The sequence below is a fragment of the Pholcus phalangioides genome, unplaced genomic scaffold (genome assembly GCF_987345545.1).
Source record: "Pholcus phalangioides strain wild (caught in Gottingen) unplaced genomic scaffold, Ppha-v1.0 ptg000016l_1, whole genome shotgun sequence".
In the NCBI taxonomy this organism is placed as follows: domain Eukaryota; kingdom Metazoa; phylum Arthropoda; class Arachnida; order Araneae; family Pholcidae; genus Pholcus; species Pholcus phalangioides.
Genome location: NW_028301609.1, coordinates 1,039,369 through 1,108,606, shown reverse-complemented (window position 1 = coordinate 1,108,606; position 69,238 = coordinate 1,039,369). Strand labels below are relative to the sequence as shown.

The 69,238-nt window shown below is 37.9% G+C and overlaps 1 protein-coding gene and 1 non-coding gene across 4 annotated transcripts; both read left to right on the top strand.

The window, feature by feature from the left end:
* Positions 1-34,477: 34,477 nt before the first annotated feature.
* Positions 34,478-58,448, top strand: LOC149074852 (fasciculation and elongation protein zeta-2-like). Of its 3 annotated transcripts, none has more exons than XR_016194304.1 (9): positions 34,478-34,975; positions 36,719-36,821; positions 37,164-37,292; positions 39,640-39,742; positions 39,917-40,155; positions 45,298-45,373; positions 49,074-49,139; positions 51,118-52,649; positions 52,704-58,448. XR_016194304.1 is itself a non-coding variant. In XM_089245789.1 (8 exons), exons 1-8 carry the CDS (start codon positions 34,620-34,622, stop codon positions 51,132-51,134), a joined length of 1,089 nt encoding a protein of 362 aa, XP_089101915.1. In that variant the 5' UTR covers positions 34,478-34,619; the 3' UTR covers positions 51,135-58,448. The 3 variants fall into 3 exon arrangements, 1 of the variants encoding a protein (XP_089101915.1); XR_016194305.1 differs by having other exon boundaries at positions 51,118-57,107; positions 57,179-58,448; XM_089245789.1 differs by having other exon boundaries at positions 51,118-58,448.
* TRNAT-GGU (transfer RNA threonine (anticodon GGU)) lies at positions 41,671-41,744 on the top strand. Its single transcript has one exon. It is a non-coding gene; the product is annotated as a tRNA-Thr (tRNA).
* Positions 58,449-69,238: the final 10,790 nt, after the last annotated feature.

Sequence of the window (69,238 nt, the reverse complement as noted above, 5' to 3'; positions counted from 1 at the left end):
CCCCACCCCCAGACGAAAAAAAATTATTTAGTTTTTTAATTCAAAAAATATTTTTAAAAAAAATTTTCGAAAGAAAATACTTTTAAATGTTATTTTATAATCGATTTCTGTTAATTTGAATGCTATTTTAAGGGTAAGAACTCAAAAAATTTCTCTTTAAAACATTCATTACGATCCACCCTCTAAGTCATATATGGTAAACCCTTGACCCGCAGACCAAATGTGGCTCTGAAGGTTATCTGATGTGGCTTGCGCCCTCTGAAAACTAGTTTTGTAAAAATGAACTAAGCGGTACATTTACAAATCGCTTAAATGACCCGTGGCACAATTCCAGAGCATTTAAGTGACCCGTGGCACATTTTCAGATCACTGAAGTAGGCCTCAACGACCACTTTCACATTCAAAGATCACCTAAGTAACCCGCGACACAGTTCCAGAGCACTTGAAGGATCCGTGAAACATTTGGAGATCATTAAAGTGGCTCTGTAGGGGACTTATCAAAAGTTAGAATGTCAGTTCAGGTGCCCAATAACTATCGAAAGGTTTTTTCCGTTTTTGGCGCACCGAATAAGATGCCATTAAGAATATTTCATATCTTCATAAAGGGTGGTTGATGACGTAAGCATCCATCCAAACTCCCCCCCCCCCTCCCAGGGCCACAACTAGATGCTTGGTCAGCCGGAGCAAGCACGCTTTTTGGCGTCCCTCGTAATGTTGAAGAAGAGGTTAATGAGTGAAATTTACGCCCCCTCTAGTCCAGCGCCCGGGGCACCAGACCCGCCTGCACCCCCCCCCCCTAGTTGCGGCCCTGTCCCCTCCCCCCTTGTCATCAAAAGTCAGCGAATCGGAAACTCCCCTCCGCCCCCATCGATGCTGACGTAATACTTAAACGGCCCCTAAGCATTCAAGTAATTTTAGTGTCACCGTCCCCTTTACTTCTAACCATAATGCATAGCCCGAAGCCTCGTGACAATTAGATGTGTTGACAATTTTCAAGAGTAAGTAAGCAAACCGGTAAGCAGGTATTTTAGGTCAGAGGAGGAGGGGGTTCGGGGGGAGGGGAGTCAGTATGAGGCCTTACCTGGTGAATTCCCGAAAAATTCAACTACTTCTCATTTTTCTGAGACCCCTTTTCTCTTGAGACCCCAGGGGCGTGCCCGGATGGTCTTCTGTGTTAAGACGGCACTGTTAAGAGAGGTATTGAAACCCTAAGACCGTTAGGGCGTATTACTTTACCATCGACGTAATACATTCTCGCGTAGACAGATACATGTATAGCCTATCAAATTCGCATTAATTCACTATTTTACATTGACCTGCACGGAGGAAAATCAAACTATCGTTGCGAATCAAACGAACTGTTGAGCGTGAAACTATGGGAACCCCCCCTCATGAATCAAAAATAATGAAAAATATGAAATGTTGTTGAGAGTATTTTTCCACCAGAGGTTCTTTCCAATAAAAGAATAGAATGAAACCGTTTTTTCCCCCCACGTTAACGCATATCCTGGATTTTTATGGCGTCAATTATTGTCTCATATACCACGCGTCTGTCTCATGGAAAAGCCCCTTTCGTAAACATAGGAGTATAGATCCATATTACCCATGAGAGTCACGAATAAAAGGCGACACAGTCTACGCCGTGCGGCACCATTTTGTCTGGTAAGATTTGAGCGATTGTTCGTAGCGGTGGGCAATGATATTCATTTCACACACAGAGGGCAAAAACCTTTTTTCATCCAGAAAGACATCAACCCCCCCCCCCCTGAATTATTGAGCGTTCGCCAAATTACTTTCTGCTGCCACGTGCGAATGCAAAAATGTATAATGATGCAGAGAACGTCAGTTTGGCGCGCGAAATGGCTTCGGATGTTTGTACTGTATTAGGAATCAGAGGAATATGCAGGAAACTAGGCTTAAGAGGATCATTCAAATATTAAGGCAGCAACGATGGGGGGGGGGGGAGGTTCGGGTTTGCAAACTTTTGATAACAATGAGGGGGAGGCGGGGGTTTGAATGGTGTTTATGTCATCACCAACCACTCTTTATAAAAATACGAAATATTGTTAATGGCAAACTAGAAAAACCTTTGACTAGTTTGTGGGCACCTGAACTAATATTCTCTATGTAATAAACCTGTGCCACGTCTCACTCAAGGGATCCCTAAATGTGCCACAGACTGCTTAAGTGTTCTGGAACTGTGTCGCGGGTCGCTCAGGTGCTCTGTGAATGTGCCACGAGCCTACCTGAGTGATCTGAAAATGTGTCAAGGCCGCTTAAATGCCCTGTAATTGTGCCACGAGTCACTTAAACGGTGTGTAAATGTGTCGCTTAGTTCATTTTTTCAAAATTAAATTTGAGGTGGCTGGCCACATCAGATAACCCAGAGGGCCACATTTGTTCCGCGGACCATGGGTTTAGCATATACGGCTTAGAGGGTAAGTCGCAATCAATTTTCTGAAGAAAAATTTTGAGCCTTCAAAATATCATTGAAATTAACAGAAATTGATTATTACTATTGATTACTAAACAGAAAAGTCACTATTTTTTATGAAATTTCAAGTTTAAAAACTATTTGTTTTTTGCATTAAAAAAATCAATTTTCGATCGTTGGGGGGGGGGGGGCACGTGCTCCCCTATGCCCCCGAGTACTTCTCTGATCCCAATATGCGTTAAGAAGGCAGAAGGGCAGACCTGGCGAAAGTTCGCTGACGGTGGGGTCAGAGTTTCGCTGACTGTTGCCGACAAAGGGGGGGGGGGTAAAAAATTACTAAAAATATGCTGACGTAATACTTCAATGGCCCCTTCGGGAAGTCCGTGTCACCCCCCCCCCAAGGGGTTCGAAAATTTAAAATATTTATAAAATTACAAAATAAAACGCTATATGATACTTCTCTTCATTATGACAGACTTATTTCTGTCAATTTAAAATTTAATCTACGCCCAGGAACAACGAATATAACTCAATATATGTATATATGCATACAGGGTGGGCAAAAAGTCCGTTGAAACTTCAAAAATTCATAAAAACCCGAAAAATAACCGAAATAGAAAAAGGTTTGCAGGGTTAGCATCGCTAGATCACGGGAGTGATCTAGCGATGCTAACCCTGCAAACCTCACGCTAGATCACGGGAGTGATCTAGCGTGATCAAAAGTTTTTACGGACTTTTTGCCACCCTGTATATATATACACACCATTTCTAGTGAATTTTCTAAAGCCGCCCCCCCCCCACCCCACAAATGACGGGCGTGATGAAGGGGCTCTAGATTTGGCAGGATTCAAAAGTGACGTCATCAATTTTTAATGCATTATGACTCCATAATTATTGGTCAAAGATCAAATCAAGAAAACTGAAAATACTTTTCCATATTAGTTTTTCACAATGAATCACGTGTGTAATCATTGGGCGGTCGATAGTATCCACCTTGTATAGACCGTGCAACGCACACTTCACCGCATGGGCTTAAACCCATAAAGGGGTATTCATTCGTTGTTGAAAGCAAGTCATCGCGCTGAATGTTTTTCTGGGCCAGATTTATGTACTTTCAATGGAATTTCTAGGAGCTCTAGGCCAGAAATCACAGCGAATGGACCATTGGCGGTTAGAAGCAAATAGCATGGAGAATGACTCTTCCCATATTTCCAACCGTACCAGGCTGATGGGCGGCTGAAAATATGGTTAAGCTCGTATGAAACTATGATGCGCGGCATACCAGATTGAAATCGTACACGTTCACCATCATTCAGTGCAGTGCCGTCCGTCTTAACGCATGGATGCGACGCTGGAAGAAATACTCCCGGAAATTTTTCACCGCTGTTGGTTAGATAAATGCAGTTTAGCGCAAAAACGAAACCTACGATATATTTGGACAAACATTTTATCATAATAACAATAACATTTGTTTTCATTGGTGCACTCACAAAAGGAAGATATCTCCCAGCTTTAATCTTAAATAAATGTAAATTTGTGAAATACTCTAGGAAAAAAAATTATTATTATTTTCCGATCGCTTCGAGAGCCACCGGAGCATAGCTTGAGAACAATGACTCTAGACCAGTGGTTCTCAACCTTTTTTAGCTTATGGCCCCCTTTGAACCACATTTTCTTCTCGTGGCCCCCTCGTCTTACCTGGGGCCCCCCTTACCCTCATGACGGAGCGATACATTTTCCACCTACTGAATTCAATCAAAGTGGGGGGGGGGGACGAGGAGGAAACTGCCACCTTTCTTAAGGGACAAATTATATGGAAATATAGGTATGTGTGAAATGCTCGACCATCGAACGAACCTACAGAATAAGTCGCCCCTACCGACACATCATAATGGGTCTGCACCTTACCGTGGGATGGTGCTCAGTGAACTTTTTTGGGGGTTCTATGCATGGCCGTCTCACTATCATGGTTCCCCGGGCAAAATTCTGGGGTGCCCCTTTACGTAATGGAAACAGCTTATACATATTTACTCTTAAAAATTGCAGGGCCATATGTGACCATGAGAATCCCAAGCCATGCCCACATAGGTTTAGATGTCTCCTGCTTCATGGACAGCTCTGCTGGATTCTGAAAGTTTAGTCACACTCTTTTCCCCAACATATTTCACTTGAAAATTTGATTTCTTCATATCTCTCTGCGGGGGCCCCCCTTCACCACTTGTCATGACTCCCCTTTCATCTGATTTTTATCTCGTGGCCCCTTAGAATATCCTAGGACCGCAAGGGGATCATATGACCCCAGGTTGAGAAACACTGCTCTATACAATCACAACGCATCTGATTACCTTAGTACAGTCAACACTCGTTATAATGAACCCCCGACTTCGTTCCACGAAAAACAGACGTTATATCTGGAGGTCGTTATATTGAACGTTTTAAAAAATCCTTGAGTTTAGCTTCTTTGGAAAATTGTGCATTCTATTGACGGAACAAAGACAAAACATTTTGTTATAATGTTGCAAGGAAAATGTATATTTGTCTGAAAAAATTAAACTAAATACCGTATATACTGTACATCGTACTTACGAAAATACCGTATATATGTGACCTAAACCTGCATTTATTTTTTACTACAGTACATGCAGAAAAATGAGTTCACTTGCCTATTTTTGTGCCATTGAGAAATTAAGTGGAATTGCGCTATAAAATTGAGAATAAGATAAAAAAATCAACCATGTGGGAAGTGGGCGTGAGTCCCCATGTGAGATTATAGCAGACTAGAATAAGGAAACTGGGAAGGGGGATGTTCGACTTCGGTCGTTGTAATGGATAGGATGATATTTAGGAAGTTATATTGCAGCGGTTCTCAACCTTTTTTGACCCATGGAGCCCCTTTCCGGTATATAATTTCTATGGCGGAGCCCGTAGGCCTGTCTTTTATTTATTCATCCAAGTTACTGACTTATTCTTATTATAAAAAAATATTAATAATTATTGTTTGCAAATTAACTGGTTCTTTTTTATTTTCCTCGAGCACCGGTTGAGAATCGCTGTTATATTGGATAAAAAATAACGTTGTGGAAATAAAGGAAATATTGGGACCTGTCGTACCGGTCGTTACAATAGGATGGTCGCTATAACGGACGGTCGTTATAACGAGCTTCGTCTGTATCACGAGCTCCACTATGTCTCTGACGTCCATGAAAAAACGTTTAGTATAAGCCGCTCAATAATTTTTGTCGGCTTTTTGACGTTTCGAACAAATTTTAGCTGGACGATTGTCGGGCGAGCATCTGAAACCCTGTGTTCACCCTACCGTCAGAATGTCCTGAAAATTTAGAAAAAGTTCGTTCACCTTTAAAGACAACAAAAGAGCGTTATAGTGAAGGAATATCGAAAATCGACCTATTTATATAAGAAAATTTGCATTAGGACTGTAAAGCACAACAAAAACTTCCAATTTCTATCTTCTTTGGGAAAAAAAAAGGATAGTTTCTTCAACTTCTGTAATTGCACACATTTGTATGTTCCAAAAGAATTCAAAATTGCCTTACAAGATGGCAATACTTTGGTTTCCATAAACGTGGGGTGGGGGGGGGGGGGGGGGAATTTGAGAATTTTCTAAAAGCGATAAAAAAATATGCGTATTTTAATGTAGCAAATAAACACTCTAGTTATCAATTTTCATGACCGAACTCGTTTGAATATAAATAATATTTGGTTTTTTTTTTCTGCATGAATGCATCAATAGGAAGACAGGAAATCAGCGCGGCCATGGCTTACTCTGTTTAACGAGTCACGTCACTCTGCTTACGAGGTCATATTTTAGGTCTCCCAAGAGTGACTTACGGGGTCATTTAAGTATTACGTCAGCATCGATGGGGGGAGGGGGTTTCCGATTTGCTAACTTTTGATGACGGGGGTGGGGGGGTTCGGATGATGCTTACGTCATCAACCACCCTTTATGAAAATATGGAATATTCTTAATGGCATCTTACTCGGTGTGCCAAAGTCGTGAAAAATCTTTCGCTAGTTTGTGAGCACCTGAACTAACATTCTCCCTAAAGTAAATCCCTTACAGAGCCACTTCAGCGATCTCTAAATGTTTCACGGATCCTTCAAGTGCTCTGGAAATGTTTCCGGGCCGCTTAAGTGCTCTGGAACTGTGCAACGCATCACTCAAGTGATCCGTAATTATGCTGGGGATCGCTCAAGTAATCAGGGAATGTTCCACTGGTAACTTGAGTGATGTAGAGTCGCACCGGGGGGTCGCTCAAGTGCTCTAAAATTGTGCCACATGTCCCTCAAGGGATTTCTAAATGTGCCACGGACCGTATAAGTGTTCTGGAACTGCGCCGCGGGTTACTTAAGTGATCTGAAAATGTGCCACGGGCCACTCAAATGCTCTCGAATTGTGCCACGGGTAATTTAAGCTATCTGTGATTGTGCCGCTTAGTTCATTTTCACAAAATTTGGTTTGAGAGGGCAAGCCACATCACATAATCTTCAGGGCCACATTTGGTCAGCGGGTCAAGGATTTACCATATATGGCTTAAATGGTTGGTTGCAATGAATTTCTTAAAGAGAAATTTTGAGTTCTTAACCCTTCAAGTAACATTGAAATTAACTGAAATCGATTATAATAACAAATACCTAAAGGTATTTTTTTTGTTTTTTACATTAAATTACATGCCCCCCCCCCCATGCTTCCTTCCTGCGTAAGTTTCTGATCCCACCATTATGTGTTTGGATGTAGGGAGCAGTGCTGACGAAATTTTGCTGACAAGGGGGGGGGGGGGGGTAAAACAATGGCTAAAAATTTGCTTACGTAATACTTGAACGGCCCCTTATCAACTAGGCTTGACTGTATTTGAAAGGCTCCAAAAAATTGGACATTAATTTACCATGTTTTTCTTTGCAATGTGGGCAAATTTTCAATTAATTACTACAAATTAATTAAATTAAAATAGTTAGTAATTATGATTTCGGGAAGCACGTGAACCATGTGACAAAAACATTGTTTTTTTCTTTTTTGTTTTTTCAATTTTTTAAAAGGATTATTTCTGTTCAGGGTCATGAAAAAAAAAATTCCAGTCCGAAAATAAGGATAAAATTTCTGAAAATTTTATTTTTCAAAAGTCATAAAAAATCAGATTTATTTTGTAAAACTTTTTTTCAAAATTACTATGACATTCTATTTCTCATTAGACCTTTTGATTAAGAAAATTTCATTACAAACAAAAATCTGCATGAAAAACTACTTAAATTTTTTTTTTGACAAAGCGTTGCGCAGACGCCTCTGCTTTCGTATCGCCACCCATAAACATTTAGACCTTTTTCATCACGAAAATTAAGTATCGTATTTTACCGAGTGTATAAGGATATCCCTCATACTTTTATTTTTATATAAGTATATTTATTCTTTTTTTTCCGAACTTACAATTTGGAGAAAAAAAGCTTTCATCAAAGATATTTTCCAACATAAGGGCCATTCAAGTATTACGTAAGCAGATTTTTAGCCATTTTTGACCCCCCCCCGTCAGCAAAAGTCAGCAAAAAACTGACCCCCCCCCCCCTTATCATTAAAAGTTAGCAAATCCGAAACCCTCTCCCCCCTCGATGTTGAATGACCCCATTGTTACTACTTGAATGACCCCATATCAAATAAAATCCCTCATCACCCTCATCTGAAACACCACAATCAGCTACATCAACTAGTTTATTATCATCATCAGAGTCACTCTCATCGTAAATTGAGAAATTTGTTAATATCTGTAATACTATCCATGTATAGGTAACCCCATCCTTACTTTTAGGACCCTATTTTCAGCAAAAAAAAAGGTCCCTTATACATTTCAAAATACGGTAGTACTTGAACATTTCATTAAATACCGGACCTTTCACTAACTAAATGCTTTTACTAAATACACGAATTGAATACCGAATCAAGCCTATTACATCACTTAATAATCGCCGTTGTCTGGGTGAAAACAACAACAGCTGTCAACGTAACGGGTCCAAAGATTTCCGAATGTTTATGTTGGGAGAATTTTATCAATGAATGTTCTAGAAACTAGAAAAAAATGAAGGGTTTATGGAAAAGAAACAGACTTTTTCTTCACATCACGAACTCCACCAATGTTATCTGTATACTTCTTTTTGTTCCCGAGAGGATATCTTTCTGACCATAAATAGAATCATATATACATTTGACGTCATGATAATAGTGACGCATAATCTTTATCTATTTTCGAGAGGGTGGGGATAATATTTATCAATCTGTAATTCACGAGAGATGAGGGAAAGAAACGGTTGTTGACGTAACCAACAGAAGTAGAATTATTGACGTCCATGGCGCACGCACGCACGCACACACACACACGCGAAAGAAATGGAAAAGTTTCTCTCAAGGTGGTAAATCAGTCGTATATTCAGCATGAAATGTGAAAGCCTGATAATTGAATAACAATTGCTGTGGAACGAAATGGAACGGAAGCATACAAGGAACGTACGATGTTTGCTGATACTGTGCAGCCTCGGGATAGTAAACATATTTACCAAACATATATGTATATTTTTATGTATATATGCACAACATATTACACAGACTGACGTAATTATTTATACACTGAATTATATATGAGTTGACAAGGCTTAACTTGTTTACCCGTACTGGCAATATACAATGATGCTAAAACTAAAAAGTCACTAGTGAAATTAGTATTGCTATATTAAATGCGCGAAAATAAAAGGGGGGGAGGGAGACATGTATAACCGGAATAAAAAACGGTTTGCAGGGTTAGCATCACTAGGTCAAGGGAATTTTTTTTAATCGTTTATTACAGCAGTATGTGTTCTCCACATGACCACCACCACAGGTTCACGTAAAACAACTTCACCAACAAAGCTTCATTCTACGCACTCAGCATCTTTGTTCACATACACGGGTTTGCAAGGGTGAACTGGTTGTGGATTAGGAGCACAATTCTTATAATCGCCTCATTTGCAAATTTCCACCGAAGTAGCTCGTCCCAGCGCAACGTATTGGCTGTTTTTTGAGTTCCCCCTCCCCCCCCCCCGTCTAAAAATATTCCCGTGACCTAGCGATGCTAACCCTGCAAACCGTTTTTTATTTCGGTTATTTCTACGGTTTTTATGAATTTTTAAAGTTTCTACGGACTTTTTTTCCCCACCCTGTATTTATTATATAAAGAAATGTCATATTTGTGAAGTTGAGTATCCTAAAAACTTGAGAAATTTGAATTGAATAGCTATAATTGATAATAAGTTAATCTTATAATCGCAGCCCCATGTAAGTAGACCGTATTGTAATGATTGATAATGAACCCAGGCATAACAGACAAAGCGCATTAAAGTGTGATGTGAACAATTCTTTTTCGCAAATGATAAAACTTATACAAGAAAAAAAATCTGAGTTTTTTCGTGAGGAATTCAACATGAGATTTCCATTTCAAATTAGAATCAACGTAGGTACCGAGATATTTCCACGAGAAGACCTCTCCTGGACGTGAACAATCTGTTGCGTGAGATTTGAGCTGAGCCCCCTGAGGCAAAAGGTCATAAATTTCGTTTTTGTTATTTAATCAACGTAAGCTGCAGAATGTAGTGGTATTCACAATTTTCTTTGTCCTTTTTGATGTTCCTCTCCCCCCCCCCCCCAAATTATAATACGACTATTTAGGGATGTTTCAGTGTGCGTAACAGCCAACTGCTCGTAAGATACAGTGGAAACTCTTGAGAACGGACACCATGGGGCCGGAACTTTAGTCCGCTACCGGGGTGCCCATTAATTAATACATGGTAGATGCTATCGACCGTCCAATAATTACACACGTGATTCCTTGTGAAAAACTAATGTGGAAAACAAGGCCGTCTTAAGAGCATTATGGGTTCATAGGCGGTGATAGACTTGAAAGTCTGGGGGGGGGGCACGATGATGATGATATCAGTTCATATATACATGTATACATTAGATCAGTCGACTGCACCTTTGACGCTGGGCCTCCCCCACCCCCGTATCTCCACCCATGGCGCTCGAGCACCCACAGCTTCCCCGGCTACAACGCAGCTGCCTCGTTCCAAAATTCATTTACAATGAGTTTTTGTGTGTAATTTTTTTTTTCTTTCCTGAGATTTTTCATGGTGCTCCTTAAGTATGCCACGACGCGTTCAAGGCTGGCTTTCTTGTCTTTCGAAGAGACTGTACCAAGGTTAAAACAGGCAGAGATACACTGTATGTATGTATGTGAGCGGTTTCGTTTCCAACGTATGTTTTTAAAGTACAGCTCTGTAGTTCTTAGACAAATCACACGTTTCTTCCGCCCTTTTGTTTGTCTCCAATTTACTTCGTCGATTTGGAGCTGTGCCCAAAACGCGGTGGCGTACATGGAGAGTCCCAACTGCTCGATCGGGAACGTGGGGGGGGGGGGGGGAAGTAAACTTCGTCTTGAATCACGACGGCGAACAAGTAACCGATTAATAAATAAGTTCCTTTACAAGACAGGATCGATTACGGAATTGTTTTTTGAACGTGTTTCCAGCTGACCCCGTGGTACACGTATTAGGCCCGTAACTTCAAGTGGCCAATCATATTTAGCGATCAATTCCCGTTTGTGTGTCCATTTCATGGAACAATGCCACCGTTGAAATATAAATTAATGTTACATTCGAGTGTTTACAAGGCCGTCTTAAGAGCATCATGGGCCCCCGGGCCAAGTGATTTCACTGAGGCCCTACCTATTAAATTATCGAAAAATTCAACTACTTCTCATTTTTCTGAGGCCCCTTTTCTCTTGAGGCTTAAGAGGCTTGGGGCCTATACGTTAAGACGGCACTGACCCTAACTTGAACTCGTAAAATGGGTATTTCCACTCATGGAGCCTCCATGATTTCCACCGGTCGATTTAAATTGTTGGTGCTGCCATCTAGTGTCAAAATTAGAAATTACTAGAGCCCGGAAGTTCAGGCACTAAAAATGGTCGAAATAGGCACTAAAAAAAAGTACAATTTTTGGAAGGAAGAAAAAATAACTAAACACAAAAAGGTATTAAGGGGTCCAAAAACTAGCTGAAAAACCGGTTGCACTTAATCCGTCTATTGTTTTAATTATAGTTTATAATAACTGCATTATATAATCCAAATTAAATTGATTTCAAGTCCAAAATAGAATGTTGCTAGACTCTAAGGAATAGGCCAATTCCAGGGCCGCCATTACCAAACGCGGAGTCGGTAGAGCAAATGGGGGCTCTGTGGAGGGCTCTCTCGATTTGCGGATAATTCTCGTTTATTTGTTGTATTATTTGGAATAATCATTATCATTTCTATAGTTGAAATATGGCTGTGTTGTTCTATTTTTGTAAAAAGAAAAAAAAAAAAAATTTCCATATATTACCACGTATGCGGGACTCCTTCGATCGCGGGGGCTTGTGTGGCCGCATCTGTCACCCACCCCCGAGGGCGACTCTTGGCTATTTAATCGAATACTAAACATGCATGTTTAATAAATAGCCCCGATTGTTTTCAGAGCATTTACATGGTGCAAAAAATCAAATCAAAACGACATGGGCCTCAGAACCTGTCTGCTCCTACCCCACCTTGTGTGAGTTATGACATCAATTCAAGACCTCTTGGGACAATCATCGGTCCACTATACACATACAACGTAGTCCAGTGCCTGAGCGAGGCATATTATGTGCAGCCTGTGCGGAAACAAATTTCTAATTTTCCTCTGCTTTTCTAACACAAGGTGCGTTCATCTGAAACAAAATCACTCTCGTCTAACACCATCCGGGCAAGGCAAAGTTAATTCATGCCAACACAAATCTCTCAGATCACTTGGTTGCGTAAAAATGGGGCTGGAAGGGGGGGGGGAGAGGGTTTGATTGACAATCAATACTGAGTGATGGGAAAATTTTAAAAAACGATTCTTTTTGAGTTCTCAATGCCAAAAATACCCAAGTTTTATAGATTATGGCGTCTGAAATTCACTAATAAACTTGAAATTATGTTAAAATAAGCATTTCTGGCACGAAAATTTAAAAAAAATCACTTTTACCAAAAAGTTTGGAAATAGGGAAAAAAGGCATTTATGGCATTTTGCCTGAACTTCCGGGCTCTAGAGATGACTAATACAGAACCAGGGAAGAAGCAGACTAGAAATACAGTGTGGATTTCCATTGTTCTAGTCAGGCGCGGATCCAGGGTGATGTGTTGGGGGGGGGGGGGGAGAAGGGCCATTTTTTACAGTGAAGATTTCGTTAAGTGAGAAACACCCTAGTGTCCGCAGACGCCAAACATGCTTAAAATGTAAAAATTAATATATTTTTAAAAATTAATTAAAAATTAAAATTATTTACAACTTTTAATTTAAAAATTAAAACTGAACTGAATGGCAAGCTCAGTTCTTTCTTGGGAGTATAAGGAGCCATCAAAGTCAAAGAACCTACAATGAAGCAGACGACAGCAAAAGTTTTCGTTCCCTACGAGCAAAGAAACAAACTGAAAACTGAATGGCAAGTTCAGTTCTTTCTTCGGAGTGTAAGGAGTCGTCAAAAACAAAGAACCTATAAATAAAGCAGGTGACAGTTGGAATGACAATTTCCACTATTGATTTCGTGTGATACAACTAAACATTGTCGAAACAAGAAAAAAATCATGCTTCCCCCCCCAACTGTCGCATTTTTATGTATTTTTATAATCTATGGACCCTGAAACTCGGAGCTGCCCCCCTCCCTCTAAAAATTCCCTGTATTGCATAAGGTAGCATGTTATTTCATCAGCACAGATAGCGAAATTCTGTGCGCAGAAAAACAACAGGTCTGCGCAGGTGTAAAAACTCTAATGCGTGCCCCCCCCCGCCCTTCCCATCTAGGGGGAAAAAGTCAGAAGGCACATTTCATGTAAGAATAAAATTTTTCTTTTCTCTGCGAGAGCGTCTCGATTCTCACCAATGGCGCCCCTCTCCCCCAACCCCACATCCTGGAGCCAGGTCGCTCTAGCCTGAGTACTTTGGTGGGCGAATTTATAGTGTAAAAAACAATAATAATATTTGTCCCGGGCCCAAGCTACCAAACTACCATTGTGTGTATGTTTGGGGGTGATGTCATGGACTCACTTAAATCATTGAGATTGGATACGTGATTTCGTATTCAGGAGACATTCACCGACAACTCAGTTGAACCCCCCTATGAACATTGGCAGAGATAGACTAGAAACTCTGGAGGGAGGCACGATGATGATGATGATGATGTCAATTCATGACATTCCTATGTGAAAACTCCTGTGTGTATATTCCTATGTACATTACATACATTAGATCAATCGGCTACGTATGCAGAATTTTGTCGAGGGAGGGATTTTCATTTTTTCCCTTCTAAAGAGGGTCCTAAGAGCATCATGGGCTCCGGGCCAAGTGATTTTTCTGAGGCTCTACCTGGCAAATTTGCGAAAAATTCAACTACTCATTTTTTTTGAGGCCCCGGGCCTCGCCTTGGTGGGCCTATGCGTTAAGACGGCACTGAGTGTTTATAGCTCGGAGAAATTATGTCTGATCGTTTCATATTTCTAATACGTTGTCCATCGAATCATATCCTTAAACTCATGTGGACTGTTCCTGCAGGTACAGTCGAAACATCTGTCGGCTGGAAACACCTGCTCCTGTAGAGGTGGAACTGTATAATTTACGCCTAAGAAGACACAAGCGTCAGCTGTTTCATGCACTTCTGGTGGGTGTGGCATGGAGGAGCATTGCTTCCCCCCCTCGCATCAAAAGTAAAACCTACTGATCTAATAAATATGCGTATATATGAATTGGCATCATCATGCCCCCTCCAACAATCATCATCGTGCCCCTCCCCCCCACACTTTCACGTCTATCTTCACCTATGTTGTGAATGAAATGGAGTGGGACGGTCATATAGACCAATGGTTCTCAACCGGGGGCCATATGGTCTCTGGGGGGGGGGGCCCCAGGATATTCCAGGGGGCCACGGATGAAAATCTGGCAAAAGGGGAGCCACGGTTACTGATACGGGGCCACGAGAAGAAGTTTGTGGAATTAAATTTTTTTAGTCACTCTGACTAAAAAAATTTAATTTCAAACAAAAAATGCATAGAATATATTTTTCGCAATTTTTCTGCTATTCACTTAACAATAACATGAGGAAGAAAATAAAAGCGTTGCATGTAATCTCGGTGGGTTTACGACTTGGGGGTGACAGTAGGCCCTGACAGAAACTACAGAAGAGGTTTAAAGCAAAATGAAGTTACTGTAAAGACAGAAAGTGTTGTGTGAGTTCGAAGACTTTTCATTCAAAGAGGGCTGCCATAAATAAAGCAGACAAAGATTTGTTTACCATTCATTGGCATTATTTTGAGTGCTGGTAGTAAATGTAATCCAAGAAGTAGATGGGTGAAAAATGAAAGCTTGTAAAAAACCCATAGTTTTCATGCAATTACAGACGGATAGCCATCTAGTTTAGCACAAAGCTATCTTCAACCGGCACTGAGTGGTCTGATCATTGATCATTTTTGTCGTACCACGGTCATTTTCTGCACACGAGGGCTAATTAGACCGGGACCTACAATTTATTGCTGATTCCGAACGGCAGGCTTGTTTCTTATACTCATCGAGAGGTTGGTGCGCTAACCCCCTCGATGGGATACTCCCTGCGGTAGCAATTTTTCGCTGCGGTCAAGTCGCCATTTTTTGTTGTACCCCTATGTCAGGAAAGTTTTCTGACCAGGGCGAACCGGGTATCGAACTCGCGGCACCTCTAAACCTGAGTGGTCTGATGGGGAACATATTTATAAAAATCGAATAAAGAACGATTGCTCTGGGGTATTTTTTTTATGAATTTTTGGGGAGGGGTGTGCCAACCCATTGCCCCCACTGAAAAGAAATAAAGTCGAATTCAGTTATAACGAACTCCATCCAAGAGACCAAATCATACATGAGCAAAAATACCCGCGAAATTAAATTTTTTAAAACTACACATTGCTGTATAACTTAAGGAGCTGTAATTGCATAAATTTTTGTGTTGTGTCTCAATCGCAAGTGTTCATATGTCATTCCTTTCAATTTAACAGGAAAAACGTGATTTTAAACATATTTAAGACGGTCTTAACGTCATTTGGTTTGTGCTGATTGGTTTCTATATGCAATCCAAGCAGATAATGTATGGGGACTTCCTCTAAGATTGACACCACATCTTTAAAGTTTTTTTAATCTATACTGTAATGCTTCCTATTAACTGCCCTACTATCTAAGCCTGCTGCTGGCCTACTACTGGCCTGCAACATCCCAAATAATTTCAATGCAATTTTCCTATCCTGCAAGAACAATGTTGCGGACATTAGAAAAAAAAATTCTAAAATGGCGTATGACGACATTTAAAGCAATTTAAATCCGTTTATTTGAGACTCACTGCATCTGCTGATTTCTCAGAAACGTGTAGTAAATTCTCACGTAAATCTTCACTTTGAAATGTCCATCACCGGCTCAATACGTATCTTTGTATAATATTTTTTTTCCGTTATAACGGTATTCGTTAAAACAAGAGTCGACTGTATTTCGTCTCAAACTATTTTTTTACGTGAATATGCAGACTGAATGAGTAACAGGGCGTATGGCACTTTACTGGCGAGCCGTTAGTCTTAGAGACATACCCAACTAGAAAAAGTATCCAAATCACGAGTCCAACTCATATATGTCATTCATGTTGTAAGGGGGTTGTATAGTTATAAAATAAAAAAAAAACTTTTTATACCATCCCCGTGTGCCAAAGAACCCAATTAAGGAGTTGTTGCTCTGTCTTTTCGATGCCAACTAAAATAATTTCACGTTTCTAAGAGCAATATTCACCGAGATATGCGAATTCGAAAAATTGAGGAAATTTGGGAAAAAAAACCAGCATTAAATGCGAGTAAAATGGTTTCGCATTTAATGATTTTTTTTTTCCAACTTTCTTAGAATATCTCAGTGAATATTGCACTTAGAAACGATGCATTTTTTTGTTGGAGACCGGGAAACAACTTTCCAATTGGGTTTTGGGACACAGGGTATCCACATAAAAAGTTAATATTTTTATTTTAATAACTATATAACCCTTGGCAACATGAATCAAGTATCTGAGTACTACACATTATTCTGGTGCTTTTTCCAACTGGAAGTATGCCTCTAGGACCAATGGTTCGCCAGTAAAATGCCGTATGCCCCATCACCTATGCGCCTTGTATATTAAATATAGTACAGACTATTATGTGAAATATTGTGTTGTGTTTAAGCCAACTCGCACGTTGCTTCGTTCGCCTGCGAGAGAGCGGCCACATTATGAACCAAAATCCACTTGAAGGTAACTTGTCATCCAACGAAATATCAGATTTTCACGGTATCGAAATTGAAGTCAACAAACTGCTGAGAGGGGGTTTCGGATTTGCTGACTTTTGATGACAACGGGGGGGGGGGGGGGGGGGGGGAGAGAGAGAGAGAGAATTTGAAGGTTGCTTACGTCATCAACCATCCCTTTTTGAAGATATGAAATATTCTAAGCTGCTGACGAAATTTTGCTGATAGGGGGGGGGGAAGGGGGTGAAAAATGGCTGAAAATATGCTTACGTAATACTTGAATGGCCCCTTATTTATATTTTCCGATGGGCTTGAAATGAATCATTATTATGTTGAATAATAAGATAATGAATCATTATTATGTTGAATAATAAGATAATCAATCATTATTATGTTGAATAATAAGATAATGAATCATTATTATGTTGAATAATAAGATAATCAATCATTATTATGTTGAATAATAAGATAATCAATCATTATTATGTTCACATGAACAGTTTTGTCACTGCGTTACGCAATGACAAAACCAGTATACACTGGGTGACTCGAAATGTTACGCCGCCAAAGCAGTTTTTTTTTTGCCTTGTAGCATTTGCAGTGAATTCACAATGGCACTAACAATTTTAAGGGAATTAAAATTAATATTTAATACCCTAGAATACTTTAAGAAATTCATTTTTAAAAATATTGTTGGTGCTGCTATCTACTTTCGAAATCAGAAGTGCCTTATGTGGTGATGACGAAGCTCAGGTAAATAAAAAACTAAATTCTTCATTCAGCTTTGCTCCTTATAAAAAAAACTTATAAACTGACCTGAAAAATCAAACTTCCAGTTCAGTAATTTTCTCAAGACCCAAGGAGACATCCAAAACAAAGGTCCTCCACACAAGCAGACGACAGGTAAGATCAAAACGCTTGAAGAGATGCTTTCTCTGCAAGCGCCTTGGGTAAGATCGTAAAAAGTGAATTTTTCCACGCTCCACTTTATAGTAATGTGCTGCCATCTAATGTCAAATTTAAAAGCGACTCATGTGGTGATGAAGAAGTTTAAAGTAAAAAAACTATATTTTTTATTCCGCTCAGTTCCTTATAAACAAAGCTCGTGAACTGAACTGGATATTTGAACTGAAAGTTCGGCTATTTTATTTGAGCATAAGGAGACGTCCAAAACAAAGAGCCTCGTAATGAGCAGACGACAGACAAGAATAAGTCGGTTTGTTGGGTTCCCTACAAGCTTAGCTCACAAACAGAACTGGAAGTTCAAACTGCCAGTTCAGTAATTTTTTCAGGACACAAGGAGACGCCCAAAACAGAAGCAGACGACAGAGATTATATATTACTGGAGGGAGCATCCAGCCACCGCGACTGCAGCGACATCAAATGCAAGGAAATTACGGCACTCGGTCCAAACAAACTTCCCGCCTGGCAATTTTTCCAAAGAAAGGTACAGTTCGGTCTCTAAATATTGGGTTTTAAAGATTTAAAAAAAGGACAGAGAGAAGAACTCATCTAAAGAGAGATTTAATTATTTTTATTTAATACCGGAATCATTTCCTTCATTCTTTTTTGAATATTCTTTCATTCTTTTTTGATATTCTTTCATTCTTTTTTGAATATTCTTTCATTAATTCTGGAATTATTTCCTTTATTAATTATTTTATTTTTTTCATTACTTCTGAAATAATTGCTTTCATCAATTCTGGTTTTTTTTCTTTCATTAATGCTGGAATTATTTGTGTCATTGATTCTGAAATTACATCTCATTAATTCTGGAATTGTCTCTTTCATTAATTTTGGAATTATCTCTTTTTCATTAATTTTATTATTTTATTATTATTCATTAATTCTTTCACTAATTTTGGAATTATCACTTTTATCAATGCTGTAATTATCTCTTACATTAATGCTGAAATTATCTTTCTTTAATGCTGAAATTATCTTTCTTTAATGCTGAAATTATCTTTCTTTAATGCTGAAATTATCTTTCTTTAATGCTGAAATTATCTTTCTTTAATGCTGAAATTATCTTTCTTTAATGCTGAAATTATAACTTTCATTAATTTTGGAATTATCTCGTCCATGATGAAATTATTTTTTCATTTATTGTTTTAAACTCCTATTTATGCCATAAGAAAATAACGGGGGATCGTGTTTGTTTTCGCCGAGTCACGTGATGTTCCGACGAAAGATGTTGGGGGACACAGTTCTCAGCCAATACCGTCTGCTCTAGACGGTATTGTCTCAGCACTGCCAAGGCGGAGACCACTGACGTCCTACTCTCTCCGGAGGCTTGATTTATATAGGCTACTGTTGGTGCTGCCATTTAATCTCGAAATTTCAGGCAACTCATGCGATGATGAAAGAGAGATAGAAAGTTCTCTGTGTTATTTTTTCGCATGAAATTTTTTTATGAGACGAAAATTTCGGTAACAAAATTCGTACATTTGCAATAATCGGACAATATGGATGATCGAACAAATAAGTGAAAATACGGATTATGTGGTCTTCAGATAGGGTTACCAGATTCAATTTACGAATTTTTCAGGTAGGGCCTCCAAAAAATCCTTTGGCTCGGGTGCCTATGATGCTATTACGACGATCCTGCCTGTCAGCCCCACTCTTGTGGGGGTCATGGAATTCCATGCACTTGGTTCCTTTACTTCTATTAATTTACATTAATTAAACAAAAACAGCAATAAAAAATTCGAAAAATTATCAGTTATTGAATTGCAACGTATATTTGATAAAGAGATGATAAAGCGCATTAAAATTATGACAAAAATTCATGTCTGTACAATATGGTTCGAGCCGCGATGAAGTGTCAGCAGGTGGACCACGCGCTAATTATTATTAATAATTTATGAATTTTGTAAAATTAATTTAAATGCCATTCCCTCTCAATGGATCGCGTGTGATTACGATCCAGACTATCAACGCGTTCATGAAATAATGAAAAAATGAGTGTGATAGAATTCGTTCTTTTCGTGAAAACTAAATTTCCCCTTCAAGATTTATGTTCGTAACTCGAAAAGTTTGTAAGTCAGGGAGCAACTACATAAAAAAATTTTAGAGGGGGTCGCAATTTTTTTTTTTTTTTTTTTTTTGCACATTTAGCCGTGAAATTCTTCTAAGCCCGGACTTGTCCCCGATTTTTAAATTTAAATGTCTCAGGTTATAAAGCAGTTAAAAACATGTATTTTGTTTGTTGGGCTCAGAAGAGAAAGAGCAACAACTGTCTAATTGGAAGTTAGAGGACGGAGGGGGGAAGGGATCGTATAAAAATTTACATTTTTCATTTCGTGTACACTGTATTTTCATCCTCAAAACTCGTACAGGGTGATTTCTGGTCTCATTTTGAGTATTTTTGAAATTAGAACCTACCACTACGACGAACGGTTGATGAGATAAAGGCTGTAACAACACTCTCCAAGGAGAAACCATTGAATGTTAGAATGACCGTAATATTATCAATAGGCAGGGCCGCAAGTAGTTGGAGGGAGCAGGCGGGTCTGGTTCCCCGGGCGCATCCCAAAAGGGGGCGCAAATTTCACCATTCAACCTATCCTTCAGCATTACGAGGGGGTGTCTAAATGATAAATGAGTGGTTGCCTCGGCTAACCAAGTATCCAGTTGCAGCCTTGCAAGTAGGTATCTTATTTCTGATGAATCACTGTTATATATATTGGGTATTTTTTATTTTTAGATGCATTCTCAAGTTCGTAATTTACACCTGGTTCCGATTTTCAAGAGTAAATATGCAAATAGGTAGGTAGGTAGGAATTTTTTTTTAGCTAGGTAGTAGTGCCTCTCTCAGAAAAATCGCTTTGTATGTGGGCGTGTGATAATGTTAAGAGACAGCCCTGGGCGTACTTTATGAAAATTGTGAAAAGCTAATAAAAAAACTCAGCAAAATAATGTGGTATAGTTTTATTAGTTTCTCATCTTTTGTGCCATCCTTGTGATAATGATCTTCAACTATTACAATCAAGTGTCCTTAAAATTTTAGGATCTTCTATCGGATGATCGATGTTGAAAAAAAAAAATCGCGCATTGAAAAAAATACCATATGATATCTTTTTGTGATACCCCTTCAGTACTGATGCCCTGAGCACGTGCTTATTTTGCTTAATGGTTAATCCGGCCCCGTGACTTCGTACATGATTTCTCTGGAATGAATGTTTCAAACAAATATTTAAATATTTTTCACACGTATTTTAGTTCATTTTTTTAAGTTTATAGTAGGGCTACAACATGAACCTATATCCTTGATACATTATTGAAAACGATGTGAAAGGTGGAACTTTTCAATTGTGATTAATTTGTGTAGCTACTATTAACTACTTTTATCCGCATGAAGAGAATAAAATTAATAAAACTGCTTGCTACCACTTTTTGCGATTTTTATCATTGCAAGAATGCGTATTTTGGAAGCTACAACTGACATTTTCTCAACGAAACCATAATCATTTACACAAAAATAAACTAATTTGAAATAATACAAATTTCATCCGTGATGAATTTTCCTACATATGTAAGCGTAAGAGGGTTCTCATACTAGGGGATTTCAATACCAGGTCGTGGGCGTTAACGCCCCCGAGGGGCGACGGAATGTTCCAGGGGGCGGTAGAAGCTACAGGTACAGCATAGGATTCAATGGGTTAGATTGAATTGGGGGCGCTGGGAGAAAAAAATTTCTGAAGAAGAGGGGGCGATGGGACAAAAAAGAATGGGAAACTATGGTTTAGATTGAAAATCAATTAAATTGATATGTTCCAGATTGGGATAAATTCAGTTCCAGATTCTATCATATACAAGACGAGATTGTTGCGCGATTATCTACATAAGGACAATGGGACGATGTTACGATCACAATTTTTATTGCAGCAGATTCCTTATCGTATACTAGCTATACTACCCGGCGCTGCAAAAGTTTTCTTCAACTGCTGGGAGGAATGAAAAAGTGACAAACCGTTATAAAGGAATAAACTATTATATACAACAAGTTATAAATCAATGAGAGAAATAATTTCGCAATTTCTCTTAGAAATTATTTCACAATAAATGAAAGAATAATTTCATAATTATTGAGAATGATTTCAAGATATAATGAGAAGGAAAATTAATTTGAGAATTATGCCGAAATTAATAATTACAGGATCATTTAAATTGATTTCAAATTGAAATTAATCTCAGAATTAATTAATTCAATCAGTAGGTAGTTATAATCAAAAAACTTTTTCAGAATGAGTGGAAAAAATAATTTCAAAACTGATATTTCATAAAAGAAGTAATTTCAGAACAAATGAAAGTCTTCAATTATTTTTGTCGGCGTTCAACTCTAGGGACGCCATTGGCACCTTCTATTAAGATGGATCCTCCTGGATCCACGCCTGAACGAAAGCAGTCATCTTCAGCTGCGAATGGAGCGGAGGCAGCATAGGCGCAGGAACCGATTGGCTGAGACCATTTAGGTCCCCCCCCCTCACCAATAAATTTTGTAAGAGGACCGAATCCCCGTAATAATTTCTGAAAAAAAACAATGCAATGCACCCTCCCTCTCCTGCGTACGTGATTGAGTCCCACATATATACGAGCAACTTCCAGTTCCCCCCCCCCCCCGCAATGTTTTCTTCATGTTGGTGCCTCTGGGAGGCAGACATCGGATTCGAATGGAGTGGAGTCAGTTATTTCCAGCTGCGAAGAGAGCAAAGGCAGGCCTCTTCTCTCCTTCCTCTCGGCTCATTTTTCACCGGCGTTTCAGATTTCATTGTTGACGCATGCCGGGCTGTGCATAAAAACGGAGAATTAATTAATTCGTGTTGTGGGTGTTTGTGTTGAGACGTGTGAGTGTTATATATTCCCACAATTTTCTACGCAAACTTTTTCTACCAAGCACCCACTACTCACGTGATTTACGCTATGGATCAGTGGCTAAAAACTGGATCTGTACGGAAGCGGAAGTTGACTGAAACACCAAAATGAAGTACCGTGCACCTGTAAACGTGAAAACATATTTTGAATCCGCCCAGAGATTCTGTCAAAGCTACCGAGGCCTCCTACGACATTAGCTATCGTATTGCGAGACGAGGAAAATAATCACACCATTGGTGAAAATTTAATTTCACCGTGATCTCAAAGATGCTGTCAGATTTATGCTTGCAGAGGGGAGTGCTCCTATAATGAGTTTATACCTCGGTCAAATAATACGGTGTCTCGAAGAATACAGGGCATGTCAGAGACGATGTTGAGAGCACAGTCATAAGCCACGTCAAAGGTTGTGAATTTTTTTCTGTCGAAGTCGACGAAAATACCGACATTTTGCGCAGCATTCTGTACTACTTGTAATTGCTAAGTACTTGAAAGAGAATTCGAAGAAAATCTTTTTATTTGTCACCCATTGAAGGGGTTAAAGACGTATTTGTGAAGCAACTGATCATTATTTCGTTGAAAAAGGAATTCAATGGTCAAAATGCGTTGGGCTCACCACAGATGAATCAAAATCCGCGGAAGGTTGCTACTTAGGCCTTCTTGCACGCGTGGCAGAAGTCGCCCCCAAAATGAAATGGATTCACTGCTATATTCACAGACAGAGCCCTGCATCGGAACCTTTGCCTCCAAATTTGCGAAACGTTCTTGATGAAGCGGTCAAAGTTGTCAACTTTATCAAGGTGAATCCAACTACAGGTTGTTTAAATTGTTGTGGACAGCCTTCATTACGCTTTACTGTTGCACACCGAAGTTAGGCGATTGTCCCGGGGTAAGTCCTGACGCGGCTGTTCGAACTTCGACACGAGGTAGCCCTTTTTTTTTGGAAGAGTTCAATTCACGATTTCTTGTCACAAGCTGAGCTAAATTTAACAGTTGGTCACTTGGAAGGATTGAAATCCTCGTTTGAAAATTACTTTTCAGAGTGGGAAATGGATGATCGGTGGATATCTAATCCTTTCAAAGAAGAGTATTTTGAACCGGCTTCATTGTCGATTCCAAAAAAGGACAAATTGCTAGAGCTCGCATCAGATACCACTCTGAAGATCCTCTTCAATAGCGGAATGGTGAACCTGGTCAGTTTCTGGGCTCGTCACGGTGACGAACACAGTGAACTTTCTACAAAAGCCATAGGTTTGCCTAAAAGCCTAGGAAATGTTTTTGTTGCCGTTTGTTGGCACGGAGCTTGTTGAACGGGCGTTTTCTTCTCTCGTATATCGTATATTCTTCTCTCGTATATTCCATATATAAAAAATAAATGTAGAAGCAAATTGAACGCCTGCTCCGGATTTGAGTTTGCAGCTATTATCCTCTTTTGAGCCTAATTTTTCAAAACTTTGTAATTCAATACAGTCCCACAAATATAACATTCATTTTTTTTTCTAATCTTTGTGTTAATTTGTTTGCTTAGTTCAAAAATGAAAAACTATATAATGAAAAAATAGACCATTTAATTTAATTCAACATATAACATTTTTTAGGGAAGTTTTCGGAATCTGTAATAGGTAAAATATTGGGGGGCAGATGCATGGCGGATTCGGGATCGCGGGTACGCGGACTGAAAAAGGTTGGAAACCGCTGTTCTAGCATATTGCCACCGCGAAAGCAATACATTTTAAGGTGATTGTTGATGTGTACGAAAATAGCCATCGAGTTGGCTTAGGACCATTTAGAGTGGACACTGGAGTGATTTGTTTATTGTTTGTTTCTGAGGGAACGCAGACGCTGCGAGTCCCAAAGAAATGGGTTTTAATAGTTTGAGAGACGGCTATATGTCCTGTCAATTTTTTTCCCCTCCCAATGTTTTCAGCGTTATTTCGAGAGGGCGGGAAATTCTATATTGTAAGCATTTAAAAAATCAACGTCAATCAAGAAATGGAAATTTACAGGTAGGCTGACCATATTTCCTCGAGATAAATACGGGAAATTTTGATCACAAATACACTGAGCTAGAAGGAAAGGTTTGTTTCACAGCTCAATGCACAAATGCGGGGAAATACGGGACATTACCAGTTATTACCAGTAAGCAAAGTTGCAAACTTTTGCTAAAATCACAAAAAAAAATCGCCAATGGCAGGTAAGGCATCACCACTGCAAGTTGCAGTGCATTGAAATAAATTCTGCGATATGAAACGTTTAAAAGATTATGACAAATATGCGAGATGACTATTCTTGTTTATAGTCGTAGTTATCGTAATGATATTACTATAATTATACTTAATATAACAAGCATTGCGCAGAAATCCACTCGACCTTAAATTCACTTCACGACACATTAGGATGACCCATGGAGGAAAGAATAACAGGAGGTGACGCGACCAGCGCCTCCGTTGAGAAAGCATGGGGAATCTGGGTTGCCAGATGAAGCCAGTGATCGCTCTATTAAAGGGACCAAGTAAGCCCAAACAAACCGTGGCTTCCCGTGGTGTCCTACGAGAAACATCCCCGTTTTCAAAAATCATTTAAAAATTTACTATTCACTTTAGGAACTCGATTTTTCCTCCCCAAATTCTTTGGATATACTGTATTTATATAATTGAACGAGAGCTTTTACAATTTTAGTTGTTATTTGTTAGTTGTTTTAGTTGTTATTTGTTTTCGAATATTAACTTCAACAACATGGAACCTTTTACAAAAATAACCAAAATTTACCCATATCTCGTGCCACAAAATTTCTTCTCGGCATTTTAATTTAAAAAAAATTATGCCAAAGTATGTAACACCTCAGTGCTGAGAGAAAGACAATGCTTAAAGACACTTGAACAAGCGCGCGGTGTTTGAAAAAATCTGACTTTTTTTGTGAAAAACATTATATATGCAAAACATTAGCATATACAATGCCTTTCAGCTATTTATATTAAAATATTGTAGAAATATTACTCCATTCCAGGCAAAAACTCGAACACAGGCACAATTTTAGATTTCAAATTCAATTCGAAACTTTTTTGTCAAATTTTCGTACACATACCACTTTAAAAGCAAAGTAATTGGTACAAAAAGTAGAGAAAAAAAAAACAGCCCAGATTATTTTTCTAAATACTATAGGCCAGAGAGATGACTTATCGCGGCTCGTAAAAAATTTTTTTTATTTTTTAATATTTTTTTTCTCAATACATCTACACAGCGGAAAGTTCGGATGGGCGGCATATATTTCCAGTAATACGTATTCAAGAATATGAGAGTGGAACGGAAGAAGGGTGGCGAAATTTGTACAGCCTACAGGCAGCAAAACCATAAATACACAGTGGCGGACGACGTTCGAGCACTTCCAGTACTTTGAGGCACGGGGGCGGCAAAATGCTGTTTGCCCCGGACGGCTGAATCATGTTTGCCCGGGTGGCAAAAATCCTAGCTACGGCCCTGTCAGAAGGTGCTGGAGCACCTCAGAACTGATTCAGAAATCAAAATTCCTCATGTAAGGCTTAAGACGAGCGCCCACGGGCCTGAAACACTTTCGAAATGTCCCGGATCTATCATAATGATGAACGAAACAAAAAGGCAAGATAAACAGTTAAAAGAAAAAAATTATGAAATTGCATTTTATTGTAGCTTCATATTATTTTAATTAATCATATTCCCATAGACGTTAATGTGATGCATCAAATTTTTAAAATAAATTGAAGCACCGAACTAAAAACTTATGACGAGTCGAGAGTGAAAAGTGATCTTCCCCTTTTTCAAAAATAAATTAACAATATAACAACCCCTTTTATAAGGATAAGATTTTATTTTTCCCCTTTATTAGATCATTTAGATTACCTGAAGACGCATTAAATGGTCATGGTGCTTAAATTTATTTAGTTATTAATATTTTAAAAGAATTATATCAGGCAAAACACATGAAAGTATAGGGAAAAGAGCGGTTTGTTTGGGCTTACTTGTCAGTCCATAGGGTTGCCACAACGGCTTCAATTTTCGTTCCTGATGTCACCTCCTGTTATTCTTTCCTCCATGAGGAGATCTAAGACGCCTTCATATACGTATTAAGGAGTTCTAACCAGATCCGAAGATTGAGTAAAGAGGACGTCTGTGCTCACACCCTTAGTGACGTCACTGATCCCAATTTCCCCAATATAGATGACGCCCATAATTTTCCCCAACTTTAAAACAGAAGCGCTGAAAAATAGCAGAAACAGAAAAATTTCTGGGAATTTCGATGGCTATTGTTGAATGCACATGGGGGGGGGGGGGGGGGACACAAAAACATTCATATCAATGAAGAGATACATATTTCAAAGTGGAGGAAAAAAATGAAAAATAATTCCGAAAATCTGAAAAGGAGGACGTTTGAAATTTCATAAAAAAAAAGGACGGTTGGTTGGACCCTACGATATATCCACGCACATTTTCTAGCCTGGCCCACGTCTTCGACAAATGGCACCTACATCCTGGAGCAGGGCCCCCCAGGCTGGTATCTTTTGCCTGCCCCCTAGAGCACACTGTCACGGGGTCCTCTATATCAGCGTTTCTTAACCTCTTTTTGCTCGTGGCCCCCTTTGAAGCATATTTTTTTTCTCGTGGCTCCCGTCTTACACAGAGTCTTCGACCTTCATCTAGAAGCAAGGTCCTTTATACGTATTGAATTGATTTTTTCTGTGAGTTTATATTGAACGGAAATTTTGCAAATAAGATTGGCCTCCAGACCACTGGCCTAGAATTTATTGAGCTCCCCGCTTCTATTCAGGACCGTCTCAACATCATGGGATTCCTAGGCGAAGTGAGGCTATTGTTACGAACTATAGACGATAGATGGCGCAATTCTTTAACTCAATCTTTCGTTGGCAACAAGTATTGATACCTGTTTCGGTTCATCGGAAAATGATGCGATTGGCTGAGAACTAGCGGAGGGCTGGAAGAACATTCTAGAAGGTCCCGCCCCCCAGACAGTCCGTACGGTGGCGCCGCCGACTGAGAAACTGTAAAATAGAATTTTGTAGAACATTCTTTTTCTCGAAATTTAAACCAGGGTTATAAATAGAGAGGCACTCACAGGAGAGAGGGAGATTTTAGAGAGATTCGATGAATAGTCAGTTGTGTTAAAATTTTGCGAGAAAGTTGTTAGCTCTCTGATTAGCTTGTAAATACGTGTAAATTGCTGTTCTGTAAATAAATCTGTTTGTCCGTCGAACCGCTTCTTATTTTGCAACCTCGAAGTCTTGGGGAAAATTATTCGGAACTCTATGGTAGTCCCATACTTAGCCGGAAATAAACAGCCTACATATTTCCTACTAATTTTCAAAATTTATTATACTATATAAAATATCATGAGGGGTGGGGTCAGGGCTGACCTGCCCTGAATGGTCAATCCGTCCCATTAACCATTAAGCAAAATAAGCACGTGCTTAGGACATCAGTACAAAAGGGGCACCACAAAAAGATATCAAATGGTATTTTTTTTTAATGTACAATTTTTTTTTCAACATCGATCATCCGCTACAAGATCCTAAAATTTTAAGAACATTTGATTGCATAGTTAAAGATCATTATCACAAGGACGGCGCAAAAGATGAGAAACTAATAATATTGCAAACTAGATTTCAATTTATTGCTCAGTTTTTCGATTAGCTTTTCACAATTTTCATAAAGTACTTCCAGGCCTGTCTTAATATTATCATACGCTCACATACAAAGCGATTTTTCTGTGAGAGAGGCACTACTACCTAGCTGAAAATTCCTTCCTACCTATTTGCATATTTACTCTCGAAAATCGGAACCAGATCTAATTGTCACTTGACACCCTGGAGTAGTGCCCAGATGAGCCCATGCAGTGAACCAAGTTCTACAGAATAAGGACATGCTTTTATTGGATCAACTGCGTAGTTTGATCTATAGAAGTAAAAGAAATGCTACCGGGTGTAAATTACAAACTTGAGAGTGTATCTAAAAGAAAAAATACCCAATATACAACGGTTATGCATCAGAAATAAGATACCTACTGGCAGGGCCACAACTGGATACTTGGTTAGCCCGCCGGGGCAACTACTCATTTAGGCACTTCCCCCCTCGTAATGTTGAAGGATAGGTTAAATGATTAAATTTGTGTACCCTTTTGTGATGCGCCCATGGCACCAGATCCACCTGCTCTCCCTCCCCCCCCCCCCCCCCACACACTAGTTGTGGCCCTGCCTATTTATAATATTATGATTAATTCTAAGATTTAATGGTTTCTCCTTGGAGAGTGTTGTTACAGCCTTTATCTCATCAACCGTTCGTCGTAGTGGTAGGTTCTAATTTTAAAAATACTCAAAATGAGACCAGAAATCACCCTGTACGAGTTTTGAGGATGAAAATACAGTGTACACGAAATGAAAAATGTAAATTTTTATACGATCCCTTCCCCCCTCCGTCCTCTAACTTCCAATCAGACAGTTGTTGCTCTTTCTCTTCTGAGCCCAACAAACAAATCACATGTTTTTAACTGCATTATTCCCTGAGATATTTAAATTCAAAAATCGGAGACAGGAGCGGACTTGGGAGAATTTCGCGGCCCAATACAAACAAATTTTTGCGGCCCCTCTAAAAAAATTTTATCCAGTTGCTCCCCGCCCTACAAACTTTTCGAGTTACGAACATAAATCTTGAAGGGGAAATTTTTTTTAGAAAGAGAACGCATTTTATTACACTCATTATTTGAGGAACGCGTTGATAGTCTGGATCGTAATCAAACGCGATCCATTGAGAGGGAATGGCATTTAAATTAATTTTACAAAATTGATAAATTATTAATAATAATTAGCGCGTGGTCCACCTGCTGATACTTCATCGTGGCTCGAATCATATTGAACAGACATGAAGTTTTGCCACACTATTAAAGCGCTTCATCATCATCTCTTTATCAAAAATTCGTTGCAATTCAATAACTGATCATTTTTCGAATTTTTAATTGCTGTTTTTGTTTAATTAATGTAAATTAATAGAAGTAAAGGAATCAAGTACTGGAATTCCATGATCCCCGTAAGGGTGGGGCTGACAGGCAGGATCGTCTTATGAGCATCATGGGCCCTCGAGCCAAGGGATATTTTGGAGACCCTACCTGAAAAATTCTCGAAAAATTCAACTACATCGTGTTTTTCTGAGGCACCTCTTCTCTTGAGGCCCTTCGGCCACGGCCCGGGAGTGGGGAGGCATGCGTTAAAACGGGACTGCCTAAGATTCGCACCAGGCGTCCTATTTTTTCAGTTTTGAATCTGGTAACCCTATCTGAAGAGCACATATTCCGTATTTTCACTTATTTGTTCGATATCATCCATATTGTTCGAATTTTTTTGTGGAAAGAAATAATTATTTTTTCTACATAAAATCGATTATTGGAATGGCAGCACCAACAGTATATAAATCAAGCCTCAGAATCTCTGTCGTCTGCCAGGTTCATTGTTTTGGACGTCTCCTTGTGTCCTGAAAAAATTACTGAACTGGAAGTTCGAACTGCCAGTTCGGTTTGTGAGCTTAGCTTGTAGGGAACCGAATAAACCGACTTCTTGTCTGTCGTCTGCTCATTAAGAGGTTCTTTGTTTTGGACGTCTCCTTATGCTCTAATAAAATAACCGAACTTTCAGTTTAAATTTCCAGTTCAGTTCATGAGCTTTGTTCATAAGGAACTGGGCGGAATAAGCATTATAGTTTTTTTACTTTAAACTTCATCACCGCATGAGTCACTTTCAAATTTGAGATTAGATGGCAGCACATTACTATAAAGTGGATGTGGAAAAATTCACTTTTCACGATCTTACCTGCCGTCTGCTTGTGTGGAGGTCCTTTGTTTTAGATGTCTCTTTGGGTCTTGAAAAAATTACTGAACTGGAAGTTTGATCATTCAGGTCAGTTTATAAGCTTTGAATGAAGAATTTAGTTTTTTTATACCTGAGCTTCGTCATCACCACATAAGGCACTTCTGATTTCGAAAGTAGATAGCAGCACCAACAATATTTTTAAAAATGAATGTCTTAAAGCATTAAATTAATTTTAATCCCCTTAAAATTGTTAGTGTCATTGTGAATTTGCGGCAAATGCTACAAGGCAAAAAAAAAAACTGCTATTGGTGGACAGCGTAACGTTTTGAGTCACCCGGTATATAGGGGACTCGTTACTTCCTAGATACAATATCTATAGGATGTACTGGCCTAGTCGGGAAGACTGGATGCATTTATCGCACCCACTTCCTGTTGCATAGGTTGCTAAGCTGGGATCTTTGTTGGTTCTTAGAGGCCAGATTTTTCACTTATCCCTCGATTAAGAATTTATAGTATGAAAAAAAAATGATGACAAGAAACTAGGCTGAAGCCTTTCAGTCCCCACGGAGGCCATGCGATCTGTGCAGCCACATGGGGCACCTCTCTAGGAAAGTGGGCCAAATCCGAGTTGGAAGACAAAAAAACTTTGTTGAGCTGAGAAAATTCATCGGAGGCAAAAAAATAGATCCCCCACGGACAGAGATTTCTTTCTCTTTTCTGCCCCTACCCATTGACACATCAAGGCCACCTTAAGACCATCGTAGACCCGGGGCCACAACTAGAGGTTTAGTCAGCTGCGTCAAGCAAGCATTTTGTCACCCTCTTGTAATGAGATTAAACGGTGAAATTTGTTCCCCCTCTCTGGTCCAGCACCTGATTCACCAAACCGGCCGGCTCCACCCTAGTTTCGGCCCTGCATAAGTTCGTTGGATCGTCCCGTAAAGTACGGGACGAGAAAAATTTTCAATATTATTCGGTTATTACCTATCGCCCCCCCCCCCGGATCCGTTCCTGAGCAAAGGCAGACATCTTCAACTGCTGCGAATGGAGCAGAGGTGAATATCTTCAGCTGCGAATGGAGGCAGACATCTTAAACTGCGAAATGAGTGGAGGCAGAAATATTCAGCTCCGAATGAGGCGGAGGTACAAGCATCCTCAGCTGCGAATAAAGCCGTGGCAGACATCTTCAGCCTCGAATGGAGTAAAATCAGGCGGATCCAGGGCGATGTGTCGGAGAAGCGACTTCCTGTGTAGGTGCATTGGAGCATCCGTATTTCACGGGACAGACAAATTTTTCCAATATTATTCGGCTCTTGGGAGTGGCGATCGCCCCTCGTCTGGATCCGCACTTGGGCACTGCTCTAAGAGGAGTGCGAAATTCGAGTTGAAAAAGTGAGAAGTTTTGTCGACAAAAAAAAACAAAAAAAAAACGGGCAAGGGACACCAAAAATAGGTACCGCACAAGTTCAGATATCTTCTCGAGTCGCCCCTGTTCTCAACGCATATTGGTGCATCAGGCCCCCCTCCACCCTCAGGAAGCAGGGCCGCTGCGTCAGATATTTTTACCGAATATTCATTACTCTGTAATGCATTTATAAAAACACTATGGCTCTCATATCCTGCAGCATGGTTCCTAGGCTGGGATCTCTGGTACGCCTCCAGGCCGCCAAACTTTTCATGCCCCCCTCTAGAGTAAGTTTATAATGTGGGAAAACACACAAAAATTATAATTATTGTCCCGTGTCTGCTCACCTCTAGTAGCGGCCCTCGGGAGCAGGCGGGTCTTGTGACCCGGGTGTCGGCACCAAAATGCGTGCTTCTCCCGGCTGACTAAGCATCTAGTTGCAGTCGTTGCAGTCCTGCCTTCTCTTGTAGGAATGGCCGCAACTAGTGGGGGGGGGGAACAAGCGGGTACAGTGCCCCTGACGCCGGACCAGAGAGGGCACCAATTTCAACTTTTAACCCTCCTTCAACATTACAAAGGGCACCAAAATGTTATCTTGCCCGGCTGACCAAGAATTGACCCTGCCTGTGGGAAGGAGCCTATGGAGGTCCACCCAGGGACGTAATGTGCCTTCTCGGGGCACCGGGGCAGACTTTTTTTGGAGCCTCTTGAAAAGATTTATTATCATGCAAAATAAGGGTATATTTTATTGTAAGCCCTCCCCCCCCCCATTTGCTCGAGGCAGTGCTCTGGTTGCCCCAGCCCTTTTACGGGCCAGGGTCCACCTGGGGGGGGGGACTTAAAATAATAGGATTTGGTTAACTTTTTTTTCGGAGCATTTTTCATGCGAATTATTAGGTGAACATTTCCAGCCAGAAGGGGGTGGGGGCTCAGATATATCACTTTGTTTGGGTGCCAAGGCCGTCTTAAGAGCACCATGGGCCTCCGGGCCCAGTGATTTTTCTGAGACACTACCAGACAAATTTACATGCATGCTCCTTAAAAATTTCAACTATATCATTTCCTGTATATAAAAATATATGATGGCTCATCGCTATTAAGTATAGACACAAATGTGGTAAGTAGCATTAGTTTTAAAAATATACGTATGGGGGGCACCAAAATCATTTAAGTGCTTAGGGAATTCAAACATCTTAATCCGGCTCTGGGTGGGGTCACTTATTGACATGAGACCCCCCCCCCCCGGGCATGACCTCTCACAAGAGTGGGACTGATATGGCCCGGAGCCTGATATGGTTTTCATAATTTTTTGTTTTTCAGTCTGTAAATTTAATATAGGGGAGGAGTTCTGTAAAAAATCTAGCCGGGGGCCTGCGAAAAACCCCATCCTAAGGAACCTGCTGTAAAATATAGGTGGTGAGGCCCGGGTGGGTCCATGCCCTAAGACGGCCCTGGTTTTATGGGTGGTTTTGTTGGATAGTCAGTAATGTAAAAGCTTGATTTCTTCATACCTTAATTTTTCTTCTCAGATTTCTGCAACCCTCCAAACCACCTGGCATGGGCCCTTTCTCCATTTTCTTCTGTGGCCGCCCTTAAATATCTCAGTACCGCTGGGGGGCATATGGCCCCCGGTTGAGAACCACTGCTCTATATGACTAGGGTGACCATACGTCCCGTATTTCCCGGGATAGTCCCGGTATTTTCTGTTTTTTTGGCCGTCCCGACTTTTTGGCAAAAATGTCCCGGTTTTTCCTGTATTTTACACGAAGCCCCCTTGAATTTTTATTCTTTATTGAAGTGAAAGATTGAAACTATTTTTCAACTCAAATTATATTATGATAATTACTTCTATAAATAAGAATATTAATCTCCCACATTTGTCTTCGTGAACGTTTTTTTTTTCGTGGAATTCATTTTAATCCACTGCAATTTGCAGTAATGCTTCATTTCCCGGCATTGGGATTTTTCCGTAATTTCAACAATATTTGGCAACTTTGTTCGGTTTTGGCGTCATTTTTGGCGATGATTGGCAATGTCCCGTATTTTCCCGTATTTGGAATCTCAATTTCCCCGTATTTCTCTCGAGAAAATATGGTCAGCCTATATATGACGAATTCATTGCGTGAAAAAACGAAAAATGATGCGAATTGTCCTGCGAGCCCTGTTAGCCCCACCCTTGTGAGTGGCCATCCACCTGATAAAATCTCTTCCTTGAGACAGAGCGGTGGGCCATAATCTTGTTAGGAGGAGGAGGAGGAAGACATTTTTGCAAAAAAGTCGGAATGGCTAAAATGATGTAAAAAATGCAGTAATGTGCATTGAGAAGAAATAGAATTCCTTATTTCTCCTCTAAGGTAATATGACAGGAAATACGGGGCGTATGGTCTTGATATTTATTTATAGGGTATCCACATCTTTCAAATCAAATTCCTGTTGCCATCTAGTTTTCATTCAGAGAAACGAAAACATCTCTGGCCTCCTGTGCAACCCATGACGTCACTTTCTTTAATGATGACCGCGCAATGATTCAATATCAAAACCACACCCAACGTCGCGGGAAATACTCTCGAGCTTGCGCAGAGGCTCTTGCAGCGGTCTTTGCGTATATTAAAAACAAAACCAAAAAAAAAAAAAAAAGACATCCCATCTTTATTTATTTGTCGTCTGTTGGTGTTTCCTGCAGGGTGAGCAGTATCGATGAAAAATTATGAGAAATTGTCTCACCGCCTCAAAATGTCTGAACTGAAAATTCAGGCTCCCCTGGCGAAGATAGAGGATTGGGCAGACCTCGCGGGCGATTTCCACGACAGCAGCAGCAATGATTTCGTCGACAACTCCAACAACAAGGACTCCTATTCGACACCCGAGGGCAGCAACAACGAGAATTCGTTCGTCGAGGGGAGCTTCAGCGATGCCTTCTCGACTTCCCTCGAGGACCTCGTCAACACCTTCGACGAGAAGATCACCAAATGCTTCTACAACTACGAGGAGAACGTCGAGCAACTCGCTCCCGTGCAGGTTCGATCCCAGGAGGAGATCATGAACGAATGCCAGTGAGTTTTACATGTTTCCAATAAACAATAATATATATATACGATTTCCGATCTAACCAACCCGTACATGTTTTTTTCCATAACTGTCAATTTGCGTTGCTTCTAATTAATTCACGCTCATGTTTGAATCGCGATCGATAACCTATCCGGTTCAATGATCAGGGGGTTCTTAACCTGTGGTTCAGGGCAGGGCCATCTTTTAAGAGCATCGTGGGCCCCCGAGCCAAATGATTTTTCTGAGGCCCTATCTGGCATTTTCTCAAAAACATCAACCAGTTCTCATTTTTGTGAGGAACCACTCTCTTCTCTTAAGACCCCCAGGCTGTGCCCATGCATTAAGAGGATACTGGATCAGGATCCAAACTTGGGTAGCAAATCTTGGCCCCCCCCCCCCCTCCATAATGGTGGGGCTGACTGGGCCCCACATGACTCCCATAATGACTTTCTTATGCTATAAAATTTGCTCTTTTGAGGGAGCTGCCAAAGGTCCCAGCCTAGGGGTCCTGCTCCAGGATGTGGGGACCATGGTTCCGATACACTCAAGGCTTAGGGTTAGCTACGAGTCACGGCCCAAACTTGATTCCCAGGGGCTTCCTAAATGAGTCATACAGATGCACTTACAGTTCTGTTGTAAACACATTTATTGTGTTACTGGTTTCACACTAATTTTGAAAAACCAGTCCCATGGGTTGCAAAGCCACTCTTGTATATTTTGGGTCATGACTGCGACCATAAAAGATTAAGAACCACTAGCCTACATGCATTGGTGGGAAAAAAAAAATTTGTTGTGAAAAATGGAGAAAAAAATCTTTGTGAATTGTCAAGACATTAATGTAGTTTTGGTTAAAAATCAATAAGATGTAATATTAATTCACATTGTCTCAATTCACAAGTCTCGCTACAACGATAAATCTCTCAGATAAAGATATTTTTCCAAATTGTATTTGGAATTTTCTATAGTCTAATGTTGAACTCCTCTCGATACAACGGTATCCTTTACTATGATACCCCCATAATGATATTTTTTTTAGAAGATTTCAAAACTGCTACAATAATATTTTGTATATTTTGCTCAAAATCCCCTTCAGTATATTTTCAAATTCCTCACCGGTTTTTGTTCTTTCGAGAGTGTCTAATAGCATCAGTATTTTGCATTATCTACCCTTCGAAAATGTTAATGACGTTACCGTGAAGCTACTTTATGCTTAAAAATTTGTCCCCCCTTCATGTTTCGATCCACAGGGAGGAAGAACTGGAGAAACTGCGAGTCACCCAGGCTCTGTCGCACAGGGAGGGAAGAGGAGGAGCAATCACCCCTCCCAATTGCTGGATAATATGAGAAAAATTTATGTGTCCTAAAATACAGAAGATTTCTAGAACCCACACAGTTAATTGTCCCTTTTAGCTCATCACCCTTGATGATCTGCACCCCCCCCCCCCAGTGTTCTCAAAGTGTGTGGTGTGTGTTTGTAGCTCCTAGGGGCATCACAAGGAGTTGGTGTATTGATGTGTTTCCTCTTTAAATGCTTTGAAATGATTCTTGACTATTCTAGAGTGCTGCAGATAAAAGATGAAAAGGTTAAGGGGGTTCCGAGTAAAAAAAGTTTCAGGACCATTGCTTTAAAGAATTTTTTAAAAAAAGAAAGTTTTGTTTGAACTGCCAGATGATAAATGCAGCCAATCATAAATTTAAAAATATAAATGTATTTGATTATATATATATATTTCTTCTTTACGTTTTAGGATGTGGTGGACAATTACTGGGAATTTCGGAAATATTTTGCCGATTGATTGGACCAAGTCTTGTGCCAAGCGCCTACCATCCCTGAACCTTAATCAAAAACAAGTAAACTACTAAATTTATCCAAATATTTTGTAAATATTTCTTATAAATGAGATTTATGAGCCGCATTCATCTGTAATCACACTACGGTGTTTACGTCCAGAAAATATGTGCTTGAAATGAATAAATTAAATTTTTATAACGTCAATTAATATTATAAAGTTGCCACACACAATACTATGTTTATTATGAAATGGTTAGCGTTCCAAAATATTCAGTTAAAATGTTATTAATCAGTCAATTAAATTATTAAAAAATTGTAATTAACCAGTTAAAAATTTGAATTGATTTCCAACCCCAATATTTTTATATTCATGTACATATTTTTTCTCATTTTATTCAAAGGAACCAGATACTAACAATGAAGAGATATCTACAGATGCTGATGTTCGAAACCTCATTCTTAATAACCTACAACAAGAACCACTATTCACAGCCGAACAAGTTCTGGAAGAAATCGAAGAGATGATACAGGTGAGATGTAGATCTATACATTTTTATTTATTCATTTTTGATGAACAAAGATGATCAATTGATTCGAAATGCGGTGAAACTTCAGTCTTGGGGCATAATTCATTCAGTGAATTTGCTTGTAATCCGAAACAGTTGTATATTGAAACACATTATTAGGAAATAATGGGAACTGAAATGTGGTTTGTTCCACAGCGTTCTTCCTCAAGCCAGCCATGACCCTTTTTAAAGGAAATGTGCTGATTGATTTATTTCAAATAACCATATTTTTGCTCATTTTATATTGAATGTTTGAGTATTTCCGAAAGAGCATGTTTCACTTCAAAATCCCTGCTTGCATTAACACCTAACAAGAGGATGAGATAGTCTTTCATGGGCTTGTGCTATGAATACCATTCCTGTAGTCAGTAACATCTTAATAAATTGTCCTTAATCAAACGAGGACCCTTAAACTATCTGAGGGTTCATTAATACACATAGTGCATAACAATATATTTTTCAATTTGGTCTTTTATTGAAATAACAAAAAGAAACTCTAAAAAAATGCTTGAGTCTGGTCTTTTAACTTGTTAAGACAGCCCTTCCCATAGTGAGAGAAAGTTGTGTGTGTGTCGGCTTTTTTGCCATGATTACATGACGCTCGACAGACAAGGTGAATATGCAATATTATAGCGCTCAATCTAGGAGTCTGGGTATACATATTATTCATATTGCAAGAGATATCTTGTTTGTCAAATCAAAATCTGTGTAAAATTTAAAAAAAAAAAAAAATCTCATCTTGCAAAACACTCATAAAACAAGTTGTCAATGCCATAACTAGGCTGGGCATCCGGGGCCCCGAGCTAATGGGGTCCCCCACAAAAATGTACACTTATTTTGTATACCTATAAACCTTTTCAAGGGGCCCTAAGAAAAAGTCTGCCCCAGGCTCTGGGAATGCACGCTACGGTCTTGGGCATTGTCATCTATGAACAGAAAGTCTGGACCAACTGCAGCTTTGAAAAGAAAGATATGATCCAGGAGAATGTTAGTATAATACCGCTGTGATTTTATGGTACCCCCATCAAAGATATGAGTTCTTCCATTGCACATGATGCCTGCACGCACCATTACTCCTCGGCCATAACAATCAATTTTCTAGACATTCTGTTGATGGTCACGAGTTTCCTGCTCTCTCCACAATAGCTGGATTCAGAATTACTGTTGATGCTGAAGTGAGATTCATCAGAGACTGACTCTGCACCACCGTTGTTGATCCAGATGAATATGCTCATTACACTAATGTTACCTTTTAATCACTGAAAAGTAATTCTCGTACATATGTGAGTACCAAAAGCATGAACAAGGTCGGCAGCTATCTAGCCAGGAGTGACTATTTCTTTTTCTACTAAGCTGACATATCTATCCTTTTGAGGTGTGCTGATCCTCCCATGGCCTCCAGCATGCTTTCGTGCAGCACTTTCACCTTCAGAGGCTTTTTCAATTTCGCAATCACACTCTTCAACAAGCCCATTGCTGTGGCAACTTCAGTGACACTTTGCTCTTCCTTAAGATGTCCAAATGCTTGACCACGATCCTATTCAATCAAATGATATCTCACAGACATTTTGTATTTACTATTTGTTGTCAAAAAACGAAAATTTCCAGCGCTATCTTGACAGAAATGGTGTTTTACCCACAAACAATGATGATGTAGTGGTTTTCCCTGTTAACAAACATTACTACTTGCAGTTATGAATCAGAAAACAATGTGAAGGCACTACCTTTTATATAGGTTAGAGGCCTTGCTTAATCTGTGACTGCACAGCTGTCTGAAACAGTTTTTTATAAATCAGTTGTTTCTTAGCATTTGCCAAGCAGTGTATGGGGACTTTTCTGTGGTTCCCAACTTCTAGGCGCAAATGCAAGATGATCTTCCTGTTAAAAAGCCTCGCCACAGAGAGCAACAAGCTTACAATGATACAATTGTTCAATCATTACAATTCACTCATAGTCAGAAAAATTGATGGCAGATGGCAGCACTAAACATAAGAATCATTACACAAATACAAACTCCATGTTAGATTCACTACACATACACGCACATTCCAACATGTGCCAATTTGTTAGAAGTTCCGCAGAGAAATATGGACGATCTGCATGTGTGGTTAAGTAGTAGTAGTAGTAGTACTGTATGGGGATTTTGGTTTATTTTTATATAAGCATGTGCTCGTCATCATTTCAATATTGTTTACTGTAAGACATTACTCGAAACTTCCAAGTTTGCCATCTTTTTCTCTATAGATTTTTTATATAGATAGCTTATCTATTTTTTTTAAAAACTTGAATTATGATTGTTTTATATTCATAGCAACAAAGATCACCATCATCTGTGGCAAATTCACTTACTCCTGATAAGTCACCAGATGACCTAAAGAGTAAAGTTGCTGCTTACATTGGGATGTATAAGGATGGTAAGAAATTTATATTTTCCAGTTTACTTGAAAAATACAGCGACACCTTGACTTAATTTCGTTTTTACCATCCAAGGGGAATCCCAGGGAACTTCTACAACTATGAGATATGTGATACCTTAGTACAGCGCCTAATGAACTTATTTGTCTGTTTTAATTATTTGATCTGTTTAGAGGTGAAACTCATGACTCTGTCTCAACTGCACGAACTTTATCAAGAAATGGATAGTCTTATTCAAGAGCATTCTGAGACTTTGATCCGAGAATTGGCTTTGAGAGATGAACTTGAGTTCGAGAAAGAACTGAAGAATACATTCATTTCATTGGTGCTCAGCATCCAGAACAAGAGACGTCAGTATAATATTGACAAGAAGAAGGTGAAAAACGGGGGAGCTAATGGAATGGAACCGAAGGTAATTTTCCACACCTGTCTTATCTATTTTGATAATATACAGGGTCATAGGCCTACCTAGGATTTTCTCTGGGTGGTGTTTCATTTTTTTCTTCTAGGGAACAGAGGGTTAAGCTTTTCTCTCCAAGATAACACTATAATCTTGGCTCAATCCTTGCTTATACCAATGTACAGAGTGTTTGCAAACTGTTTAAAAAAAATAAGTGTGATAGTACCAATCTAAACAAAACTATTTACAATGAAACCTATGGTCACAATCCACTCAGTGACAGAAAAGCATAAAATAAATTCTTCATGTTAAAATTTCAGTAGTGAAAAAAAGAGGCAAAAAGATTATAAGTTGCATACTGTAGCAGGGCTCTCACTCCTACTTTTTGGTAAAATGTCCTACTTTTGTACTACTTTCTCGGTTTTGTCCTACTTTTCCTACATTTTTACCAAATCCTATCGACAAAATTTGTGTAATTGATTTTAATTGAGCAGGAAATTATTGATATATTGCCAAATATTACAGATGTTGAAGAATGCAATTAATGATTCTGCCAAAGCAGAAATTGTATCATTTTTAAGATAATTATAGGGGGGGGGGGGGGGTATGTGAACCATTTGATTCATTAATTTTTCATTTGTTTAGTTTGAGGGTTCAACAAGTGTAGTAGTCATTAAAAACTTCTGTCTGGATGGAAAAATAATTTTGTATTTATTACTTCGTGGTCTTGGAAAGTAACTTTCATCATTCAAAATTATGGTGCAAATAGGTGAAACAACAGTTTGCATTTTAAACCAGTTGGATACATAGGCCTATTCTAGGTTTGGTGATTCTGATGCTACCCAATAGCATTCAGTTTTCTTCTTATTTTTAAGGCATGAAAAGGCATAAACAATATTTACAATTTGAGAGAGATATAGATGGCTTCTTTCTCAGCCAGAGATATCAAGGAAACAGTTATTTTCTGGATATTATGCCGAGGCGAGCTCGGAAAGAAAAGTCATCACGTCTCTGCCGGGACTCGAACCCAGGCCCTCTTGCATACCGGGCAAGCATGCTACCATCTACACCACTGGAGACACATGACTCTGCCTTCCTAATTTCACGCACTGTGTCGTGAGGCGCTGAAGTAGAGGCATTAGTAGCCTCTCTTAACTTCAGGAAATGGCCCCCGGGTGGGACGGTTTTAGAGAGAGATATAGATGGTTTCTTTCTCAGCCAGAGATATCAAGGAAACAGTTATTTTCCGGATATTATGCCAAGGCGAGCTCGGAAAGAAAAGTCATCACGTCTCCGCCGGGACTCGAACCCAGGCCCTCTTGCACTTTTCTTTCCGAGCTCGCCTCGGCATAATATCCAGAAAATAACTGTTTCCTTGATATCTCTGGCTGAGAAAGAAGCCATCTATATCTCTATAAAACCGTCCCACCTGCGGGGGGCCATTTTCTGAAGTTAAGAGAGGCTACTAATGCCTCTACTTCAGCGCCTCACGACACAGTGCGTGAAATTAGGAAGGCAGAGTCATGTGTCTCCAGTGGTGTAGATGGTAGCATGCTTGCCCGGTATGCAAGAGGGCCTGGGTTCGAGTCCCGGTGGAGACGTGATGACTTTTCTTTCCGAGCTCACCTCGGCATAATATCCGGAAAATAACTGTTTCCTTAATATTTACAATGCTCAGCAAAGAGCTAGAAATGGAAGTGCTTCATTCGTCAAAAATGATTATACTGGCATTGAACAGTAAAATGTGAAAAAAACAGTAAAATTTAAAAAATGATGAACAACACAGTAAAACTATCTGCAGACCTGCCAACTCTCCCGATTTAGGCGGGAGACTCCGGATTTTTCATTCTTCCTCCCGCTCTACGGATTTTGGCAGAAAATTAGATTTTCACGTTGTCATGCCGTGAATGATTACCGTTGTCGTTAGGGAAAACACCCATAAAGGACAGCCGTAGTCATTTCTATCGAGCAGCCGTAAATAAAAGTGTCTGTGACCGCATTTAAGCAACTGGCAAAGACGCGACTTCATTTTCGTAGCGTTTGTCGGCAATAATTTATCAGGGGCATGACCTTGGTTGCCGAAATTCCTGTATAATCGTTATTGTATTCCATTAACAGCCGTGCGGTAAACACGTTTTTTCGTCCGCAGCTTTGTAATTTGAGTTTTTTAAATAGTTTCTTCCGATTAAACATCTTCGGAAAGAAAATATAAAACTTTAAGCTATATACAGCTAAATATAAAGCTTTTAAGAATTCATATACCCAAGATTATCAATCACTGATAGCATCCACGAAAGGAAACACATACTTTATGAACAGTATGTAGATGTGATTTCTCTATTCTGCATGGAAAGACTGGCATAGAATTATATTCTTCTCAGGAGCAATGCAGAACGTGCCTTGGGGGGGGGGGAATGTAACTTTTTCTTAATTTATTAAAAAAAAAGTTTTTTTTGAATTTTTTTTTATATGAACTTTTTTTGATCGAGTCTATGAGTGTCAGGGGGGGGGGGTACGCCCCTCGGGAGAATTTCTGGATTTCAAAAGTTGGCACGTCTGTATCTGGTTTACCTTGCCTTATATACGCGGATCTTGTAATTTACACATTTTGCATTGTGCTTTCGAAAGTGATCTCGAAGGTGCGTCATTCTTAAAAAATGTACGTCTTCGAAATTTGGTGTTCCTTGTCGAAGAGAGTTGACAAGCTCGTCACTTTGGAAGACTCCAAAAAAGAATGCAATATATATGAGGAGAGACAGCACAGAATTATCTGTGGTTGCTAGTGCACTGTTTTGGCCAAAAATTGGTTTTGTAACCAAGTCATTTGTCATTTTGTTTTAGCTTGACTGAAATAGTGTTAGGGAAAAAAAAAAGTTAATTCAAAATTAAAAAAAAAATTTTAATTATTAAAAAAATTTTTTTGCAAAAAAATATTTTTTTAGGGATTTTTTTCCATTATACTATGATTATGTTGTCTAAGGGGGTTACCCTCCCCCATTCTACTTTTTAGTCCTGCGTTTTCCTACTTTTTCTCATTTTTTGAGTGGGAGCCCTGCTGTAGTGCAAATCAGTGAAATATTAAACATAGATTCTCAAAGTGATGTCCAATGGTAGTGTTGCATAATTCACATCAGCGAATGAAAGACTAGTGCACCCACTTGTCGACTCTAGTGGTGTCGTATTGATCTTGCCAACTGGCTTCGGCCTTCATCATCTGATCAGCTGCAACTGTTGGTGCTGCTTCTTCTCACTGGAAATTTGCATACAGCAAATGATTGACTGCGATGTTGTGGAGAAGTGCTGTTTCTCCTGCAGAGCAGAAATGACGTCAGAAGTGAGAACTTGGGCTTGTGTTGGATGTGTTTCTACGTTCTACTTTTCTGACACTCAGAGTGGATTGCGACTTCAGGTTCCATTGTAAACATTTTTTGGTCTTGATGTGCTATCTCCCCCTCCATTTTTTTTTTTCTAAACAGTTTACAAACACCCTGTGTACTAGTGTGCTTGACTATTTAATCCATAGAAAGTCTTTAGAATATTGCATACCTCCCCATTTTAGCCAAAGCACTGAATGTATTTTGATGTAATAACCAATTATCAAAATGCAAATAATATTTTCAGAGATTTTTCTGATGCAATTCAACTTGGGTTGCATTTTTTCCTAGTTATCATAAAAGTAAATCATTTTTGTTCACTTTTCGCTTAAGAAAAAATAATAATAAACGGTTTCAGGACTAAAACACAAATATTAACTTCTCTTTAGTTATTGATATGTCTGTTTTGTACAATTCTATACAACATAATTACATGAGATTGGCTTCAACACTGTGCCTCATTATAGTGCCCATTCAATTATTTCAAATCTCTTATCAGAACACTGTTAAATTTAACCAACATTGGAACGTGAGCAGCTATATCACATATTTTTTCTTCATGTCCCAACAGATTCTGAGGTGAACTCAGAAAGAAAAGTCATTTGGTCTCTGCTGTGACTCAAACCCAGGCCCTCTTGCATTCCAGGGGCAAGCCTGTTACCATCTAACCACTAGAGACATAATTCTGCCTTCCTTATTTCAGGCATTGTGGCATGAGGCGCTGAAGTAGAGGCATTAGTAGCCTCTCTTAACTTCAGTAAATGGCTGCCGGGGAGACGGTAGAGATAGATGGCTTTTTATCAGCCCAATATATCAAGGAAGGCAGGGACCGAATGACTTTTCTTTCCAAGTTCACCTTGGCATAAAATCCAGAAAATATCTGTTTCTATAATATATTGGGCTGAGAAAAAGCCGTCTATCTCTAAGAAGGGATTACTCTATATAAATTAGCAGATATTCCTTCCTATTTTCTAACCTTATCCTAAAAATTAAATGCAACGCAAGTGTGGATGGCTGAGACTATGAATGGGGGGCATGCGCTTAGACTTCAATTTGTTATAGATATGCACGGGCTGTGACCCAAGTTGATAACATACTTGCCTACTGTACTAAAATATGTTCAGAGGTGTCACAAGTTCGATACCTGAATCATCCTTGTCAGAATCTTTCCTGACAGAGTTACATCAGAAATGACAATAAAATGGTCACAGAACAAATTGCTACCACATTAAGTCCTCACTGAGAGGTTATCGCTCCATGCTTTGTGGAGATATATATAAAATAATTTTTATAAAATGTTGAAGGCTGCCATTTGGATTGGGCAATAAACTTTAGATCTATGTTATAATTAGCCCTCGTGTGCAGAAAATGACCATGCTGATACAAAAATGATCAATGATTAATATTCACACATACGGTGCATACTACCTTTTTTAAATTTTTTCGTAAATTACATACTAAAATTTTCTTCTTTTGTGTTGTTGCTTTTGTTTGTACAGTTTCTTTATTTCTACTTGATTGGACAAGTGTTTCTCTTGAAACAGATGAAATTCCTTTACTCAAACTGGCATAGCTATAGGCCAATGAAATTACCTCTAGTTTTGCTGCATCTAGCTAACTAGCTAACATATATGCGCATGATTTTAAAGACGCTAATATGTCTAAAACTTTCCTAATTCATGGAAATAGAATATGCATCTGTTCTTTGTTTTAAGCATTAACAATACTTATTGTTTGTAATATTTATTGACGTTTAATTTTCGCTTTCTGTTTCATCCAGTATCTCACCACTGTTATTCCTTATAATATCGAGCACGGGACCCCAAGTAACCCAACTTTGCAGATCCTGATAAAAAGTGAGTAAAGTAATTTTTTAATTATGCCAAACTTACAGAATTAGATGCATATTTTTTTATGGAAACCTCAATTTTCTGTGTATAATTTATACTTACAAATTTCTCTACTTCAAGAAAAAATTTTGTCCTAGAATGTGCAGCGTAGTAATGGTAACCTTGTCAAGCAAAATTTCCCTTTTGACTAAATTTTTCCCACATATTTTGACAAATGTGCTACCATCTATCGGTGGAAATACAGTCAAGTATTACACTAGAAAAGTACTGCTTTGCCAAATATGCCTGAAGACAAGGGCTATATAATACTCTCCACAGAAGGGGAAAATGTTATTTTTCCCTCAAAAAAAAAGATCGTCGTACCTTCTGTGCATTGGAAGCTAAATCAATGGACTTGGCATTCATGTTCATATGATTCCATGAAAAAAATAAATCATCTTGGACATCATTTAATGAAAAACAGAGTCAGGAAAATCCCAAGCAGGCAATGGTTGGATACATGCGAATAATTGCAGCACCTTCACATAAAATGAACTCTCAAAATTTCCCACAGATGCCAAGAAATTTTCCATGATGACCAATTTTGACCATGAATATGGAATGGAATCATATGAACATGAATGCCAAGTTCATTGATTTAGCTTCCAATGCACAGAAGGTACGGCGATCTTTTTTTTTTTTTGAGGGAAAAATAACATTTTCCCCTTCTGTGGAGAGTATCATATAGCCCTTGTCTTCAGGCATAGATTTACGGCGATCTTTTTTTTTTTTGAGGGAAAAATAACATTTTCCCCTTCTGTGGAGAGTATCATATAGCCCTTGTCTTCAGGCATATTTGGCAAAGCAGTACTTTTCTAATTACTCATGGGGAAATCTCCCATCAGTTACCATCACTGCTATAGCGGCATATGAACCATGCATGCAAAAATTTCATTCACCAATTAGAAATTACAGTTATATTTTTTTAAGGGGACTGGAAGACTTTCTGCAAAAAATATATAAAAATCATTGAAATAATTATCAAGCATGGTTGCCATTACAAGACTTTGGCATTTAGCACTCAAACCATTAGCCATGGGGCAGCTAAAATGTAGTAGAGAGAGAGCTTTATCTTATTATGTATTAAAATAGGAAATCTAGCAGTGTAGTTATTTGTCTAATGCTATAATGCCACGTGTTCAGAAGGCGCATGCCATCTATTGCGCAAAGTGCGACTGTGAAATTTGCGATTGAATGAATTTCTCTAATTGAGTATTTTTCTGTTTTATTGGTCTTATTTCTTTAAAATTGAAAAACTACTTCAAATGACTACCCATAGTTCTATCATCGGGGATCTAAGCAAAGCAAAGCCATCACTTTACCCACACAATTAAGTGGAAAAGCTGAAAATGCTTAAAATGTGTTGTTTCTCTAAAGCTTTTTCTTCTTCTTTATTACTGATTTTGTAGAGTACCCACTTGTCCTTCTTTTCCTACTTTCAGTAAAATGTCCTACTTTTCATGTTTTGACACTTTTCCTACTTTTTATCAAATCCTACAAAAACTATATATAACTTTATTATAAATGAAGGGAGTAGTTATCTAAATATCATCTGATAATACAAATATAGTTGATATCAATTGATGATTCATGGGTTATTTGGGCTGCATGTGGGCTATTTCGTTCACTAATTTTTCTTTTGATAAATTTTAAATTTGAAAACTCATTTTGTATCATGTTTTGAGTTTATCATTCTATCTAGATCTAAGATTCTATATTCACTACTTGATGCTTTTGACTATTCAGTATAAAATAACTAACATTGACCATTCAAAATTGTGATGCATATTTTGTGTATAGGTGAAATGACAGTTTGCATAACAAAGTAGTTAGATATGTAGGTACCTATTCTCGGTTTTTAGATTCTCGCTTTACCCAATAACATCCTATTTTCTTCCATATTTTTAGGACATGCAGAGACATATACAGTATTTACAAATCTCTGAAAAGAGTAAGAAATTAAAGTACTTCAAATGTCAAAAATGATCATGCTGGCTATGAATAGTCCAAATGTAAACGAATCCCTTATAAAAAAAGATGGGCAACACAGTAAAACCATCTGGTTCCTCTTGACTTACATACATTGGACCTTGTAATTTATACATTTTCTACAGTGCTTTTGGAAGTGGTCTTAAAGAAGCATCGTCCTTAAAAAAATTGCATTTCTTCTTCGTTATGCGCTGAGGAAGAGAGATGCATAATTTATCAGACACTCTGTTTGTTGTGAGTATGGCAGTGACAAGGACAAATTTTTAGATCAGTGGCAATTAGAACAGATAGGTGATGACATAGAATATCCAAAAGAAAAAATGAGTTATTATAGACCGTCATATTAGCGTATAGGGCCCCAACTTCTGAAAGGCCCAGAAAAACCCTAATTCATTTTTCTAATTTAAGGGGGGGGGGGCAATATTTTTTTTTGTGGCCAGAGCCTCAACCCAACCTTAATCTGCTTCTGTATACTGAAGTAGTGCTGTGAAGATGCTAAAGAAAGATTTGATGCATTATCACCAGCTGATAATTAAGAAACTATATATGTATTGTAATTGATGCCATTAATTATGATTTTAAAAGTAATTTTCTTTATTATACTATCAGATTGCATGTGCGATCATTCCATGTTATCATCCTACGTGTAATGTAATAAATAATGATAAGTGCAACAAATTCCATGTTGTCATTCCATTCCATGAATTATCGCAACTACAGTCAAACCATGATTTAACACAAATGAAAAAAAACAACATAATTTTATTTGTTAAATCGGGGTCAAATTGATCAGGATCATAAACACGCTCAAAACAGCAAATATTAAAAGCTACTTTCTTTAGAATTGCTGTTACAATTTATCTCTTGAAAAATATATAAACTTGAGCATATAGTCAGAATGCCCGAAAAAATTGTTTGATAGAAGTTTGTTTGGTACGTCCAACATTTTTATCAAATTATGTCAAAATTGAAAATATTTTTTTTCACTGACCTAAAATTGCTTTCTCTCTTCAAACGACCCACAATTCCGTGCTTGTCAAGACAGAGCATGAACTTGAAATAACTTTATTTCTTTACTGAAATCGAAACATGTGGACAGAACAATGTTTTATGGTGCTGGTGAACACCAATTGGCCACTGAAGTCTTTACACACACATTATAAATGGCTTTGGTATGTCCTTTACACAAAAAGGAACAAAGTCCTGCTCCCCCCCCCCCCTTTTTTTTGTTTGTCTTTTAAGAAGAGCGGAAGGTCAAATCCTGGGAGAAGTCGTATCTTCAGATTGTGGGTTTATTTGACGAGAAATGAGAAGAAAGAAATTGGGGTTAGTTTAAAAAAAATTGTTATATTGTAGTTTTTATTCGTTAAATAGGGGTTCGACCTTTATTTTTGTCAGGACTTCAAAAAAAATTTGTTAAATGGAGGAATTTGTTCAATCAGAGTTTGTTTTGCCATGCCCTGACTGTATAATCATTACACTTGTCCTACTTTTTTTTTGTTAAAATTGTTTTATTTTTTTCAAATCGAGATGGTGAGTGCCCTGATTTTACAGATTTATGATTACATGTGAAAAATATTTTTAAAACATCTTTCATAAGAAAATTTGAAATAATCCCAATGAACACAAATTTTTATGCATCCGTACTTGAATGATAATTTTATTGCTTTGTTTTCAGTTTTACAAGCTATAAATGATGACAGCCCCACAGTCCCAACTTTGTTAACAGACTATATTCTGAAAGGTATGCATCACATTTAATGTGCATTGCTAGACATACAGTGTTAATTTTATCTTTAATATATCATTTATCACATCTATTTCATAAATAGGAAAATTATGTATCCCTAGTTGTTACAGATTTTTTCATCGCAATATTTTTATTCATTTATTTATTTTTAATCATCATTATAAATCAATCTGATTTGGATTTAATTTTACAGTAGAGCACCTAGATTAACCAAAGGTAATGGGTCTGGAGTTATCTCAGGTTCCGACAACCTTGGTTAATAGAGACGATCCCTGAAATTGTCAAAAAAATTTTAATGTGCTAGCCACACAAGGTAAATTCATCTACAAGCACATAAAATTTGAATTTTGATTCCTAATGGTAATCTTGTGATGCACCCCATGTCCTGCCCCTAAGGGCATTCAGGCTTTCTAAGTAAACCTGGTGTCGCGATCCTGTTCAAAGGCATTCCGGCAGGGCAAAATGGGATAAATCCCAGAGTCTAACACCAGCGAGCCCAGGTTCGAGAGAGTAGCCATCTCTCTTAAATCTCTTAATTTCCCACAATGTGGTTTTTGTTTTGGATAAACCACCATCAACCAGCCCATGGGCCATTATAGCAAATCTAATATGTAATGGTAAATCTAACAGTTATGTAAAAGTATTTCCTTACTCGTCATGCACAGCACTGAGCCAGTGGAAAGTGACCTTTTGACGTTGGTCTGGCCAAGCATTTCGATTAATGGAAGGCCTCAATTTATAGAGGCTTTGTTAATACAGACTGTACTGTATTTGGAATGTTTTTCCTATTCACAGTTGGTCTTTTATAGATGACTAGCTATAATACCCGGCACTGCCCGGGTTTTCTTAAATGAGGATTTTTGGATCACGTGATATCTCCCTGTTTCTTTGAGGGAAGTACAAACCGTGTCCAAGTTAACCAATATGGCGACTTCCTGCGCTACTCATGAAATAAACAAATCTAGATTTAAAGAAACATAGAAATAAAAATATATTTTTTTCCTTTTTCAAGGGGCACTATGTATTTCGATTCCCCCTCCCTAAACTTCAACTTATCCATCTGCCTGTTTCAGCATCCAAAAATGCTTAATTAAAGCTGTGGAATTTTTTCAATGTACTTTTTTAGGGCCCATAATTAATTTTAAAACATCATAAACTATATGAATTGATGCAGTTGATATCAAAAGACATTACGGAGACATTTATTTTCATGCTTGAGAAGATATGACTAAAAAGTTGAAATCAAAGTTATGGCATTCATATCCAACTCTAAAGTACGTCCTGCTAATTACTTCATATTTAATCTCCTGGGCTTCGTATATCTCTAAGGAGAACTCAATATTTCAGAAATAGAGAATTCAATACAATTTTTAAAATGATTGATGTGGTGGGAAAACCCCCACTAAATTTCAGCATTTCTCCAGTAAAATCGGCAACTTTAACACTGATTTCTATGAGGATCACCCTTTTCCTGACTCTCAAAGCGATGCTGATGATGATTATGACGTCAATTCAAAAAGCCTCATTACTGGGAGTATTGAAAATGTGGCAAACCATTATAAAGGCATAAACTATTATACATATAGTAACAGGATTAGAAAAGTGACAAACCATTATGAAGGCATATACACGTCTTAAACACATTGCTAGGGAACCACGGTAACCAAAGTAAACGTTCGGAAAGTGATTGTTGAAGCCCAAAAACCATTGTTGCCCGACAGTTTTTTGCCCGTTTGGGGCATTTGCCTTGCTCTGACAAAATTTTAAAGTAGCCTATCGTTCAAGTTAGGTCCCATTTGGTACATATGCAAAATTTGGTGGCGATTGATCTAAAATTGTAGATTTGTATAGAGAGAACACACACACATACAGACAGAAAATCAATTTTATATATATAGATTATGTGATTATTTAGTAGACATTTGTTGTGTTAATCTTTGTAATTGAAAATGAGTAATAAATTCTCTTGCAGTTCTGTGCGCAACTTGATCATCTGTGGAGATGATTCACCAGACTCTGCTTCTATTTTGCTTTTCTTTTCTTTCGGAAATCGAGAAACGTGCACAAAAAAATAAGCAGTTTCGATCCCAGAGGACAGTATTCAGTCAAGTAGTTAGTGATAATCCCACCTTTTCTTTTTTTGTGTGTGTTTTGGATACTTTGAACTATGTGTTTTTGTTTGTTTGTGTGATTGATGTTCGCACTCATTTAAAAAAAAGCTCACAGGTGATAAATATAATTTAAATCATTGAGAAGACAAAGCGTGTATGTAGTCAGTATATTTCATGTGTGTGTTAACACTGATAACTTTGTTTATATACGATATAGGAAGGCAAAACAACAGTAATATAATCAAATGGCTTTGTCAGGGTTACTAAAGAAGTTATTTTTGCAATAGTGTTGTAATATAGGCCTTTATATGGTCGTATATGAATTATTAGTTTCAAATTTATCTGTGTACATTCTGGAAAACAGTTTATGCACTAAATTATCAGAGAATGTTATAGTTTTAAAGTTAGTTTATTGATCGAGCATTAAAATCCGCCTCTTTTTCAATATTTCATAAGTTTACATGTATGAAAATAGTCATAAGTTGCCTGAATTATTTCCGATATTTCGCAATAAATATCTATTTAATTTATTTTGTGGTTTACTTTGTGTTTACATAGGTTTTACTTACTGATTGTTTTTTATTTACCATAACTGAGAATGTATGATGCTTTAATTATATATATATATATATATATACCAGTTGACAATTTATAATCAGGTTGTAATGTCATGTCTCGCTGAATTCACTATCATTGTAATGGTTTGCTGGAGGTTTGTGTTTTAAAATATAACTGATATCTGGTAATCTTCGAATCAGGGATACACTATTTCATTATCATAATTTTTAGTATTAATTATTATCAGGTCTCGGTACTTGACAATGATTCATTTTCATTGATGGGAATCTTGTTTCTATAAGGATGTGCTACATACATTAGCAATCAAACTACACTCCCAGAGAGCTACCTATTTGCTTTCATATTTATCAAAGATGAACTTTGATGTATGATAAGTAACCCCTAATATAGTCTATTTCCGCTATTACCAAAATATACTTCCTGTTCATACTCGTCTTTTTTTATCAAATATCAATAGTTCAAGTAGATTTCAACAGCTAACAAAAAAAATTTTCATGTCAAGCTAGTGAGCAATAAGAAGAACTTTGAAAAATAATGATTCCTTGAGGGGCTCACAATTGATGCATTGCAGCAATGCAAAAATATGCCAAATAATTAATCTCCTAAATCAGGGGTGCACAACCTCTGGCTAAATGTGGCCTGCCAAGAGGTTTCATACGGCCAACAAAAGGTGTTCCGGTGGAAAAGTATCAATACACACCGCACAATTAATGTTTAGGTTGACCATATTTCCTTCATAAAAAGTTATGAGGAAATATTGCTTCATACGGGGAAATCAGGATAATGCCAATTATCGTAAAGAAAGTTGCCCAAGGCAAGTAATTTCAGTCAAAACAATATGTCTCAGTGTCAAGTAAAGTTGCCCAAGGCAAGTAATTTCAGTCAAAACAATATGTCAGTGTCAAGTAAAGTTGCCAGTTACAGCCAAAAAAGTTTTTTAAAGGCGAGTAACGTGTCAATTACAGCCGAAAAATTTTCATGGAAAACAGTCTTAATTCCAATTTCAAAAATCCAAGTAAGATTGAAAATAAGAGGGAAAAACAGCACATTTTATTAAGCTGGGGGCAACCAAAGTCACTGGAATGTCCTGAAAAATACAGGTCATATGGTCGCCTCATATTTACAAGTTTCTGGCCCGTGTGGACTTAAAAGATTGTGCACCTCTGCCATAAACTATTATTCTTATGGGCATAATAACCTTTGGAACCGGAAATTAAAACATAATTTCTGTAGTTTTGAACCTCTTCATATAGATGATGTTTTTAATGATTGAACCATCGCTTGCTTAAACCAATTATAACTAAGCAATGAGCATGATTATTACTCAATCAGCAAGTAATGCAGCTTGGATAGAAAACTTATCATTGATCGCTTCAGTGGTCGGCAAAAGACACGTTATTTGTGTGAGGCTTTAAATCTTTTTTTTGTTAGTGTGTGAATTTTTTGTTTCCCACTCCATATTCCGATAGATGTTTTCATTGTTCTGTTATAAAGTGTGTAATGCTTTCAGTGTGCAATCATATTCTTTAGAACTATTAAATGTTTTTTTATAGACTTTTTATATTTGATCTACTTTTTTTAATAGTCGTTATAGTTATACTCGTTTTACTATGTTGTGTGGATATATATATATTTATTATGTTTCTTTTTTAACTTAATATTTATAAAATATTGTGAGTTTCTATAAATCTTTATTTCACATAGTTTCACATAGTTTTTTTTATTGCAAATTAGAATTTGTTTATATCGTTTACACAGTTGTGCACGTGTAGTTACTTTCACTTGAGCTTGTTTTTAATCTTTTTATACTCTTATCTGACTTTGTATATTAATGGTGGATTAATCTTTCTTTCTTTTTATGAAGCTGTATTCGGATGAATAGCACTTGTTTCTACGGGTCGATTTTATTAGTCTTTTGAATCTTTGACGATTATCACATTTGCGTTACATCGGCGATTTGTGTGAAAAATAAGTAAATTGAATATTAATATTATTTTTAGAAGGTATTGTGAAATTAAAAAAATAATATTTACTGCCTTGCAATCTGACGCTCGGGTTCCACTGGACTGTCTGTGCATGCATAAAATTACCAGATAAACATGTATGGAAAATATTGAAATTTGACATCAGTTCTGCAATGAGTTAGTGTCAAATTATGATTGACAAAGTAATTTGCAGACTAGCAGAAAATAAATAGACGAAAGAAATAATTTGTGAACCAGCAGAAAATAAATACTGTATTTATTTTATAGACTTTCAAGAAATAATTTGCAGACTGACAAAAATATAAATCAGTAGGAAAAATTATGTGCAGACCCAGCTGATGGCAAAAAACAGGAATAAAAAGAAACTTACAACAGTATTTTATATTGTTTCATGTTTCAAATTATGATGGGGTTGTATGAATTGGTTGGAATGTTTTGGGGACCGGCCCTCGAAGAACACTGATATAGAGCATTTTGACATTATAGCTGAAAGTGAATATAAATCTGCACTTTGTTAATTACAATAGATTATTTTTTAAGCAATTCACATTATTTGTCATCATTTTTAGTATGCAAAAATTACTGTTAGTATTATAAATTTTGTGTGTGTGCGCATATGCTCAATTTTGTTTTTTTTATTTTTCTGAAAGTATTCAATTGTTCTAGTCATAAGTATTCCACAGTAACAGACGTAATGTTTCATTTATGCATCATTATATCAAAAAGTATTGTTTCGAACCAGTTTTTTTTTTTTTTTTTTTTCAAATGTGAAATATGGTTGTATTCAAGATTGTTTTTAAACTATACATAATACTCTCTGAATTTTCTGATAAGGAAAAATTTCTTTAAAAAAATGTAATTTGTCGCATATTACTTAAATTTGGAAAAACTCAGTTTTCAGGATGTTGTTAGGCCAACATGATAAAAAGTTTTATGTTCAGATGGTTCGTTTGTATGGAGGGGGGAGCATTTTCAAGACATTTCCAAACATTTATTCTGAGGAAAAAATAACAAAAGCAACTGTCTTTAGCCGGGTAAATTTTAAGAATAATTTTTTCCCCAAACATAGAGATTTTTTAAAATCATAGTGAAAAATTGGGAGATATAAGAATTTTTCTGGAGTTTGAGGAGAACTTCTGGAGTCTCCCATAAAATTCAGGGGACTTTGCAGCCATGGCATGGGATTTGATATACTGCAGTTGTTTTTAGATCGTCACGCTGATCTTCAGCTGACTTCAGATCCTCACCTAGTTTTTTAGTTGGCTTGAAGATGGTCTCGATACCAAATTTTCTCAGATGCCACCAATTCTTTCATGATTCTTGGAATGAAAGGCAGAAACACTTTTCTGGTAGGTCTGCCCTACATTGCATGAATCACAGACAGAATCGGCTGGTATTTTAGAAAATTTTGCGCTCAACTCACCGATCCTAATGACGAATAAAATGGTATATAACAGTGAATGCATGAGCAGGGAGAAGAGATAAAAACCAAGTTTCTTTCCCTGCCCAATGAGACTTTCTGGGAAAATTTTTACCACCCTTGTGAACGAAGCATCGGAAGATAAAAACTCTCCATCACGTCTACCTTAACAATCTGAAAACTGTTTTCAATACATAATGGCTACAAAAAAGCCTTGTTTGTTTTACCTAACTATTTTTTGTGAATCTATGTAATCATGAACAATTCGCACTGAACTTAGAAGTTTTGACTTAACATTATATATATAGCTGCCAGTATAATGTTATGACGGAGGAAATTCAGCAGGGTTATTAAAAAAAGAAATGATAGTTTATAGTATGCCTATAAGTGCAATGCATATATATATCTATAATTGATCAGCGGAAATCTCTCTGCAAAACTAAATTTTATAGAAAGTATTTTGAATCTTACTCACACCGTTAATCTCGAGATTGTTTATTCGAGGAAAAATACACCAAAGAATTCGTTTTTAATCAAATTAAATTGTGATATATTCATTGTATGATTATGTTATTTACCAAAATTCATTTCTAGTCTGCGGTTATTTTTTCTCTGTATGCTCTACTGTGATTTTTCTTTCTTGAAAGCATCTATTGTGAACGAAGAAGATGTATTGTGAATGGAGAAATGATGAAACTAAATAGTTTTACAGATGAATATAATTTAATTGAGTGAAATACGAAGCATCGAAATCTATTCATTCGTATGGCGAAACTTGATTAACCAAAGCAGGCAGCCGCACAGACGAATGCTGACCGAATTCACTCCTTTTGGGTTTTTAAATGAAAGTCAGGCTGACTGACTGAAGTTTATTCTTACATCCGAGAAGCATTCTTGGAAATGATGTCTCTCTCCATCTCATCATCTTCAGATATGTCGTCATCTGGTCGCAAAAATGTTATAGTGTATGTGGGCATTACTGAGTTGAATCTGACTGCCCATGTACAGTCCTATCTCTAAGGAAAGAAATTTGTTGCTTCTGTAGGTGGTTTCGCATGCTTGTCCTGCGTGCAAGAGGACGTGAGTTTCGATTCCTCGCATAGACAGTTGAATTTTCTTTCCTGATTTGAAAACATGGACATACCAGGCTCTAACATTTTGCCTGCAGCTTTAGTGGCATCTTCAGAAAGTACTACCAAGTCTAGAATAAAATTTTTACCCCTATGTCCAGTGCTAGGGGCTGATGGTGGGAATCCCATTGGTTCTGGACTCAGTAGTATTTTTGTCTATGAAGATACCCGCCACAGCTGTGGGTGAAACATTAGAAATGATTAGAAGACCATGGCCAAACATTTAATTATACACACCGGTCATAAAAGCCTATGCCAAGGCATTTATTTCCTGAATTCATCTTCGTATCAGTCAGCTGTTAAATCCTTCGGCTAAGAAAATTGTCAGCTGCCTACCAAGAATCGGTGCAGATGAACTCCAGCATTTTGAGAATCTGTCTCATTAGGAGTTTGTGTGGCATGTCAAAAAATGTAATGAACATAACATAAATTTACCAGGAAAGGATATTTTGTTAATAATTCAACACACTTATCGGAAGCATTCATCTCATGTAAGGGCTGTCTGTGTTTCATTGAATGCAATTTCACTATCCATTCGGTCAGTGGGAGACATTGAAAGGCTTTTTCAGTTTTGCTCAAGTGATGAAGACGAGCAATGCAGAAAGACATTTATAATTTCTTAATTGCGTAGCATAAGATACAGGGAGATCAGCTCACATTTGTGCCTCGAAGTTGGGAATTACAGAAAACCAACTTCAGCTGACCACCACTGTTGCAGCGGAGGGGTTTGAACCCAGGTCCTTGCGATGCGAGTTTGTCACTCTGACCAATTGACCACCACTGTTGCAGCAGAGGGGTTTGAACCCAGGTCCTTGCGATGCGAGTTTGTAACTCTGACCAATTGACCACCATAGCTGCAATTGTTTGTTTTTACTGCTGTCGCTGTGGTGACTCCCCCCCCCCCCCCCCTGCCAGAAACGAATTCGCATTTGTGTTTTAAAGTCTGTAAACCACCTTCAGCTAATCAACCATTGCACGATCATGGATATTTATGTGGCTTTCGCGATAGGCCTGATAAGTGGAGGGGGGGGGGGTCATGATTTTTAGTAATGAAATCAAGCAGAGGAACTTTTAAAGGAAAATTCAGAAAATCAATTCATAAAAAAAATCTGTGACTTTCTTTCATGACTTATGTGACTTTTTCCTAATCACATGAGTCAGGGACATGAGTCACTTATCAGGGACTTGGTAACTTTTCCCATGATGGTAGACACCCTGTTGGGGATCTGGTACTCCTAGCATAATATATAACTAAATATATAGCTAAATAACTAATATAACTAAATAATATATAACTAACTAACTAAAATACAACAGAGGTGTATAAAAATGTTTTTATATTCAGTTAAGTAAGGGCGGGACACGATGATGGATATTTATATTTCTCTAATTCCTGGGAAAATCGAGGTTCGACCATATGCTTGAAATATGACGGTACAGTCAAAAATGCATTTCCGTTCCTGGTATCTAATGACTCTGGACAAACTGCTAAATCCAGGTTCTGTTGTAGCATTTATTGATGGTAAAAAACAAGAATTATGATTACTAATTTATTGGTCGCAGCAGTCATTTCGCCCGATGAAATTCTTATTACCCATAGCAGTTTCATGTGTCGAACACTTAATGTAATGTCTTGATCAGCGTCTTTCTACCTGGAATCAAATATTAAGTATAGGAATGCTTTTTCGTAAGAAACTTGGAGCGATTCAATCTATGTGTATGTATAAAGAAGGCTTTTTAAAGAGTTGTTGGTGTGTGTGTAAATTGATGATGTAATAGCGATTTTCTTCCCCTCTTGTTGGCTGTGGATGGAAATATATGAAGAAAAAAGAAAAGATTGTCGAAAGAGAATATCTTTCCCCCCCCCCCCCCATGCTATTTATTATGACGGTGTTGAATGGAGTGGCATGCTTTGGAATTTAATATTTGTTATGTAAAAAGATGATTTTTCGCTCTTGCACATTTACATTACTTAAGAGGATTAAAAAAAAATGCAGCCTCGCTGATGTAATTTATATTTACGAGAGGTTGGGTTTGTGCTTTTAATGTTATTTTTGAAAATAAATACGCTCCAAATATTTTTCGAATCGTCTTTTTTTCGCGCGGGGTATATGTGTGTACAGTCAACACCACGCACGAAGCTCGTGACGTCACTGAAGTCGTCCATTTCACCTATAGTCATTGAATATACTGCAAAAAAAAGTAAAGATTTCGCATACGTGGGACTGCTATATCCAGTAGCTACAGGTGAAATGGACGACTTCAGTGACATCAAGGCTTCGCGCAGAGGCTTACTGCTATAGAAGGTGCTAGTACAGTTCTAGTTTTTGCATCCTAAAGCAGAATATTCCAATTTTTTTTTTTTTACTAGCAAAAGCTGGATATATATGAGTCATTTAGTAAGTCACATATTGATACATTTTAGGATAATAACGAATACTTTCAAAGAATGTTAAATAGATGACACCGCATTATATCCAGCTTTATGTATTCATTTCATATCAACTCGTAGCATTCGCACGCACGCGTAATGCAGATGGCGATGGCGCAGGATGAAGGAGCAGCGTGCTGTTGCCCGATCTTTGCGGGCGAAAGGACTTGACGCAAAAAACATTCAGAGAAGTGTTTATCGCGTAAAGCTGTGCACAGTTGCGTCGAGAAATTTTCTCAAGGCCGCTCAAAAATTCGTGACGATGATCGAAGCGGGCGTCCCGTTTAGTTTGAGACAGAACCAACAGTGGAGTAGATGTAGGAATTGATTCGGGCCGATCGACATACTGCTCACCTAACACAGGAAGCAATTCAAAAATTTGGTTGGAAATTTCAATAGCCACCTTACAGCCCCTTAAGCAATTTCCATCTGTTTAGTCGTCTAAAAAACCATCTTGGAGGTAAACACTTTGCAGATGATGAAGAGGTTCAGGATAAAGTCCTGTTGTGGCCAAGGCAGCAAACCAAAGAATTTTATGCAGTTGGTATTGACACACTGGTAAAATGATGCGATAAGCGCATAAATATTGGCGGGGATTATGTCGAGAAGTAAAAATAGTTTTGAAGTCAATATCTCTGCAAGAGTTATTTTTGAATTATCTTTTATGACTTTACTTAACGACTTTCCTACTTATATAATCCACTGAAGCTGAGAGAAATGGGAGACAATCTGAGATAGTTTATTACGTAGAAATTAGAATAGTCCTAATTCGGCCTTCACCTCATCGACTGTTTGTCGTAGAAGAATGGTTGTAATTTACAAAAATGCTCAAAATGTGTTCAGAAACCACTCTGTACCAGTTTCGAGAGTAAAAATACAGTACCATATAAAATAAATTTAATTTTTCATATGATCTCCGTCCTCCAACTTCCAATCAAAAAGTGGTTGCCCTATCCCTCTATAGCCCCGTTCATATGGGAAATAGAAAAGGCGGGTTTAGAACCCGCTTCAAGAATTTTCACCAATGACTGCTCTTCATTTCTTTCCTTATGAAGGAAAAAAAAGTCGTCGAGCGCGGATGCTAGAACTCCCACTGCTACATGCAATACTGCACATGTAAACAGGGCTTACGAGGCCAAAAGAGAACAGCAATATTTGCATTTTGGGACAGACAGGCCACATCTTTCTAATTGAAAGTTAGGGGGGGAACCAGAAACCGTATAAAAATTTAGATTTTCTATCCTGGCTGAATTAGCACTTACAACACACAACATATTCAATTATAGTTGAATATAGAGATGTAAAATTCTTGAGAATTATATAATCTTTAGGAGCATATTCTCTCGAAGGACTACTATTATAAACATTGGCGTACGCAGGGGGGGGGGGGATTGAGTTCTCCCCAGAGCCAAGATTATAGTGTTATTTTGTAGGGAAAAAAGTAACTTCCCCCCCCCCTCGAGAAAATTCTGCGTACGCTTATGATTATAAATAATATCCTTGAAAGTATTCTCTGGAAGGACTACTTTTACAAATTACTGGGAAATATTCTTAATCGAAAATAATAAGAATTATTCTCAAGTTATTTATAATAGTCCTTTCAGAGAGTATTCTCAAGAATATTTGTAATGACATTGTAATAAATAATCTCTATAAATAACTTGTGGATAATTCTAATAATTTTACAATAACAATATTCTCTGGTAATTTATAATAGTAGTCCTTTGGACTACTAAATTTTTTTTATCGTTCCCCCATTTCTCTTCCCGTCAAGAAGACAGTTTGTAGCCCACAATATTAAAGCTTAAAAGCAAGAAAATGAAACCAATATGGCTGAATTGCACAATTTGCAAAGAAATGAGAGTGATACAGAATTTAAGTGTATGTACATTGAAGAAAACAACAATTCTGTATCTTCTTAGAATGAAGGTGATTGTATAAGAATAGCTTCCTTTGTCAATCGACTTTTGCGCTTTGTGTGTGTGTGTGTGTGCTTTGAACTTATTTCTGAAAATTTATCTAATTTTAAAATAATTTTTTAAGGTTTTAATCTTAAGGGTTCTAAAATCTTCATAACCAAACTTTTGAAACCTCTCATCATGACCAGGAGAATATTCCCGAACTAAACTTTGTCACACATACAGTAGGACATGGGTTTCAACTAGTGTTCCGTGACAGGTTTTCCGGGGTTCCGTATGATCAAACACCATGGAACCCCTAAAAATCGCAGGACCCTGGCATTCAAAAAAGAAAATTTTCTTGTTACTGAAACTCGCGAAGCTGTTCTTTGTTTTGAATTTTGTGTGATAGTGACATTTAAAATACTGTAAAACTCCTCTTTTAAGGCCAAATAATAATTTCCTCTTGTATAATAAAAGTAGTACGCATTTAAAAACCCTATAATTTTAACTTTCAACCCTGTTTTACACACAAATTTTCTTGTCCCGTCGTTGTCCGCAAAAGAGGTTTTACTGTAAATCCAGATCACAGGCGAATGACTAACCTAGAGAGTGTGTGTGCAAGCATGTGAGCGACCAAAACAATGACCTAGTGAGCGAGGACAAAACTGACCTTTACGAGGGTGAAAGCATGTGAACGACCAAAAGAGTGACTTTTGGACACAGAAGCGCATTTACAGAGTGGAAAAGGCTGACACGATAAAAGGAGAAATGAGTAGTCAAGAAAACTATGATTAGAATGGGGAAAAAAGGGTGGCAAATCATCATTGGCTGCACCATCATCGCCCCCCCCCCGTGCTAGTGCCGGGTCCCCAAGCCAGATTTTTCACAGCCCCCCCCCCCCCCCAGCTGAGATTATGGTTTATTTTTGCAATTAAAAAAAAACGAAACCTCTTTCGGGAAGGAGAAAAATGCTGAGTGAATGCGCCCCCTACCCACCGATGAGAAAAATCCTACGTACGCTACGGAGTTTGTATATACCACAGAGTAATAATACTATAGAGTGCGCGCGAGGGGTTACAATGTGAAGCAAATATCCGGAGTCACGTGACTCCGGTCGAAAGGCTGGTCAGGGAATTTCGCTGGCAATGCTTTCCTTATGGCTGTTCGTATGACGATCTCCAAGTGCTGTCTTATTTTTCATTAGAATGGTCACCACGTGTGCAGCTTTCGGATGTTCGGAACGGTTTAGGAAAGGAGGAACATTATCCTTTCACAAAGGAATACTTTTTTGCTTATTCCCCTTCTTATAAATTAAAAATTGGAATATTAAATTGACGATGCAATGGATTTCTGACGTAATCTCAGTTTTTAACGACTCCATTTTGGATTTAATTCAATTAAAGTTCCAAGTTTTGGTAAAATTCAAATGTCATGAATCATTATTAAATGTTTTAATAGAGTTTTTGGCAATAAATGATTGAAATTGTGAGTTTTATGAAGTTTTAACTGAAATATACGTCTCCGCTAGATTTGGCGAGCTAGTGAGTTCATCCGAGTTTTGCTCAACTTGGAAGAAAATATGCTTTTCAGAAGGAGAAATTTATGAAAAATATTCTATTTAAATAGAATGTGAGGAAAACTTTCCCCCCTCCCTCTAGACAATTGCAGTTTTGCATGAAAATGCATAACAACCTCTAAAAATAATAGTATTTTTACCCCTCTTCGTAACGGTTATGTTCGCATATGCTGATAAATACAGCAAAAGCCAACATGAACTAAGCCGATGAAAAAAAATCTCTCTCTATCTTCGCATTTATTATTAATTTAATTTTTATGGCGAAATATGTGTAGTGCACGCATCTCATACGGACAGAACGAAGTTGTTGAAATAAAGTGATATTTCAGCATGGATTTTTTCCATATTCATCAAACTTACTAACTTCATTTTGAGAATTATTCGATTCATTCGTAAAAAGTGATAAATGCTACGAAATTCATCAAACTTACTAAAAATATTGGTAATTATGCATATATTTACCAACTATTATGCATAATTTCTGAAGATAACGCGCACTACGGATTTATCAAATTTACAGTAACATAAACATTATATATTTGTTGTATACAATATTTTGTTTCCTGTGTGTGTGTATAGATATTTAGAAAGCTATTAAAAACTGTGCCAAAAAAATTTATTTCATGAAATTTATACTGTTTATATTCACTTCCTTCAAATATTATATATTCAATTAAAATTTAAAAACCCATGTGTTAAGAAATTATTAAGAATTATCCCTTAATGGAAAATAAAAAAATTCCGTTTTCCAATATTTGTTTATTTTATAGAATTTATTTTTTCAAATCTGATACTCCCTAAATATTTCACATAAAAATGAGTGAAATTCATTGAAAAAATGAAGGAAAGTTTTCATCAACTTGATCGAATTGAGTCAAATTTCGTTACAGCAACATCCTAGCTTCTGCGAAAACGCGCCAAATGTAATAGCGCAGAACCTGTTCTTTCCCCGACAATACTGCTCATCTTTTCTTCACGTTCGACAAGTTTTATGAATAGCGTGCGCGGTCTATTTATATCTTAAGTCTATGGTATATACAGTAAAACCTCGCTACAACGACACTCGATGATTTTTAAATGCCTCTTTTTAAATCTTATTTGAAATTGCCTAGTATAATGTTTAACTATCGATACAGCGATATCCTTTACTATGTACAATAAATCCCTCTATAACAATATTGTTTTATAGAATTTGAAACCAGTATATATATATACAAAGATATTTTTTTTAATATTTCACTCGAAATTCTCCTGCTGTATATTTTTAAAATCTTCAAAAGTTTTTGTTCTTTCGAGAGTGTTTGATAAACATTGGTATTTTGCGCTATCCACCTTTCGAAAGGTGCCGTGAAGCTACTTTCTGTGTAGTACACAAAAGGGCTGTGCAGTAAATCATTTTGTAGTGTGGAAGTTTCCGGTGATCCATGGTCACAGGGCCGTAAGTGGGGTGAGAGGAACAAGCGGGTCTCTCTCTCTCTCTTGCCCCGGACCAGAAGGTGGCGCAAATTTTACCTTTTAACGTCTCGTTGAACATTAAATGGGGGTGATAAAGTGTGTGCTTGCTCATAAAGGAAAGAATATTAAAGTTATTCTTTCCTCCATGGTGCTTGCCCGACACCACCTACAGAACACGTGTTCTATAGTCTCAGATGATCAAGCATCTAGTTGCGGCCCTGGTGGTCGGTATTCAATGTCAAAGTCTTTTATTATGAACTAGCTGATACCCGGCGACGTTGCCCGTCTCGTAAAAAATTTATATACGTATATGTAAGAGGGTCTGGGTTCGAGTCCTGGTGGAGACAAGATGGATTTTCTTTCCAAGTTCACCTCATCATAATATCCAGATGTTTCTATGTGCAATTCAATAATTTATCTAATAAGATCAATTTTATCGAAAATTTAATGATTGCAACTTCTAAATGCATGCTTTTGGTGATAAAAATTACTTAGGTATGTCTATTCCAGTATGGAAATGTAATTCAGTTCAACCGTATTCTTTTTCAGGGATACGGGAAATGAGTTCAGATTTCTGGGAATTTCTCGGTACTCGGTTGCATTTCATTTACGAAATAACGGGAAGAGAAACCCTCTAACGCATGTATGAAACTGTAGAGTCTCTACGTAACGAACAACTTTGAACCTTCTTTTGTACACAAAACAAAATTTCTATCCAAACTTTCAATTTTCCTTTGATTTAGAAAAAAGAATCAAAGATTATTCCTCTTTCGAGAATTTTCTATGCAACGTTTTTTTTGGATAAAACTAAGAGATTTCGTTATGTCACTATAAACGTCCAAAAAAAAAAAAACAATAAATGAATTTATTCAATTAAAGAGCAAATGGCAGAGGGCCGTAAATAGGCTGGGCAACCGGGGCACCCTGGTAAAAATGGAAACAATACTAAATAACCATTTTCATTGGCCTTGGCCAAAGGGTCGGCCTACTAAATGGAACTTAAATAATTCAAATATTCATATTCACTCTAAGCCTATCTAACTAAGAACTAGCTTCTTGACAATTCTGTTAATTTGTAGATATGGCCTATTAAAAATAAACGTTTTACACTTTATGAAACACACAGGGCCGCAACTAGATGTTTGGTCAGTTTAGACAAGAACGCATTTTGGTGCTCCCTTAAAACGTTGAAGGAGAGATTAAAGTGTCGAATTCGCGTCTCCTTTGGTCCACCACCAGGGGCATCAGACCCCGACCGCTCATATCTCCCCCCACCCCCCACCCGCAGTTGTGGCCCTGGAAACACAATTCAACTCTTCAGCCGTAGATTTATTACAGTTAACTAGAGATCCTCAAAATAAAATTTATCAAAAATGTGTGTTATTTTCAATATTGCTTACCGTTCCTTTGGGTTAGGAGAAACCATGTTGAAAATTCATTTACGTGGGAAAAAAATTTAATTCTTTATGTGTGCACTCTACGTGCAACTAACTTACTAAAAGATTTCGAACAATCCAATAACTATTTTGTCAGATGTGAACCAGAAATATTTTTCGGTCCAACCGAGAAGTTTTGCGAGAGATACGTTTTCTCAAGATAGTACAGCGCCTTAAAAAAGACCGACGCGGAATGTAGCTTCTTTTTTCGGAAGCAAAGAAAAGAAACTGCTTGATTTTTTCGGACCGGGGGATATTGTTAAACAAAAGTTTGCAGCAAAGCTGTCACTTTATCATGGTCCGCCTACGAGAGTGAGGTTGACGGAGCTCTAGCCCTGCACTATTCTCATTATTTTTGTTTTTCCACACTATAGAGGGGCCCCCTATTCCAGGATAAAAGGGGGAGGGTGCTTTGTCGGCACCAACAGGCATTTCACTGTGGATATCTGTGTTCATGGAAATTTTCATTTCATTCAGACATTATTATGGTCTTCTACGCATTCAAACAGCAGTAGCCCTGAGGTCACGCCTCCCCCCGCCCCAATACTGGTGTAGGGAAAATACTGCGGTTGTAGCTTTCCTTGAACGATATAATGTCTTTCCTTTTTTCCTCGGAGGACTCCGAGAGCGTAAATTGTTCTTTTCTTCGTTCGTTTTTTTTTTTTTTCGTTACTTTTATATACATGTGTATTGCTAAAAAAAATTGCAGTAAAAAGAATACAAATACTTAGTTCAAGATATCCGCTGATACGTATACAAATTGATACTACTGATGTTAAATGTCCTGTTTTATCCTATGGGACGTATCTGAAAGGGGGAAAAAATAAAAAGGTCATCTTACACGGGCCCCTTGACTCCCGTCAGCACCCCCCCCCCCATGTGGGGACCATGCCCACCATCAATGACAGAACCAGCTGATCTAATGTAAATGCATACATATCAACTGACATCATCAACAGTACTCCCCCTATGAAAAAAAATACATTCCAAAAGTCATCGTTGAGGATTATAAACCAGTTGCCCAGCTCTGATGAATGAACTTTTGAAGTAGCCTATCGTTCAAGACGGGGACCTGTTTGGTATCAGTGCCGTCTTAAGGCATGGACCCACCCGGGCACCTCACAAAAATGAGATTTGATTGAGATTTTCGAGAATTTGCCTGATAAGGCCTCAGAAAAATCATTTGGCCCGGGGGGGGGGGGAATGATGCTCTTAAGACGACCTTGATTGGTATACATGCAAAATTTTACAGAGGTCAGTCGAAAATTGTGGATTTGTACAGAGAACATATAGAGAGAGAGCCACAGAAAAAAAAAACAACTATTTTATGTATATTAGATTAGGGCTGGTCCGATTAATCGATCAAATGTTAAAAACTTTAGCTGAGTTAATCGACTTGATCAAATCGATTGAAATTTCCGTTAAAAGTTTGTGAATTAACTTGATTTTTTTTGAAAAAAACTAATTAGATGTCTTATAAATCATGTTCTATACGGAACATTTTGTTTGAGAGACCATATTTAAAAATATTTGAATCAATATTTTGGTTAAATTAGTCTCAACAGAAACATGATTTCAGTTTCACATTGAGTTTGTTGGGAATTTAAGGAGGCAACACCAAAATTTAAAATTATAACTGTACTGTTCACATTGAGTACTGTCTCAAATGTGAACAGTACTTTTTCGTATTCCTGGAAGCATCAGCTCATCTCAGGTACCATTGGAGATGAGCCTCTAGGCAAATATGCAACAGTATAATCAAAAGTAGTTTCGAAATCAGTGGACATAATAACCAAAAATGAGATTTCTTTAAAAAAAACAAGACCCAAGTGAAGAAATTACGGGTTTTGGCAATTATGTTCAGCATTATTAAAATGCTTGAAGCGGGCGGCTTTAATTTCCTCAACTTATTTTCCTATGTTTGTTTACATCTACCGAATAGGTGTGTGAGTGAAATGAAATATATATTTCTATAGTATCTGCTAATATATTGTTTTTGGTCACAAAAATATTCGATTAAATATTTTTGATTTAACCAGTTTAAAATTTTAATTCCCAGCCCCAATATAGATGAAAGAAGCATCACTGAACTGTATATATATATATAACCTCTGCTGCCACCTATCAAATAAAATCACAACTGCTACAATTCAGAGATTAAAATTAGTGACCGGTTTGTCATTGATGTGGCGCATAAAGAAACACAATATGATTTGACACTACTAAATGTTTTATAAGGAATATTTGTTAAATTGTTGTTTGCTTTGAAATTTCAGCAGTTGCTGTTTGTGTGTCGTAAAATAACAACAGTAAAAATTCGCAAAGTTGAAGTCTTCCTGGCTTTTTTGTTATTGCAAAACAGTTTGATTCTGGTCTGGATCCCTTTTGATTCCAATTACTAAAAGCAAAGGAAAACTTGGACTTTGCAAATTTTTTTTTACTAATGTTATTTTACTGTACCCAAACCAGCAACTGTTAAAATTTTAAAGCAAACATAATTTTTCACAAATATATTACTTACAAAATATTTAATAACGCTATTTTTTTCTCCTTGAGGCACATTTTAAACAAAACCCGGTCACCAATTTCAATCGAATAATTATAACAGTTGTCTTATTTGATAGGTGGTAGCAGAGATACCAGTTCAATGATGTTTCTTGCACTTAATATGATACTCTACAGTAAAGTTGTTTTCAATACACTCAGTCAGGGCGCGCGAAATTTCTGTAAACCATATAAGTGAACTCCCCCTCCCCCAAAAGTAAAGAACGAATTTTGCAACAAAAAAAAACTGCTTATATACGAGTATATACGGTAGGCAGAAGAGAGGGGAAGAAATTCGTCGTCTTTTTTCCAGCTGGGAAACTGAATGCTACTGTGAAAGAAACTGACTACAAACCAAACAAAAGGCCCTTTAACCTTACAAATGCCTTCAAAGAAAAAACCCCACAGCAAAAGCAGCACTACACACACATGGATAAATAGCACCTGTTACAGCCCAAGTATGGACACTTGTCAACAAGGGGGGGGGGGGGAGAGAAGCCTTCTAACCTTCTGCATAGTCCTACAGGTTATCACCAGGGATTGAAAAATCAAAACATCTAGCCACAACATTTTTCTCACGAAAGGCGGGTAAAGAAAAAAGTTTCAACACTTCCAGGACGTATGTAAAGATACACCAATACAAATTCCCAAAATTTATTGCCCTCAGATTCCAATTCAGTAACCACACAGAAACTTTTAGATGCCAATACAATGTATTAGATGTCTTGGCGACCTCTCGCCTGGGATTTGTCAAGCTCTGTTTGTAACAATGACGTGAAAAATGAGTCTCGTTCAATCAGGGACGCCGGAAGTCAAAAATGATTGGTGTTGCTCAAAGTATGTCAGTTACTTCTTTGTACAGGCCACGATATTTACATATTTTCGCCTGACCATACGTCTTTTTTTTGAAGTAGAGCGTCCCGTTTTTTTTGTTTCGAATCTATTTGATTTTAACGATGACCCGTTCTTCAACCTACTTTTGCAGTAGGGGTAAGATTTTTACCACATTACAATGTAACAAACCTATCCAGTAGGGGGATATAGCGGTACCATGTCTGCCCCAAGACCAGTGCCGCCTTAACGCATGGGCCCACCCGGGCACCTCAAAAGAATGCTGGCCTCACAAAAATGAGACCCAGTTAAAATTTTCGAGAATTTGCCAGGTGGAATCTCAGAAAAGTTACTTGGCCCGGGGGCCCATGACGCTCTAAAGACGGGACACGGCCCTGCCCAAGACAACCAAAAATTAAAATTTTTTTTTTCAATAAATTAAAATATTGAAAGAAAAAATACCTTTGTGTGTGCTATATTTTTCAATTTCTGTTAATTTAAAATGTCTCTGGGACAGATGCCTTGTGCCCAGAGCCTTCTTAAGAGCATCGTGGGCACCCGGACCAAGTAATTTTTCTGAGGCCCTACCAAACAAATTTTCGAAAATTTTAACCATATCTCATTTTTGTGAGGCTCTTTCTCCTGAGGCCCCCAGGCCGCACCCGAGTAGGCCCATGTCTTAAGACGGCACTGC

What these genes read in the sequence shown, in the direction of transcription:
- LOC149074852 (XM_089245789.1), top strand. Translation starts at nt 34,620, where the DNA reads ATGAAAAATTATGAGAAATTGTCTCACCGCCTCAAAATGTCTGAACTG. An exon ending in TGAACCTTAATCAAAAACAA is followed by an intron (nt 36,822 to 37,163) that starts GTAAACTACTAA and finishes TTTTATTCAAAG; the next exon opens with GAACCAGATACTAACAATGA. An exon ending in AAATCGAAGAGATGATACAG is followed by an intron (nt 37,293 to 39,639) that starts GTGAGATGTAGA and finishes TTATATTCATAG; the next exon opens with CAACAAAGATCACCATCATC.